Source organism: Scatophagus argus, chromosome 9 (assembly GCF_020382885.2).
Source record: "Scatophagus argus isolate fScaArg1 chromosome 9, fScaArg1.pri, whole genome shotgun sequence".
Classification (NCBI taxonomy): domain Eukaryota; kingdom Metazoa; phylum Chordata; class Actinopteri; family Scatophagidae; genus Scatophagus; species Scatophagus argus.
Window position 1 is genome coordinate 21,890,886 of NC_058501.1, and position 60,948 is coordinate 21,951,833.

The window sequence follows — 60,948 nt, forward strand, 5'->3', positions numbered from 1 at the left end:
GGCAGTTCAGCAGTCAAGATGGTAATTTAAGATTTTTTTGTTATAATTCTGCAGTTTGATACAACATGTGAAGTATCTCAAGCAAGTGTTTAGATGTGGACATGTCAAGCTCAGAGCTGCTGAACAAAATTCGGTGTGTCTTGCATAATGACAATAAAGATTCTTGATTTTGGACAATGCTATGCTTCCAACTTTGTGCCAACAGTTTGTTGAAGGCCCTTTTCTATTCCAGCATGACTGTGCCCCAGTGCACAAAGCAAAGCTCCATAAAGACATGGTTGGATGAGTTTGGTGTGGAAGAACTTGACTGGCCCACACAGAGCCCTGACCTCAACCCCATCCAACACCTTTGGGATGAACTGGAACGGAGATTGTGAGCCAGGCCTTTTGGTCCAACATCAGTGTGTGACCTCACAAATGCTCTACTGCATGAATGGGCACAAATTCCCACAGAAACATTCCAACATGTTGTGGAAAGCCTTCACAGAAGAGTGGAAGCTGTTAGAGCTACAAAGTTGTCTGTGTATTTAAAATGAAATGTTATTAAAGTCCCTGTTGGAGTACTGGTCAGGTGTCCCAATACTTTTGTCTATAAAGTGTATATGAAGCTGCTGACTTTGAAAGATGGCTAACAAAGCCATCATAAGCACTAAAAGTGACAGCACATCAGACTTTGTTGTCTGCTAAAAAAACAAGATAACTTATTTGTAATCACTTTATTATACTCCTTGTTCCCAAACGTGCAGAAAAAGAGGTGCAGTACAATATCAAGAGTTACTAAAACAGACAGATAAGTAGGATGACATGATGACGTTGCAGATTTACAAAGTCCAGCCTGACAGCTGTTGCAATGCAAAAGAGAAGAACACAATATGCTTAAGCGCAAAAATATACTAAAAAAGGATTACAAATAAAATTCAAATGTATACAAAAGAAAGAAAATTGTAGAAACACCTCGGAAATATGAAGTAACAAACAATAGACCCCAGTCTGATAACACACAGAGGAGCCACAGTATCTTCTGGGATGAGTTTATCAGGATGTGTTCTCAGCCTGCAGCAGATTGTATGTATAGGATGGAGCAACCGCTGATAGGGACTAAGTAGGTTGGTGTCAAAGGTCAGCACAACTGAGTAACTCTGTCTCATCAACTGATTCTCTGTTAAGAAGACAATGCGTGAATTAAACCAGACCATCATCAAAAAACATGGCACGTGAAAATAAGCTAACACGTTGTATAATGTGATGAAAAATGAAAGAACTCACACACGAATGACTAAAGTAGTTTAACAGAAAGTTAAATCTTTATGAAGCTGTCTGTCTTGCCTTCTCGTTTCATGGCTATTTTGCATCTCAGTGTGACACTACGTTGGCGTTTTTCTTTATTCGTGTTGTTTTAGTCAGCAGCTGCTTTTTCTCAAGTAAAAATTGCAGAATCTCAAGAAAAAAAAATCTAAGTTCTGCACTCAGAATTTCACTTAGCATAAAGTGAAAGCAAGGCAAAGAAATGCCCTTTGAAAATCAAAAATACTCCCAATGTAGGTAGTTTATTATATAGTACTGACTCTTGTGAGTGCTATGTAATATTAATGGATTGTCATTGCTGATGCATTGATGAGTATATTTTTGCTGTAGTGAAGCAAAGTTACACTTTACTTATACTGTTTTTGTTTGTAAGTAACCAGACACTTCAGCTGTCAGCTTTCCCTCTGAACTGTAGCGTGGTAGAAGTATGAAGTAGCTCAAAAATATTCTGAAATACAGCTCTTTAGTAAATTTGCTTAACAATAAGCAGTAAGCCAGCAGTTCATGGCTGATCTTTTTGTCCACACTCACAAACGGAATGGACTTTGTGTCTTTCTTGTGACAGCTATCAAGCATCAAGGTTCAGCCAACACAAGCATTGTACTCCTCTTGTCAGGTCACTTCTTTACGTTGGAGGTGATTAAATTGTGATTAGCCATGATTAAGTCATCCTCTGGAGCTATAAAAGCCTCCTGCTCCCGGACAGAAGGCACCGTTAGGTCCAAGAACCCCAGGAGTAAAAGGTACGTCTCTGGCTGCTTTACTTTGGTGTTTCACATGCTGTTTTACATTTCTTACATTTGTTCTTGTAACTTCTTTACCATTGTTTGCACACATTTCTTACTCTATTGTCTGCAACTGATCCTTTAACTTTCTTTAGGTTGGTCTCGCTCATCCGCAGCCATGAAATTCTCCCTCGTTGCCGCCCTTGTTGTTGTGTTGGCTGTTGCTCATGGTAAGATATATCTTCAGTGATTTTAAAAAATAATAATAATCTGCATTTGACATTATATGGCATATCCACTATGAAATATATAAAATGAACTTATGAATATTTACTTTATTTTCCGCACATAATAACCTTTTCTCAGTCTTCACTTGACCCCCGTGTGGTTTAGACTAAGGCTTTAAAAGGTCAGACCTTTCTGAGCCCTCAAGGGACATGTTTTTGACTTGAAATCAACCAAATTCAAAGGACTTTAACATAAACTGCTGCTTATCAGATGGTTTGGTTGTATATTGTGAGGATGTCAACCTTTCACTCTAATGAGCTGAGGGCTTTACTGCTCATATTCAAAGCTGTCTTAAAGCCCCGTAGTGCACAAGTTTTGATTAAATGGATAAATAAGAGTAAATGTGTGTCCACAGGCACTGAGGCCATGTCAGTGGTGAAGCGTGATGTCCAGTCTGAGGTGGACAGGATCACAAAGATTATCAAGGACATGTCCACCAGCATCACCACCGCAACCCAGGACATGGTGGAGAAGGTGAAGGCCCTTGAGATGACCAACACTGCCCAGTAAGTAACAACCAGCAGAAACCTACCAACCTAAACTAACCACACCACATTCAGTCTCTCTTGGTTGTTTTACGGACAAAATAACATTTTTAGGCATGTCTTTTGTCTGTAACTTTGACCTTTTCAGCTTATAATTGTGATAGTCTAGAAATCAAAATTGTTGTGTGTCAGTGTGGGTAATTCTTTAAGCATACACTCCAAATGTAAAAGGCCAATATTGAGTGTTAACGTGACTGTTTGACAGCTAAATTGGTCTCAGAACTTCAAAATGGCACACAGAAGTTACATAAGGGCTATTTTTTCCCTCAGGAAATTTGACTTTATTTTCTGACTTACCAGTACATGCAGTTCAAGCTCATCTGTTTGGATTTTAACATCAAGACCTTATTTAATTACAGAAATGTCATACCTTAGGAAAACTGTCATTAGTGTCAAGATAAACAAGTCAAATTTATGATGCCAAGTTACAAATAGAATATAAGGCGAATATAAGGCTCCTTGGATATTAATGGGCTGTTTTTGACATAAAAACTCTGTATACATACATGAATACACACAGCATACACTCCAACTGACCTGGTAAATTAGTATATTTTTTTTCTTTGTTTGTTTTTAATTAAAATGCATATCAGAGTCAGTAGCAGTGATTAACAGAAGATTGTCGCTTCTTGTACCCTCCACAGGACTTACATGGAGGACAGCAGGGCCAAGATCCTGCCTCTGGTTGAGAAGGTCCAGGCCGAGGCCACCAAGCTGCAGGAGCAGGTGAAGCCCTTCATCGCCAACATTGAGGATCAAATCAAGCCTCTGACCGACAACTTCAACACTCAGGTCAAGCCTCTGACCGACAACTTCCACGCCCAGGTCAAGCCTCTGACCGACATGATGGAGAACTTCTTCCAGCAGGTGATGGACCAGACCAAGGCCCTCATGCCCCCCCAGTAAAGCTTGCTGTTGGCTCGTTCCAGCTGTGGTAGTAAACAAGCCCAAAATGCTTCTCTGGTGTTTGTCATACTCCTCTGCCTTTAAATCATCCTGAATGTCATCATTAAAGGGGTTTGAAAGTCATCATTTTGAGTGGATTTTTCTTTATTTTGGCTTATTTGAGTTTAATGAATTGGATTAATTTATGAAAAGCCAAAGGGCAAGTAATAAAGTCGAAATGAAATATACTGTAGCAGAATATAATGAGAGCTACTCACTGAAGTGGAAGTCGATATCAACATTACCTCTAACCTTTGGGTCATCTGTGTTTTCCATCATTTATGGTTCAATATTCTGAAGTAGGCTGTCAAATAGGCTGGAGTCCAGCTTCCAGCGTGGATAACATCAGGCTGATGAGATTAACCCAAATTCATGGACGAATTGACTTTAGGCCAATAATTAACCCTGACGGTGTAAAAGCTGAGCAGGTCTTGCTTCATTTATTCTTATCACAACAACCTTCAAGCTTGTGGTAGGTGGGGGAAAAAAAAATCACCTTCACGTGTGTGTAAAAAAGCAGATTAACAACATATGCATTTCTATGTTTAATTTACCATTTGGACACAGCTTAAGACAAGTCAGTTAAAGCTTGAGAAATACCTGAAATACAGCTGATGTGTCAGCTACGGCACTCCTGACAAACCTCACCATCGGCAGTTTACCTTAAGCTGTTGGGAATAATAAAAAGTTAAATCATCACTGTTTCTATTTGAAGCACAGTTTAAACAGCGTGTTCAAAATTAGAGTAAGGCCAACTCTCAGGTCAAGTTTAAGAAATTCATTTCAAAATTAAAAAAAAAAAAAAAAGAAAAAAAAAAAAAGAGCTCCCAACAAACAAAATACACCACAGACACAAGCCAGTTTGAAACTGAAATGATTAACGGGCAACTGGAATAAGGAAATCACTCCGAAATGAATAATGAGAATTGGTAAGTAAGTATTTGTATGCTGTAAAGAAATCACATTTCTATCAGTCCTAACTGAGCCAAGGTTCTCACTGTTAAGTAAAGCTAAAATGTTTGTTTTGTTTGTTTTTTTAATATTGTTTTTTAAGTGTGCCTTTTAAACATCTGATGTAGGATTTTCAGGCAGAGATGCTTGACCTCTCAATGGAAATAAATCTTGGTTTGACCCAGTTTAACCTGCACAATAGTAAGACATCGGCGTGTTGTTACTGCTCATCCTTCTCAGGAGGCAAAAAGAGCACTTGATGTTTTTTTTTTTTCTCTTTTATTTTGCAAAAGCTCAGTGACAAATTTTGAGAAACAGTCCACAGACTTGGCTTGAGTTCAAGCTTTTGCCTCAAAGCAGTGAGGGAGACAATGATTTGTTGTCAGTTAAACCACAGAACAACAAAATCACTAGTCTTCCATGCTGCTATGGACTCCAAACAGCCAAGATTTACCTTTTTGTTATTCGTTACTTCTGCAAATTAAAGCCTCGTAAAGCATTTTTCGTACCAACTGCAAATGAGACAATTAAATAATCTCTTAGTTAGAATAAAGCTTAGGAAAAACACTCAGATCTATATTATGTGCCTCAATAAAACGTATAGTAATTAAACAGCAGCTAATATGTCTCTGCGCACTCCTTCCAGTTCTGTTGCCAAGCTACGTGCCACACTCAAGGTGGCCTCCTTGAGCTAATGTATGATCCAAGTCCTCCTGTGGAGACGGGGGAGCGCTGAAGGATCTTTTGACAAAACCTCCACGGCCCTCCAAGAAACCAAACTTTCTTACCCACTCAGAGTTCTTGGTTGAAGGCCGGAGCCTGTTTGTCACGGCAGAACTGGCAGCCCTCGATGGCCTTCTCCTTGTGCTTGTGGAGATTAAATGAATCGGCTGGCAGCCTGTCAAGAATCCATCTGTAAAAGCCTTTGAACACTCAGAATAAACACACTTAAGGAAGAGAAGAGAAATTCCCCTGCACAGGCTGTTATTTCCAGTATTGCAGTTATTTCTGTGTGACTACTTGATTACCTTTTAATAGTTTGAAAGAAGAATGAAAGAGTCATCACGCCGCATTTGTGTTTACTAATGTTGAATCTCTCGTTCCCTTTATGTCACTACACCGCATTAAGAAACACCACCCTTCTAGAGGCTTCCACACTGCATGCAGTTTCTCTACCTTGAAACATGCGGCTAACAGTTGTGTGTGAACCTGTGTTCAGCGTCTGTGATCCTGATGTTCTGGAGGAAGGACGAGGCCGTCGCAGATGAGGGCAGAGAGGCGGGAAGAAGGGTCAGGAGGTTGGTTGGCTTCACGGTTATCTGCCAGGACGAACTGTGTGATCCAAGTGGTGACAACCCTGCACGCTGGAAGAGAGAGAAACCAGCATCTGACGGGCTGTGGTTCAGTCGCCGTGTGGTGTTTTTATGCTCTGACGTCGGCGTTTGTAAGTTCAGCACCAGTTTGATTCAGCTGTCAGTCAGCGACGCTGCTGCCGCTGAGCAGGTGAATGCTGGAACAATATTAATATACTGATTCAGTTATGAAAAGCCAGTTAGTGAGTCTGTTATGAACTTTGTATTGATTAAAGGCAGCAGGCTTACAAGGCGTTTGATTGTTTCACAAGAGAATAATGTGAAACGTTGCAGTTAAAATCTGGGCTCCAATAAGTAATTTAGTGAAATTTCACTCATATTTCAAGCAAAAATGCTGAATATTTGATGGTTCCAAGTTACAAATCTGAGAATATGCTGCTTCTCTTGGTCTTTTATGACAGGAAGCTGAATATTTGGGGTTTTTTTTGAAGATGTCAGCTTGTGCTCTAGGATGCTGTTCTTTTCTCACTGTTTTCAGGAGTTTTTTTAGTAGACCAAATAATTCATAGAGAAAATAATCAGGTAGAAAGAAACTGCTAATTGCTTTCCTAATAAAAAGAAATAACAGAGTTCAAGATACTGCTATGAATCCATGGTATTACATGAACATATTTAAAGAGTATGAACACACAGAAACAGTGAACAGATGGGTGGATTTTTTTCTTTTCATTTCTTCTCACCTCATTCAACTGATTGCATACTGGAAGAATCAACAGGAGGCTGCAAAATCTGATTATTTTTCATGTAAAAATCAAACATTTTGTACTTTTCTTCCCCAACCTGAAAACGTTTGCACTGATTTAACATTTCAACCACATGCATGTACTGTGCTCCGTTCCACAGTGTCAGTAAGGCAGTCTGTACAGGTTCAAGGTGAAAGTCGTCAGTACTGATCAATAATTTAACATTAATAATAACGTTTTGTATGTCTGAAGTCAGCTTTTGAGCGACGTCCAGTCAGTTGTGTCTCACTGGCGCTTTGCCATTTTGTTAATGCTTTAGCTTAACACATATTACAGTGATGGACACAGGTTACAGTGAGCCAATTACACATTAGCTACTTGATTTATATCAGCACTTAAATTTAATTTCAGGTGTGACACCAACACATCACTCTAAATTTATCTGCATTATCACACACTTGTGTTTTACAATCATACACAACATTTTAAGGGAAGGAAATAGCTGTTGGCAGGAGGATTTTCTTGTCTTCGAGTGTGTTATTCCTTCAATTTTGGCCTAAGGAAATTGCGATTAATCATTGCCACATTCACAACTTTGCACTCACCATTTACATGAATTTTCACTGAGCGAAACTGATTCCAAATCCTGACTGTCTGTGGATGCTCGGGATGATGTGAGTCTTTACTGAAACTTGATAGCATGTTGGCCAACAGAGCTGCCATCTCACCGGACCCTGTACAACTCTGTGTGTGTGTGTGTGTGTGTGTGTGGACTGCACAGACACAATGAAACCTGATCTGCTTGTGTGTGTGTGTGTGTGTTCATACATCCACAGTATGTCAGTGTGGTGTGTATGCCATTCTCAAGTGTGCAGATTAGTAGATAGCTGCCTGTTTGTGTGTGTTTTCTGATCAAAGTGTGTGTACTTAAAATGCTCTTCATGAGAATGATTGAAGAACAGCCAGATTTATCAGGATGTCACATCTGCGTGCAGCTTAATGTTTAATGCAGGGATGCGGGGACAGAATAGACCAGCTGCACAACTGGAAATCAATAAGAGAAAGCGGGTGACACTGACAGACAACAGCAACACAGTCACGAAATGTATATGAAAAATCATTTCTTTGGATAAAGAGAGCAAAATTGTCGCGACAGACAAGACAAAAACAGCAAAAATTCAAAAAGTGATATATTCTCGGTCAGTCAAAGCAATACGAAAATATACAATATAATGAGAAACACATTGATTGATGTGATGGTAAAATTGTTGTCACTTACCATCTCTGAATTAGGCACCTGGGGTCATCCACAAGGGCGTTGATTGCAGGAGCACAAAAAAGACCAATTTTCACTGCACAAAGAGAAAGCGGAGTCTTTGCAAAAAAAAAAAAAAAAAAAAAAATTAAACTCATGTGAATTCACAAAAAGGATGTTTTTAAAAAAATGTACGCAGGCTCACAGAAAGGACACTGAAAATGGTTTAGGGGTTTGGGGGTCTAACACCTAGCGTTAAAGACAACAGAGTCGATGTTGGCCTCTGAGGAAAAAAGGACCCAGTCTGTCTCCATTGGCCAGTGGAGAACACTGATAGATATGTTTTTGCTGGCATGGGTTATGTTTTTACTCAGAACTGACAGACAGACAGCCCCCATGCACACAGGTGCTATTCAAGGAAACTGTGTAAAAGTGACGTCACTGAGAAAAATCTAGCCCACAAACCTTTTCAACACTCAAGTCCCTCCCACTACATGTTGCTCTTTTCATATTTTTTTCCATTTTCTCCATTTTTCTCCTCTCTCTGTATCTCCACTTCTCCCTCCCTCGCTCCGTCTTCACTCTTTGTCTGCCCGTCTTTGCGGATCTCAGTATCTCTCTATCAGTTTCTCGGTCTATAAAGTACATTTCAACAAACTATGAAGCCATCAACACACACCTGCTGTAAACTCAAAAAACCTTGGAGGCATCTGTGCAGCTCTTTATCTCTGTTTCAGTTCCAGTTATCATCCCTCTCTGTCTTTGCCTCTCTCTCTCTCTCTCTCTCTTTCTCTCTCTCACACACACACACACAGAGTATAGGCTGAATACACTACACTATATAAATCGTTCAGTGTTTGTTTTCGTTTTGCCGTCGCCAGCTGTACGCAAAATATGCTCTGAATATCTTCGCTTCTCCGCTGTTTGTGTGGCTTTTGCAAATATGCGCGGCTCCTGATGTGAAACCACCAAATGAAGCTTCCCCCAATTTTCATAGCCCTCCAATTTGGAGCACGGCTGTCTCTCTCCCTCTCTCTCTCTCTAATGCTGAAACACCACTTTGTGAAATTACAGTACAATTTTGAAAAGTAGAAACAGGCAGCAGGCAATTCAGGTGCTCAGCCTCCGCAACAATGGAGTGCTGGCCTTGGTGATGGTTGCTAGGCAATGGAGGAAATACAATGGCCTCCTCTGAAACCAAAGGCCCTTTAAGTGGACTGACAGGACTGAAAGCACACGCACACACACACACACACACACACACACACACACACACATGCACACACACTCACAAAACAGAGCAATGCAAAGAAAAGGAGAGTGTAAGTGAAGCTGTGCACCTCTGTGTGTAGATGCACGACCGAAATATTGAAGTTGCTGTTTGGAACATGAGGAGGGATTGGACTGAATAGGAGTGAATCAGTCCCCCCCCCCCCCGTTTGGACGGCATATATAAGAAACTAAGAAAACCAGGCAGGTTAGTCCTGGATATGCTGAAAGCTGTGGGGCCGTTTTTGTTTTTGTAGACGACTTGGGACAACCTGATAGCGGTAGATAATGTTTCAGACGGAGCAATGTATTGACCAATCACATGGTCAATAGAACAACAATCAGCGGCTGCTCGTGTCTGGCAGCCTGTCTGCTTCTCCATCTGTCTGTTCAATTCTACATCCATCCCTCCATGTTTACAAAGAAACATCTCTCTGCTGCCATGTCTCCCCAAACAATCCATCCAGTCAGCCAGCGAAGGAAGCAGCATCATTAGGAGAGTCACCACCTCACGTCCATCTCTAACAGTGAAATGTGGACATGACATGCAGCAAACACATGATCAGATATGACAAAATACACACAGAAACTGCATACAGTTTTTGACCTTAACCTCGAATCCTGGAAGCTGAACATTAAATTGGTTTTATAATCCAGCCTACATCACGTTTAGTCATCCTATTTTTTCATCAAAATGGTCACTTTTTAAATTGTCGGTATTTTTAATTTATTTATTTTTTTGTTATCGAAAGGAAGAAAAAGGTGTTTGGGGTAAATATCAGAAATGCTCCTTTTTCATGTCTGACTGACAGCCCAGGAGAGCTCATTAAAGAAATAACAGAAGAAAAGATAGTGAACTTTTGAAAAAATGCAAAACTGTGAACTATGAAAGTTCATTTTAAACCGTGTGACCTGAACTTTGAGTCGTCAGTGTAAAGTGTGAACTCGCACATCAGCCCTGGCATCAGCAGAGCGCTTGTTCAGTTTGTCGACAAAGCGTGGTGCATGCGTGTGTTCGTGTTTGTGAGTTAGGAGAAAAAGACTTTAGCGGGAACTGTAACTGCTGCGTATCAGGCTGCTGTGTGACTCTTACTCCATGTAAACATCTGCCTGAAAACAGCAACATCACCACTTCATCCAAATATGGTTTAAAATGAAGCAATTTGCATGAGAACAAGTGCTCCATCTGTGCAATTATGACAGACAGTTGGCATCAAAGCAAAAAATATAAAAATCTTTTCCTTTTGCGCTGTGATTTGCACAGAGGAGGTGATTTGTGTTGAATGAAACTGCACTGTACACATCAAACATGCACTTCACCGTGAGGTGTCGACTGACTGAAAATAATTATGTAACATATAAAGAATACATTATGGTGCATTTATTTCCTCTCATTCAGTGGTCCTTTTGACAGTCTGTATGTTTGTATTATTCTGTAGGATAAACTTGAGGGCATCAGTGAAAATAAGCTCATTAAAAGTCTATTGTCTGGGGGGTATATCAAATAGATTTCAATGAAATTAGCTGCATTACAGCCACAAAGGGTGTATTCAAGTACTCAACAAGACCAGTGTTAATGTCTTTATTTCTTTAACAATAGCCATCACAATTTGGAGGTGCAGCTTGGATAATTACAGCCCAGCGATTTGGGCTTCCTGGTCACGCCGTAAACACTGCGCAATAAAATGAGTCGCCGGGCACACGCTGACCTTTTGAGACATTTCTAACAACCCTGAAAATACTAAGAAGGCCAACATCCCACTGAAGTACCCCTCCCGCCCCCCTTCCCCTTCAATCTCATTTCCCCCCCCTACACATCTCCCTCGTCTGCTGGAGAGAAACTGAAGCACCACTTCAGGCCAGCGCTATTATTTGCTCCTTTCGGGGCCCGGCCCCTGAAGTACTGCACTCAGTTAGGACCTGTAATGTAGATTCCATTTCAGCTGCTATTAGGCCTCATCCGTTACAGAAGACCTGCCTGTTCGTTATTCCTCCACTGCTCTCTCCATCCTCCATGCTGCACCTCCACACGTGGCAGCGCAGCCCCCACCTCCTCCTCTGTTTTCATTCTGCCGTCCCTCCACTCTCCATCCTCTCATTCCTCCTCGCTCCTCCACCCATCTGTCCCCCATCCCATCCGACCACCCGAGTTTCTTCCTCCCTCCCCTCCCCTCTCTTCCCTCCGTCCATCCATCCATCCACTCCACTCCACTCCACTCACATCCCCAGCCTTGCCCCCAGGGGAGCCCTGCAAACTGCTTATTCAACAATCGGCCTCCATAAAGATATGTAATGACATTTTCGAAGGCAAAGAGGCCTGTGTGGTTTTTAATTCATATTTAATGGCTGTCAGGCTAAATAGCCCACTATCCTAAATGGGAGACAGGCTGCTGCTCTTCCACTTAAGACTGAGAGCTGTCTGCTGGCCGTCCAGAGCTGCTGCCTCCTTTCTGTTTGTTCTCCTTTAGGAAAATTAGTCACAATAGAAGACACAAGCTGATGGAAGCTCGAGCATGATTTATCTCACAGTGAAAAGATAAAATAAAAACTTGTTTTTTATTAGTACCTCAATTATGAGAAGAAGTCTGACAGTTCAGTGCTGTGGCCATCCTAAAGTAGTGATTGGAGAGCGATGGGGGAGCATTCAGATCTTTAAATTTTAGCGGAAAGTATCAGTACCTAAATGTAAAAACACAGGTAAAATGCCCACATTCAAAACCTTTCTCACATTAAAGTGCAGAATGCTAATATCAAAATGTACTATCATAGCTGCTGCACAGAAGTGGGTCGGGACTGGGCGTTTTGAGGAAGATGAGGAGGAGGAGGAAGTAGAGGAAGACAAATAACGAATACAGGAAAGTCCATCAGCAGAGCTGTCTAAATCAAAATTATCACTGAACCTTCACAACCTAAGACGTCCATACTGCATCTTCTGCGTCTTGAACCCACAGCCTCAGTCACCAACGCAACATCATGACTGTGTTGAGAAAACCAGAGGTGGATTCACACCTGACTATGACAAATACATGAGGGTCAGTTGGCAGAACAGCTCAGATGCTAATTACTTAAAACGTCTTAAATGTATAAATTCCCAGAGGCCACGTCTTTCTAATCCAGTACTTCTCAGTCCCTGTGCTGCATGCTGTAGGTGTTTATTACTTTCCTCCAAGTACGGTGTCAACTGAGCAAAAAATGTGGGAGGTTTTTATTTCCATGCCTGCTAAGTTAGATTTCAGAAGAAGCAGAAGAAGAAGAAGAATACAGCAGAGAAGCTCAAGGTCATAAGATTTATGCATCACTGGATTATTATGACAGGCGCATGTCCAATGAGAACTACTACTTTATATGCTGTTGGACAGTGTAATCAGCAACACTTCAACATATTTTGTAAACTGATCATACATTTTGGATGTAGAATTTCAATGAGAAAAGTGACTTGTAAGTAAGTTAAATAAATGCAAAGGAGTAAAAAGGTACGATATTAATTGAGTTCTATAAATACTGTACTGTATATATGAATACTATATTTCCCTCATATGCAAGACATTATTCCAAAAAGTGTCTCAGTGTAAGACAAGATGAGAATAAACCTGCTTTGACTTCTACTTTAAAAACTGCTCTGTGATTACTTCTCTGAATGCGATTACCGTGTGGTATAACATGAACTCATAATAATCAAAGTCATTATGTGGCTTTAGTAGCTGCTCTTATTGACAAACAGTAAATAAGCATGTAGCTGTTTGGTATCAGGAGTCAGCAGGATGTCTGGCTATTCAGCCTGGACTCTTACTTCCTGTTGTGCTCCTGCTTCACATGCTATTCTCTCACAGTTCAATTCCTTGCAGAAGAAGCTGAATTACCATATTTTTATTTCAAATGTAAAAATGACCCATTTTAATGTGTTTATTTAAGAAACAGTTTCATTCGTTCACTCATGTTCAGCCACACTGTCGTCTCAAAGGCTGTCGGGGTTGGTCTGTTGCTCTGTCCTCTTTGGTCCAGCCTCAGATTGAAATTTTGTTTTTGTTCATGTTCCCTCACAGGATGAACCGTAATATCTCTGGTGATTTAGCTCAAAACACCTCTGCTTTAAGTACAAACTCACAGAGCCACTAGCATGTCTGCATACTGTTGAATTGTTCCAGAAACAAGAGACGAAAGCTCACGTGCATTTTCCTGTCATTACTCTGCAGGCTTTTCCCTCGACTGCGAGGTCGGTCGATGCCTGCCGCTAACCTCCATCCATGCAGGAGCCCAGAGGTTTCAGAGGGTCCGGCTGCGTGTTCAGTGTTTCCCCTGACCGGCTGGAAAATGTACGTGAGTGAGAATTGATCCCTCAGTGATACTGAAAATGTGTTTTGTCTGTGAATCATTTCAGGATGAATAAAAAATAAGCCATTAACGCTACACAGACATGCAGGTATACAGATATGAGAGAAAATGTGGCATTCGCTGGATGGCTTGTAATTACACACTAGGCACAAATTAAAACCTTGAGGGCCATTTATAATTTTAGATTGCACATTAAATCTAATATTTGGCACAGTGGGGATTCTGCATAAATGTCTTCAAGCCTTTCAAAATGAAGTGACAGCCTGGCCATTTGGAATGACTTGAAAGTAATCATGGTGGTACAACAACTGAGAGGTGCTTCATTGTGCTCAATCAGATGTAATAATGCAATCATGTTCATGAAATAGCCATTGATTAAGTGTTAGTTAAAGTTAATTACAGACAAAAAGACTCTCAGGCTCCCTGTGAAATATGTTCAACCATCAAAAAAAGATCTCCAGAGGCATTGTTCTTCATGAGGTGTCCAAATGTAGACTATGGATACTATGGCCATAATGGCCAGCAAACCACTTGTGACTTGACCATCCCAGCCAGTGACTGACCAGTGCAACCTGCAGCATCACCAGCAACATTAAGTCATCGTCATGAAACAAAAGAGCTGTGGGCTGGGCAAAGCAGGATCATCACTACTACAAAATATTGACGCCCTGGCTGCCTCCTATCTTTTTTTTTTTTTTCTGAGTGGGGTCCAGGCGCTGAAATGTAAATAAATCTATCAGGGCAAGGAGCCGGGGGCTCCAGTTACCACTCCTAACAATCAAGAGGCTTTTCATGCTGCCCTGGAGGGCCATTCCTGTAACGCTAGCACACTGGAGAGAGCCACAAATCATCATCTCTCCTCTGCTCTGCCTCCTGCTTGTTTCGCTCTGCCCCTCCTCCTTGGATTCGGGTTTTTCTTTCTTTCCTCTCACTTCTTGAATAGTTTTTCCTCTCTCTGTCATTCACACATGCATCACGGTCCTCCATTCCTCTGTTGCCTCTTCAGCCTTACCTCTTTCGACGACCTTCCTTTTATTCCTAATGCTCTTCATCACAATCCCCTCATGCTCTCTGCTCCCCCACAGCTCTGTCTTTATATTCTCACTCCTGCTCTTGGTTCTTCGCAGCTCCCTAATGCTCTTCAGCCAATCTCACACTACAGTGAAAGCATAGACTTACTATTCCTGTTTATCAAGATTCCAAACATCATGTCATTTTATGAACATATCAGAGAGAAAAAACGCCAACATGTCATATGTGCAAGAATATAGGTTCAATGCTGGCTGAGAAGAGCTCAAAATGTGTTGTGTGCACTTTTATGTATTTCACCCACTTATCTTTAGCGTTTGCTCTTTGCATTTTTCTGCACACCAAGAATTTTGATACAAATTTTAATTTTTACAGATAAGAGCCACGTATGATAAAAATATTTCAGTGTGACTGCCCTCTGGCACACGATACAGTGGACTGTTGCAGATAACAAAATCAGCTGAGTCCTTTTTTTTGGATATTTTTTCCTCTTTTATAATAAATCATATTGTGCAATCCATATTGCTGACTGCTGTGTTTGAATTGAATTTATCATTCTGCAGTTTCAAGCATCATTAGTTTTCACTCATTCCCATACCAGACCACAAAAATGATAAAAGCAAAAACTAATGCAGAAGTGATGTTCAGTATTATGGATTACACAACGAAAAGTCTGCTTATTGATTTTCACACTGTACTGAAATGAATAAAAATATGAGGTGAAAGTTGCCCACTGGTGTTCTGGAAACAACAGGAAGTTAGTTATTGTACTTTGGCCCACTGATTTGGTATTTTTGCTGACTGTGTAGCAGAAATTGTAGCAGCAGCAGAGGCTGTGACACACAGCTCATGGAGGCAATTAGGCCACTTAAATTAGGCAAGAAATGAACCGATGTTTGATGCCAGCAGCATCCATAACCTGGCACTGCAGAAGAAGACAGAAGAAAGATGATGAACAGTTTAAGGTGGTTTACTGCAGCATCTGTGTGTGTGTTCTGTAAAGAAGGGCTAACTAATATGGGCACGCAACCGGCACCATTTATGTTGAGTTATCATGTACACACTGGCGGCGTCCCATTTAGAAAGGACACTTAAAGACACTGCTGCAGAGCATTCACTTGAAAATGTTGCGAGATGTGTAGTCAAGAAACCAAAGCTTGCAAATTCACTGATACGATCATTTAAAGTCACGCAAATATATGAAATATGAGCGAGCAACTTCCAACTGACACCAGAGATGATCACAACGAATGTTGTGAGGAAACCGCAAAAGGCGATGAAAAATAGATTTTGGTGAGTAGCAGCAAGGGCAGGAGATCACACCTTTTCATCCCAAAACGATTATTTGTCAGTTATAGGAATGCAGCTTATATGTCATTGCTGAATGAGTAACTTAAAATAACGTAGACATGGAGAAAACTTATGAGTTGCAAATCATTGGAGGGCAGATTCAGCTGATCACCAATCAGCTCAAACCTCACACTGCAGTATTTTAGTGTCAGCTGTTTGTGCTTTGCTGTTTACCCCACCCTGCTCTTTTGTGGTGGGGAAATGGATTTGCTTTTAAAGACAGCGTGCTCTTTTGAGAAAAATTCAGGAGACTGGGCTGTAATAGTACATGTAGGTGAGGGTGAGGAGGTTTTGTTCAGAGGAGAGAAAGGAGGTTTTCGCAGCCACTGAGTCACTGGTATTGATCGACAACCTTGCAAACACCCCTGCGCACATCTCATCATCAGTTAGGGCATTAAAAGTCTTACTTACTGCACATTTAAGCATTATGAAGACATATTATCTGTTGGACATGGATGCCATCTTATTTCCAGCCTTCACACAAATCGTCCACATCTTTAAGCTGCTCCTTGTTCAGTGATGATGCTATCTTCTTCCAGTGATCAATCACGGCCCGAGCCTGCCATTGATCCGTCTGTCTGAGGCTCTGCGGCTCGGCCTGTCCTGTTCCAGACCCGCAGGGGCTGGCCAGGTTCACAGGTCACGGCCACAGTTGGAATGAACCACCGGAGGTTAATATGCACTGGGTAAACACAACAATGGGACACCGGGCGGGATAAAACGTTTCAGAAACTCAAAAGGAAATCTGACAGCAATTTAGCAGCATTTTTGGCTCACTTTCAGGATGGCACGAGTTTAAACTGAATGTTGGGGATCAACACCAAGGCTTCAGCAGCACAAAGGCAAACACAGACATCTTGTTCTGCCTCCCACTGTATTGACGATTGCATGATGATCAATGATTTGGGCTTCTGAAACTCAGAAAGGCAAAGTTACATCCACCCAATGAGCATGCAGCTCATCCCACAGATGTGCTCTCATGTCTGAGTGAAACCGTAAAGAACATAGAAAATCCCTTTAACAGACAGATCACTCTTACGATGTTATGTATTACTTGTCCGAAAAGGGATTAAATCTAATCTCTGTTCCTCAAGTGTGATTTCCCTGAGTGCCCATTTAGATATCAAGCTGCTGGGTGGATTAGGTGTTGACGGTCTGGCAAAGTGGGGGATGGGGAGCCAAAAGGATCAGCTCTGCTTACACCCCGAGAAGCTAAAAGTTGTGATTATTGATACAATTATAAGAAAATATTACATATACCACCCCATTTGTATCAGATGATGGTTTACATGGCATGTTCATTTACAGGTTTATTTTTTAATTAATATTTTTCCAAAACATGTCATGGCAATACGATTCCTGTGATCGTCCCCTACTGAAGATGCACACTGTACATGCCAAACAGTGTGATGCATTGTTCTTCAAAGGTTTATCAGAACTGGACGACTGGTTCAGGATTATTTGGCCTTTAAAGAACTTGAAAGTTTTTACTTCTACACACGCAGTAATTTCCATCACCGGCTCTGAATCGTGACCCAATGGTTCAATCCATTTATTTCCTAAGATGTCTCAGGTGCATTCAAACACATACGTACATGACACAAAACACACAGAGTGAAAGAAGGAAAGGAAGCAGAGTCTCTTTTCATGTGACCTTTGTCCTGACATCCTTACATTTCATTTGTGAGCGCGGGATGTTTAATATTTGTCTGTTTTTCATGTGTGTTCCTGATCCCTTCCCCATGTTTCAAGACCACCGTGGAACTTTGACACACAGAAACCATCACCGTCAATTTACTGTAATTACTGCAAGGCCTCTGGTGCACCACCTCTCCAAAGCCCGGTCCCTGGTCCCCATCCATCCTGCCAAAATGGCAGCTTTATAGCCTCCTTCCAATACTGTCCTTGGTCGGCCGATGGGGATGAGGCGAGTCTCTGCCTGAACAGGAGGGCAAACAAAGGGATACGTCTGGTTGATAAATTAAGATGTTGCCCAAGGGTTGTTGGTTGTGTTCTTGGTCAGTACACTCACCAATTAAATCGTTATCCAGCAGTCACTCATGCTGCTCAGGGTCTGTCTGTCCACTTACCCTTGCCAGGATACTGCTAATTATTGTACCAATAATGGTGTTTAATTTCTGTGAGTTTTAAATAGATTCTTCTTACTGCAAAATAATTCTGAAACGACAAAATAATACACTCAGTACTTCTCTGTTTTCTTGCAGTGTTTTTGGCAGTATTTGCCATACTGTAATAATATTACCTGCCTCACTTCCGATGGCTTGAGAGGAACTATTTCTTCCTCCCGCATAGCAAATATTTTGATGCTCCGACTGAGATTGCTGCCTCAGAAAAGCAGCTCTCCGGTCTTTTTGCTGTTGCTCATATCTGCCCTCCTGACAAACAGGTCTTTTTCAAATTCTGTTCGAAAGGCACAGTGAGCCCATACTGTGATACTGATACTCTAGTCCTTTCACATGCAAAGCAAATGTGGGAAGTGAGTTGCTGTTGCCTCACATGTGATAATGGCCCGTTTCTTCTGCAGGGGTCAGAATGACCGACACAAGTCCTGTAAAACTGCAATGGAAATTTTATTCACTGAGTTTTGACAATAACTGCCTCATGTTCTTAATCATGATCATCCTCTTCTGCTTCCTGTTCTCCTCCATCATACACACACACACACACACACACACACAGAGTCATTTTTCCATCTCTTTTAACCTCAACTTAACCTTAAAGCAAGACTTCACTGTAATATTTAATGATTAATGTTTTGGGTACTTGTGTTTTGTGCCCATAAGTAAGACGGGTCCTCACAATTTGACAGTGTAAACAGATGTTTGTCCCCACAACAACAGGAATACGCGTCCACACACACACACACACACACACACAGGTGAGGCCATACTCACGGGTTGCTGGCCCCTGGTGCTTTGCTCTGCAGGGTCCTGCGTGACTTGGAAGGAGCTGCCCTGACTCGTCCTGGTGCCGCTAACAGCTGATCTGACATTCTGATCACAGAGCAGCAGCCGGTCCTGCCAAGTCGACACCCAGCGGCCTTCAGCAGCATCTTCTTGTTCACGCGACAGCTCAGCCACCAAAACGATCAGAAAGAAATCCAGGAAATCTGCTCAGACACGATTGTTTATTTAATGTGGTGCAAATGAACAGATTGTGAGCTGCTTCTTACTGGCTGCTACTCCTGTAAAGATGATGAATTGCACAAAACAAATCTTGAATAATTTATGGATTTTTTTTTTTAAAGGGATAGAATTAAATTAAAATGCAGTATTAATTAATTATGGACATCTGACAATTGTTAAGATTTGTTTATTATCTGTGAATAATTTATCATTAAAGTACATGTATTACTTAAAGCTGTTCTTTGTGACTTATTAGAGGACGTTTCCCTTCATTTTAATTTTTATTTTATGGTGCTCAGCGCTGATGTTTTACCCTCTGTATTCATCCAAGTCCTTTAATGTCGTGTATCTCCTGATGCCAGTGTTTTTCCCCCTCTTACAAAACAGCTATCCATGTTAACTATCAAAAACTACGACAATAGATTATTTTTGCAACAAAATACAAGACTAAAACCAAATTAAAAAGTGCCCTTTGACAGGGAAGACCATGACAAAAAGCGAGCTAATATTCAGTTATGTGAAACCAACAGGTTCTTGGAAGAAACAGATTTCTGAATCAAATTCAACTACAATCCCCTGAGAATTAGACGAAAAGCAACAACAGAAGTTTGGAAATGAAAACTGGATGTACTGAGGAGTCAGTCTGTTATATCACTGCAGAGCAGAGTGACATGAACACTGCGTATGTGAACAGCAAGGCAGCTCCTTTTGCAGTCGCCTTGTGATACATGATTAAAAGTTCCATTATGTTTGGATGGAAACCTGACTTACAAATCTTTGAACTGAAATGAATAAAATTACTGAAATCAGCAAATTCTACCAGAATGTATTACACACTACCAGAGTGCCGGACTGTAGTCTGAAGGGAAATGAAAATCTGCTCCTGTTTCATGGGAAAAAGACCTTCCAGAACCAAAGATTATTAACGAGCATCTTCCTGAGTGCACTTGTGTGCTCGTCTGCCAAAGACTATTGTATGAACTGGAACAAAGACACATTCTTATATTGTTGCGTGACTGCCATATCAATAATCCAACCTTGAAGTGGCATTATTGCAATCGTGTACCTGGATCAAATTTTCAGCTGCAGTGCTTCCTTCGGGTTACTCTTTATGCCTAAAGCCAGCTTTAAGTCCAGCTGGGTGTTGTAAGCACGATGGAGGCTCCGCCAACAGACCACAGTGAGGAGGGTAAAGTGAAAACGAAAGACCTTAATAAATAAACTTACTCAAAAATGAACGGAAGAAGCAGCTATGAATCGAGAGGAAAAGAAATCAAAAGAATAATCCAAAGGCACAGCAAACACAGGGAATGCAAGGATCACAGGAAGGCAGCAAACACAGACAAACTGACAGCAAACACAAAGAGAGGCAGAATATTTTCACATCTCAGTCTTTCAATTGATTTAATTCAAACAAACTGTTACTTTGTGAGCTGCAGGTGTGTTTGAACAGAACGGGAGGCGAGGCTGAACTGAACACAGACGCAGCTGAAACTACGAGGGGCTCCCGGACTATCGCCTCTAGAGGTACAAAGTGGTACTACGATTATGCTTATTAGTATCACCTCTGTGACAAAATGTCGGCACTGTTGTTTCCTCACAGTCTGTTGATGATATTTGTTCATTTTTAAAAAATGTTTTAAACTAAAATCCCAGCCATATCCCAGCCGACAAACTGCGCCTTTAAGATGAAAACATTGTGGAAAAACACAGTACACTTGCTTTTCTTGTTAAAGCCTACGTACAGAGCAAATGGAAAACACTAACGTCACATATATAATGTGGATGTTTCAATAATAACTCTGAAATACAGTCAACCGTCTCAGAGCCATGTTGTCTTTCACCATCAGCTGGATCAACTGTCCTTCATGTTATGCAGTATTTGTACTTTATTTTCCACTAATAACTCGTGGCATCGCAGTATGAGGGCGGCACACGATTACAATGTTCCCACTGTGCATTTTACCACATTATTGACTTTTTCCAGAGCTGCAGGAAGCGTATTCTATAAACCTCTTTATCACGAGTGGACCGAGATGCAGAACATGAATGAGTCACAAAATGCCTCCAATGTTACTCGTACAAACAATTCAATTCTGGGAAGTTTGTGTGTGCTGAGAGGGTGGTCATAAAAACTAATACAACCAGATGAATCACCTGGACCTCGCTGTGAGGCGTGTGTGTGGTGAACCGTGTGTGTGGTGAACCGTGTGTGTGTGCAGGTTGGACGGAAACAAAGGAAGTACAGTTCGCTAGTTTACTTTGTCATCTCTTTGCAGCAACACTGAAGCGTTGTCTTTGGTCCCTCGGGGTGAACTGTGGTGTATGAGATGAATAGAGGGGTTATGGTCATGTACTGTGAATAAAGTGGCACTTTAGTCTCATTTTTCAATTAGGATAATGGCTAGCAGCTCTTTGTAAACATGGACATGAGCTGGAGATGGAGTGGCTTCTGGGAGGGAAGGGGAGACCAAGTAACAACAGTCAAAAACAGAAAGAAGAAAAAGAAAGAATTTCCAAAATCTTATCTTTAATTCTTGCATTCTTAGTTTTTAATCATGTAGCTTGCAGGTGGCATTTTTATTTTATATTGAATTGTTGCTGGTGAATAAATCAGCCTTTATTGATTACATAATGAGGTGTGGGAGCAATGGGGAAACATGGCAGATTCTTCTTGATCAGGTCACTAAACTAAAATAAATTTTATTTTCCTACAAGAAATTAAAAAATAAACACATAATAAAAACTTTCTCCATAAGTAATTTGAGTTTGCATTTTCGGTATCTCTAATTGCTAATCAGAAGGATGAAAAGAACTTAACTCGAACAAAACAAAAAGCTAAAAGAGATGAGTCAACCTTGGACGGTCATTCAAAAGATGGAGAGACTTGTTGAATTCGAAAGGATTCAAAATCCTTCAGATGTGGCTCTACATCAGTACATGAATTTACACTGGAACCGATCATTGTGGATGTTAGTGTAATTTACCTTATGGCTCTACAAAATTATTACTACTCCAGAGAACATGAATCCGTTCGTTTACTTTGATATTACATTTATTAAAATGACACAACCACTCCCAAAGTAAATGCACACACCAGCCAGATCTAACGAACGCTTTCAACATGAGGCTCCTGAAAAATCCATCAAAGAAAATTTTCAGCTTCAGGTCGCCAAAACCAGTACAAAATGAAGGTTCCTCGTAGCTGTGTTAAAAAAAACACACAGGACATTGTTTTGAAATTTAAATGATGGCTGGAATTAAAGTTCAGGGAGGAGGTACATGTTAGCACTGTCCTGCTAACCACTGCACTCAGGGTTCTGGGTGGTTTGAGATGGGTTTGAGTCCCCGTCTGGGCCCTTCTGTACAAAGTTTGCATATTCTCCCTGTTCCTGCGTGGGTACTCTGGTGACCAGTCCAGGGTGTATCCCGCTTCTTGCCCGTTGTCAAAGTGGTATAAAAGATGGATGGATGGATGGACGGACTCATGAAACTATGACCTGAGACTCATTAACCAGTTTACCTGTGGACCCTTCCAAGAGGACAAAATTATTTTAAACTTATCTTGTTTTAAAAAATAAAGCCATGTTTTTGGGGGTGAAAACAGAAAACTCTGGGCTGAGCCTTTAATGTCAGCATCTCAGAGACACAGCGTGTACTGTGTGCAGTTCACTGACATGGCATTAATTTAATTTAATTTTTTAATTCTTTTTAATTTTATTACACTTTATCAATCCCAAGCTGGGAAATTACTTCTCTGCATTTAACCCATCACTGATTGAAACACACACACATGCAACATGCAGTGAAGCACACAGGAGCAGTGGGCTGCCATGTCAGGTGCCCCGGGAACAAACTGGGGGTTAAATGGGAGGGCACATCAGTCGGCTAATAGAGGGGGGGAGCGTTATTAATCACTCCACCACACCTGATTAAATTACAAAATTATAAAAATTAAATTACAGAGTCTATCAGAGTTCTGAAGTGCAAAAGCTCATGCTGGACACACACACTGAACTCTGTTGTGTGTATCTCTTGAAATACTGCATTTGGGGTCAGGAATGACAGCCTGCCTCGTGAGAAATTAGATTCTGTCATCAGTGCTGTTAGCTAAAGTTTTATATAGCAGCTCACGAAATCCTCCATCGCCAAAACTTTGAGACCTCCTGGTATGGAGCCATACAGCTGCTGCAAGTCGACCTTTACATGCACGTAACACTGAATGGGTTAAGTGTTTAGGCAGCACTAATGCAGACAAACAGACAGGCTGGGACAAAGACGAAGAGGAAGAAGGACTGACTGAGATGGAAAAGAGTCTGTTCAACACCAAGGGAAGCTTTCAACAAGTTCCCTAAATTAAACAACAAAATTCATCTTTTATAACTGCTCCCCCTGAACCACACAAGTAAAATACGTCTAATTCGACATCCCTATGATTTCCTTCTCTTGTTAATCCCTTGTTGTTGTACTGAGAAACCAACTGTTGCTAAAAAAAAAAGCAAACAACCATCTGCCAAAGTCAAAGTCTGACATTTTGTTGACCTGTTCAGCCACCCTGACCTTTTCTTCATATGGACTTTGTGGCTGCAAAAAACTTCATCCCACTGGACAAATATTGCCAGAGGTCGCAGAGGTGGAGGCTGCTGTTGCTTGACATTGAGCATTTGTAAAAATGATTCATGCTGTTGTTGTTCTTGGGAGGACAGTCTCCAAACTTTCCACAAAAGCAAATCTCAGTCATTCCTGCTGCGGTACGGAAACGTGCACAGCTTTGAAATGTTGGTGGCATGAAGACGACAGTACCAGCAGAGACAGATAGATGGCAAGAAGACAGACAGAGAGACAGACAGAGCAGAGAGACGCCGCTGGCGTTCATTAGCTCCTGAGCTAACAGCTAACTACTGCTGCTTCAACCACATCTCCTCAGGTTTCTGCTCATCTGCATGAGCCTCTTGGAGGCCTCTGGTGTCCACAACCCAGCTACTAATGAGGGGCTGAGATGGGCTGATCTGGTTACACACACACACATACACACACAAAAACACACACACCACACATGGCTGACAATAACACAAGGAAATTAGCTTAAATATAATAGTTAGGAATAAACTGAGGCACTCGTCAGTGCATGCACATACACACATAGACAGAACTGAGAACGTGTGTGCTCATCCTCCACAAAAGAAATCCACAAACACACACACACGTGTCCACCACACACACACACACACACACACACACACACACACACATGCACATGCTGGCTGGGTGTTGATGATCCAGCCACAGATGCAAACGAAAAATAAGATGGGGAAGGGTCGGGTGTTGTTAAAAAAAAACAAGAGAAGTGATGAAGAATTTGAGACGGCTGAACCCAACACCGTCATTCAGCTTGGTGGTGTATCGATCAGGGTGGAGAGGATTTTGTCTGATGAGGGGTTGGGGGCTGTGATGTCCAGATCTGTAGATAAAGACACTGGAGCATGTGATGGCTTACGCAGAGTCCCCTCTCTGTATCTTGTTCCATCAGCTTGTTGTGAAGGGCTTCTCATCTGATATGAGACAGAGGACATGGGTAGCGTATGGCGTTAACATGACCAGCGCCACATCTCTGATTTCTGTCTTCTCAGGCCACCCACATGCTACAGTCTCACTGAGACTGTTTTGGTTGAGGGTTTCGCTCTGTTATGACTGATTTTTAGAAATGAAGCTAAATACTCAAATTAAATAAATAGAATCATTTTAAATAAGATAATTATGTATTTCTCACTGCTTCGCAGTTTTGGGCAAGTCACTTGGAAAGCATTAGCATATCACAGTAACACGACATCAGTATTAAAAAGGTGCAACTGATCAGCGTATTATGAGTTTCAGGCATGAAGAACTTAATTACCTCACACTCAGTCTTAATAAAAGTATTCAGCTGCTGAAGGCACTAAACAAAAGGTTAGATTTTTGATTCTATACATGACAATCAACATGCAAGAAGTGCAAACCAAGTTTCAGTACAAATATAGGTTTGTGTCACTATATGTAAGACTGGTCGGAAGGAACCCTAATCAATTTAATGAGATGCACCTCATGCCTGGTTCAACTCAGTCGAGGAGGTCATAGACCTACAGTATGTCAGTGGAATTCAAGTGAAACTCAAGTATCCTGAATATTTCTGTGATGGCAGAACTTTGCAAAAGAACACTCAGGAGAAATAATCATATTCAAGAGACAAGTGCACAGTATTTAGAAGGCCTCTGGCCTTCTCAATTGAACTTGAGAAAAAGAAAAAACTAATTTAAAAATTAAATTAAATTAAATCCCAAACAAGACAAAGTTACTACCTCAGAATAATGTGCTTGTTTAGATGTGTGTTTGGTAGAACAGAATACAAAATTCATCCACCTGATTTTGATTCATCCAAGGCTTCCAACTTTCTCAAGAAAGTTAATGAGATCATGTGGTTTTCAGCGGTAATCTGAAACCCCAGAACAGCTGCTAAATGGATCTTGAGATGAGATGAGATGAGGAAATTTGGAAGTACATTAAGGTTTACGTGATCACCACATCTGTGATCATCTACTTCAAAATAATTATTTAAGTTTATCTATTTTTTTTTTGTTGTTGTTGATGTTCTGTCTCATGGTTGATGTTTCACTTCAATTTCCCCACAAAGATTTTTTTAAAATAATTTTTCAAGGGATTAAAAAATAAAAAAAAGCAACACATGTAACATAAGCCATCATATCAATGTTCTGTACACGAGTCAATGTACAGCAAGTGAACGGCAGCCAGAAGCAGCACAGCATACATACAAACATGGCAGCTATGTGGATTTACCACTTAAAATGTAAGAGCCTTTCCTTGTACTTGGTCCAAAAGAGCTTTTACTCACCCTCTCATTCTCTTGTTACACTCCCCCCTCATCTCTTTTTCTCTCTGTCCCCCACTCTCTCTCCCTCTCTCTCTCCCTCTCTCTCCCTCTCTCTCTCTCCAATGCTGTATGAAATTGATTGATCATTGTTTAAGGGTTTGACAGAAGTGCAGCCTCTCTTAGACTCTTCCTGTCTGCTCATGTTTAACCCCTAACATAAATGCACAGTGCTCATTGTTTTTTCATCGTGACAGGATGAAAGGGCATTTGTTGATAACTTTCTGCAGATTCTCTGGAGGTGTTCTGAAAGAAATAAAAATACAGTCGGCCTTTTTCATGTAAAAAAAAAAAAAAATCTTTTACATCTTATCAACCAAAAAGGTGAAACTTGTTTCATTTGCTGTTTCGTCCTCCTACGACCGCATGCACAACATTTCACGACGATCCAAAGTGGTGGACTTGCAGACTGAATGACATTATCGGCCACAGAGCCTTGCTGCCAGCGTGGCTAAAGAGGCAAAATCATTTTCTGAAACAGGATGTTTTAAGCAAACGTCACTCAAACAACACAATTTGTCCAGGACTATTTTCAGTTGCAGATTAATACATTTGTGAGTATTCACAGCAGCTGGAGTGCATGGGTTATTTTTTTTTTTTAATCACGGTAATAAAGGAGCATGTCACCCAATAAATCATCATTCATTGATAGTTTCTGAACAACAATGGCTGAGCTTAATAAATTATATGAATGTCAGGCTTTGGCTACTCAGGCAACACTTGCAAGTAGGATCAGTTCACTGCTGGTTTTGGTCTTTTTACGGGATTTGTTGCCTTATCCTTTTATCTCACTGTATGGACTGATTTCACGATATGCACTTGCATGTTTGTGTGTACTGGAGAGATAGTTCGAGGAAGTTAAGGACAAATGGTGGAGATAACGGCTGGTAACATGGTCAAGTCCATAGCACAGGATGTAACAGCGGCTGTGTCTGTTCCGTGCGAGCAGAGTCCTGACCAGTGTATTTATCTTTGAAGTGACAGGGGGAGATTGATTCAAACGCCAAGTGTCGCAATTAACCCCTTCGATGACCATCAATCACCATAATACATAAAAACAGTAATCTAATTAAATACCCAGAGAGAAATGTGGCCATTATCATTTGTCAAACGTCCACTAGTACCAAACGCAGTGAGGGTGAAGCTCGTAGTGAATTAGGTTGCGTGGAAATTAATTGTGTGAATTAAAATAAGGAGAAGAACGGACAGAAATGAGCACAATGAGGCAAACTGGCCCGTTTGAATAGGCTGCATCACTTGGAAATCAGGGGACAAAAGACAGAATGCAATTACGCAGTACATACAGTAATCTTTGCAAAAATACAAGGAGGGATTTTTCACTCCAAAATGTTGTGTGACAAAAACACAAAAGGTTGTAAAAATATCAGCCATAGCATGATATGAAAAGCAGTTTTAGGCATCATTGTGTTAGAACAGGGGGCATATTATTCAGCTGGTGAATAAAACCCTTCATATCATGTCTCATATTCATCTATTGTTCAGAACAGGCACATTTCAATGGACATTTAATTCTAGCTGTCAACTTTATGAAGTTAACATGGACCTCTGGAAGAAGCTGATGATATGTGTGGGCCGCACATGTAAATTACTTGATTGGTTATTGTCTTAACGGGACTTACGGCGTGTTCCAGCTAACTGCTGATTTGTGAAAAAGACTCCTTATAGCAAATGATTAACTGCAGTTTTCCAGAAATGAATAGAAATTAATGTGAGGAAAACGATAGCACAGAATAACTAAATTCTTTCTTCCTGCACTTTATCTCTGAATTGGACGCAAGGCGGGCGACAAGACTGGAGAAAATGAGATACACACTTGAAGCTGGAGTAAACGGAGTAATGATAATATTTTGACCACAAGAAACGCCACCATGATGTCAGTCTTGTGAGGCCTTGCTTAGCCACAGCAGCTTTCTGAGCCAAACACAAAGATCTGCATGCTAACATGCTCGCAATGACAATGCCAACATTTTTGTAGCAGTTTCTTTTACCATGTTCATTAGCTGAGTTTAATGTGTGTGTTGCTAATTAGCAAAAACCACAAAGGACTAAACTATCTAAGCCATCAGGTACAAATTTGGCAGGTAATTTCTCAATGAGAAATCGTTGTTGAAAAGTTTCAGACTTGTGGTGGCACGAGAGGAAGAGTGGCTGGCAAAGCTCATGTAGGCTACATCGTCTGGGAAAATCTGACAGCAATCCATCCGGTAGCTGCTGAGATATCGTCACTGGATAACTTAAAATCTTGAAGCTAATGGAAAAGTCATGAGATAAACCAAGTCACTGCATGGGATTCATCCTCTGGCCACCATGAGTATCTGTGCCAAAGCAATGCATCCAGTATTTACTGAAGTACTTCACTGTGGAGGAGAGTGGCAGACAGAGTAGCTGACAGAGCAGCATTTCAGGAGCCATACTGCTAGCATCACTAAAAATTAAAGAAAGCATCCTTGTTGAGATTTTACAGGATACACCGAGGGTGTATCGCATTTCTGTTCACAGTGCAGAAATGCAAGCACTGAATGTGTCCAGCCTTGTAAATCTGAAATGAAACCGCTTCACATACGAGCATATACAGTCTGTACAGTAAACTGCCAAATAAAACTGGACAATCACAGAAAGCGGTTGTAAGAACACAGTGCAGTGTGTACTTTACAACCTGCTTGCATGATCTTAGCATAATGCTTGTCTTCCATGATTGTATGACTGTATTGTTAACAACATTTCACTACCAGTGAACACTTCCCATTGAGTGTTTTATCTTAACTGGTCTACTTTGGCTCTCAGACACTTTTCCTGCAAATAAGCGCCTGGGCCCTCCATGTTATTTGCTGAGCTAAGACCACGAAAAAGGGGCGTGAAAGGAAGCAGTAATTAAGCCACAGGATAATCCTGATGACAGCAGCAAAAATGGCCATTCAGCTTATGGCTAGTAATTGTGGTCGGGACACTATGACCCTACTCATGTGCAGAGGGGCTGAGAGAAAGGGGGGTGGGGGGTGGGGCACAGTATTTGTCCCATGGGTAGAAACTGGCTCATCTCATGTAAAGAGCATGTGTGTGATGGACAGCCCCGGGTCTCTGCAGCAGGTTAATGTTAGCAGTTACAGGATTAGAGCCACTGTCACTGATGCTACATAGAGTTAACCTGCTGGAATGGTTTGTACAAGGCGGTTGGATTTGGAAATACTCTTTAAATGTATGTTGAAACAGTTAATTAAGATCACACAATCTGAAGTCATTTATCAAACAAAAGTGTCAAACAAGTCATGTTGTCAGCTTCTCAAACGTGATTTGATCCTTTTCTCTGTGTCAATCGAATATGTTTGGGTTTATAAGCCCCCTCTGTCAATAAAACACATTTTTAAGGAAGGTTGACTCTTCTCGAGTGATTGATTGCATTTGAATCACAATAATAAGAGACTGCTTTGTCACAATATCGAGGTGTAAGAAGAAAGAAACTTTGCAGAATGAATGACAAGCTTTACCAGATTTTTATCTGTGCTGCAGAGAGTTCAAGGACAGTTGAAAACTGTTCAACTACTGGCCCTTTTGACTGTATTTGTCTGTCAGTTGGCCCTTGCCTTGCAGTAACATCCAAACGTCTTACAACATCCTGAACCAAATTGGCAACTTCTAATCTGCGCGAACTCTTTAATTGTGTCACTTATTTCTCATGTCAGATTTTGTCTCACTTGGTAATTTATCTCATTACTGAAGCTAAAGACACTTTAACTTCCCTTTCAAGGTGACTTTAAGAGTCAGCACTGCACTTCTTTATTCCTCACTTTCTTCTTCCTTATCAAAACCTGGCATCAGCATTACCCAGAGTAAAACTCAACCACTGGGCTACATAGGTCTAATAATGTTGCTTCATCTCAAATTCACTCAAAAGCCTATTCAGTGGAACATGCCTCATTTCATGTCTATAGAATTTCTTTTCTTTTGAAAATCCAAGTTCACTCTGGCACATTGTGTTGTTCTATGGAAAAGTACTGGAGAGTACCTCTTCGTCAACTGATGTACATACCACTTGAAATGAGTGAAAGTGGACTGCCTATTGAGCATTTCAAAATCACACTGAGCAAAATGTTTGTGTGTGTGTGTGTGTGTGTGTGTGTGCGTGAGTGCGCTCCTAGCAAGGCCTACAACAATGTATATGTTCCAGTGGTGAAAAACAACTAACTCTGAGACCTTTAGTCTTTTGCTTTCATTTTCTATTATTAAATCCTGCGGGGAGTTCACACTGTTGGAAACAGCTTATTGCAGATAGCTTGTCTCACCAGCCCTCCCCACTCTTTCACAGCCATTAAATTCATCACTGACCTCCTGAGTCTAAACAGTCACGAACCTTCCAACAATCAATCTTCCCAGGACAAAGAGTTCCATCCATCCATCCAAGCAGCAGGATGTTGTTACAGTAGTGTTAGTGCGACTGTACGAGCACTACTGCATGCATCCAGGCACCCAAGAGCCCTGACTTCTTGGCTCTGTTTGTGCCTCAAGCTGCTGGCGGGACAGCAGACCTCTCACCCGGGAGGGGAAGAAGAGGGGGAGGGATGAGATCTCCATCACCATATCCCATCTCCTCTTCTCATCATCATCATCATCATCTCACACCCTTCACCCCAAGCCCTCTCTCTCTTTCCCCTCTCGTTTTCTGAGGTGTCTGGTGACTCTGGCCCCTGTTATCTTGCCCCTCCCTTCATCGCAGAGGAGAGGAAGAGAGAGGGCGAAAGAGAGAGGCTGCAGCCCACTACCACCATGTCCCCTGAGGCCGCTTGCCTGCCTGCCTGCCCCTCCTGCTGCTCAGTACAGCTGTGGCTCAGCACCAGACCCTAACCAGCCGGGATCTCAACCCTTCCGGAGAGCCACAAGAAGAGCCACTGTGTGGGAAAGCTCCTCGCCTCTCTCACTGCCTCTTCATTAGGTGAACCACACAGACACTAATTCCAGCTACGGCTGCCAAACCTGCCTCTCTGCTGGTGCTGAGAAGATCTTCTTTTTGAGCATGGCTGTGGCACCCCGGGCCCTGGCACTTATCCTGCCCTCGGTGCTCGCCCTGCTCAGCCTGGCACCAGCGCCCGTCTTGGGAGGCTGCCCGTCAGCTTGCAGGTGCTCTTTCGCCATGCTGCAGTGCCTGGAGCCCGATGGTATCACCAGCATCCCGGCGCTGGCACCGCAAGAGAGCGAGAACGTGACAGAGATGTGAGTATGATGTGTCACCTGCTTTGCATGTGCCTCTCAATGAGCATGAGGGCATCAGACGCACTGACATGGATTGATATTGGTGGTTTTTTCTAATCTGTACGCAGATTATCACTCCGGATAAATTAGTTTAAAATCTAACCTCTGGATGGCTCAAGCTTCGGTTTTAACAAGGCCTTCATAATTTAGAATTTTGTCTAATTGTTTGAAGAGAGTGTGTTAGCCTAATCCTGGACTTAAATTGTTGTGATCAAAGAAATTACTGGATTGGCCATTGATAAAGTTCTCTGACTGAGTCATACAAGAGTATCTGATGGATGAAGTTGTGACATTCCACTGTCCAGTGTTGCACAACAAAGCTGCTTTCCACTGCTTTGACTGAGACCAACAAGTGCCTATCTGTGTGGTGGTGAATGATGGGTTCCCGCTCTGGTGCAGATATGTTGTTGTTAATTTCTCATTACTTGTTAGTTTGTTCTCAGCTGAGGTCTGTCGCTATAGCACAGTGTGTTTGTCCAGTAGTCTTTAATTGGAGATGATAATGTCTGACCAAAGTACTACAGCAATGTATTGGAGAGTATTTGATGTAGTCAGATTCTGCTCTGTAGAGAAGCTCTTTGCAAAGTGAATCTACTGTCTTTGGCGATGCATTAGCATGGCATTAATTTAATCCTTTTTGGTCACTGAAAATCAATTTTGGACTCCTGCTGACATTAACTGGCAGAGAGTGACAGGATGTTCTATGATCCAGTGTGGCCTCAGGGTCCTCAAAGGATCGCAGCACTGGTGACTCTTATTGTATGGTGGAAAAACTCACCAAGAAAACCTCAGAGCTTATTTTTTTAAATCTTAGGAAAGCTGAAACTTCATCTGGTCACATGCTGCTGAGCTCAAGATGTAACTCTTCATTTACTGAAACTCATATACCATATACAAGATACAGGTACTGTTGGTTAACAAATCATTACTTTGTGAACATGTACCATGCTTTCATTTATGATGGAGAGACGCACATGCTGTAATCAGAGACACGTGTGGCTGGAGAAGGTGTTTTTCAGTTTTAGAGGCTCAAATATATTTTCCTTTTCTGATTAACGATCCGCTGACCCGCGTGAGCCAATGAGGTTGCTGTGACCCAGTTTATGTTCTTTTGTTGAAGTTCAAGTGGTGCCCAAAAGATGAATTGAAAAAGATGGCTGATGATGTTCACTTGATGCTGCGGTTTGGAGCCTACTTTGATGCTGGTCGCCCTTTCACAGCCATACATGTCATCGCTCAGGGGAAATGTGTCCGAATAAAACTCATGTGAGTTATTTCTCAGACAAACTGAGACTTCTCACTCAGCTACCGCATGTCTCCAGCAGATGACTGTTATTTAACATTGGCTTTTTGAAACTTTGAATGGAAAAAAAGAAGTGGAAACTGACCACCTGTGATTTAAAGAGGGCTGCTGTATTATTATATAACCCACCATCAGTTCCAGCGTGGAAAAGTAAATGTCACTCTCTGCACCACCACGCTGTTCTCTCTTTGTTCCTGTCCCCGGATCTGAGCAATTAGCACTTGTTAAGAAGAAACTACATTTGTGAAACGCTATTTCGGTGGAGCTAGTCAATTTACTGCCGCTTTCTGCCTCTATTCACCTACACACCACTCACCTGCGCTTTCTCTCCCCCTACTCTCTCCACCTCAGAGGTATTTCCTTGTACCTGCAGCTAAACATGATTCGTAGAGCTCAGGGTGAGGTTTGACATTCTCTCTGAACCACTCAATCAATAAGTAAGCGGGCCTTTCTCTGCTTCTGTTTACCACGGTGCTCTACATGCCAGCAAACAACACTTTGCTGCATTGGCAGTGCAAGGGAATACAGCCGATACGCGGAACAAACAAGGGCCCATTAACTGTGGAACAGGGACCGAAATTCATCATATGCTGAGTTATAAATTCAATTTTGTGAATTGCCAGTCAATGCCCCCGCCCGGGAACAATAGATGATATACAGCCCACTTGGCTCAATCCAATAAGTAAGGGCAATGGGTGATCCCAGGCCCACCTGCCCTGTAATCACATTATTGCTGTGTGGGTCAATCAGACATGAATAAAAAGGTTTGTGTGCTCCAGCTGACAAACAGAGAACTGCAGGGCTGAAACAATGCCACATGCTGAAAGCGGCTGTCATCAACTAGAAATTACTGCAGGTAAACTGTTAGTATACACAGAGCTCTCCTCGTCTGTTACACTGTCTATCTATCTATCTGTCTATCTATCTATAGGGCCTACTTCACTTTTTAGTATATAGTACAGTATAGAAGAAAACCTTTAAAGACAGTCTATTTTGGTGAAGTGATAATCATTACTGTAAAATTCTCTGTAACCAGAAACAGCAGCATATGAGGAGCAACAGTTTATGTTTTTTTCTGCTAAAAAGGACCCACAGAAACCATTAAAACTGCTGCAGCCCTAATGTGTCATGACCCACGAGAAAACAGAATCTGATGTTTGCCGCATGTCTTCAGCCCCTGCTGGAGAATGCACTTTGAAAGCTTATTTTCACCATATTTCAACATAAATTGACATGAAATTGAAATCACAATAGCTCGTGTTTTAAGTCTTCTTTTGTGAGTGTGTCTGGCCTCAATATGAGGCCTTCTTTTTCAATGTACAGTTCTTGAAATTCACAGACTCAAGTAATTACTATTTTTTTGGGTCCATCCTTCAGTTCAAGCAGGGGTTGTTCTAGCAATTGGCTGTGCCCACACACGTCAAAGTTCAAAGGATTTGAACAAGTTTGGCAACAAATCACATTCACAAAAGTATAAGAGAACAGTTTTCCCACAATAATCTAACTGCCTTTAATGTCAACAGGTTTTGATTTAGATGTTTCTATATTCCAACTGGACTACAGAGGTATCCCTTCCAACTAAGCCCACCTCAAACCATTGAGAAGAACATGGAGAAAAATACAAATAAATATGTCACCTGAAATAACTAAATGCTAAAAATGCTTCAGCACATCAACTTCCCCCCACCAAGTGTCATTCACATGTTCTGTTTCATAGTGGTACATTTCGGTACCATGAGCTTGGAGCTGTGGGAACATCTGTTTGCCACTTAATTTTAACACAATTCAAGCTTAATTTTAAAATATTCTACTCAAAATGTGTTTCTCTTACCTCTCATTTCCCCCTTGAAGGGGGGTGATGGCTGCTCCTGATTGGGTCAGACGGGTGTCTGGGCAGGAACTCGATCCCACGACTCCACCATCTGATCACTACTGCACAAACTCTGGCTTCACTGCTCCGCAGTTGGAGGAAGTGGAGCTACGTCATCGAACTTTATATTAGATAAACCAGCAAGACCACCATTACTATTCCAAAAAGAAGCAAAGTCATGTTTAATATGGACAAAAGAACAACTTAATAACCAATTAAACTTTCATTTCATCTATGTGTGTTTTTGATACATCGCTGTCCATTTTAGTTGCCTCAGGCCAGTCTCATGATAATAATGTTATTTATATCATCCCTTTTTTTTATGAAATTCTGGTTCATATTAGTGGGAAGGGAAGGCTTTTTCAAGGATGGGCTATTATGATGTGGGCTGAAGACGTTCATACTGATAAAATCCTTCATTGGCTGAGTCGTGTCAAAGAAGCGTCCTCCTGAGCTAAATGGACGCCATTCATGTATAACACAGGAGCGGGTGTAGTTAGAGGAGGAGGAGGGCAAAGAATGAGGAGGACAGTTTGCTCTGGCAAGATCCTTGGTAGGTCCGATCAAGCCATCTATTCAAGCACCTCATGAAAAGAGCATGCTGTCCTTGTGCTGAGTACTGAATTGATCTACAGCTCGCTAGTAATTCTGAGGTTGATTGTGTCTGGAAAAGAATTTCAAAGAGCTTCACCTACCAGGCATCTCTTAAGTCATTATTTTTTTCTTCCACGTGAGCAGTAGATAAGTTCTGATATGAGCTTTGTGGTTTGGGGTCCCTGGTCATCTTGCAGAATTTGTTGTCCGTCATCAGTTTGTTGGGTGGATGTCAAGGAGGTCCGACACGTGCCGGTGGGATTGAATTTGGAAGCTACCCTCATTGCATTTTTTTTTATTTTCCTCACATAACAATAGTTTTGACCAGTCACTCCTGCGTAATATTCTTCCCATCCCATTTCTTTCTTGCCGTTTCTCCCATCTCTGAATAACGATGCCTTTATAAAGGGGTTAATGGTTTCAGTAATTAGCTGGCAGAGCACTGACACAGAGGTTAGAGAGGTGACTGTAACTCAGTTCTGCCTCTTCTGTTGGTTTCAGTGTTGGATTTTCATCGACAAAATACTGCCATTTTTCTGCTTGAGTACCTTTTAGTGGTCTTGTCTTTGGTTTGAAAGTGCCCTCATGAAGAGTGACCAATCTGTATTCTTTTGGTGTCTGTCAATTGTGCAGCTGGAATGGCCTAAATGATAAACATAAGTGATGATAAACTCCTCTCCTTCATCATTTTGATATCTCTGTTCAAGGAATTCATGCACTTAGGCCTATTTTTGTAATATTCAAGTTGTTTTCATCCGTTTTCTGTTATTTTCAATCAGCATGGGCTTAATTGAATATCTACCTGCACAACAAAAGGGTGAAGGTCACAAAAAAATTTATGTATTTCCAATGCAACTCTCTCTCTCTCTCTCCTTTTTATTAACCAGTTACATCGAAAACCAAGCAAGCCTGGAGAATATAACAGAAATTGATCTTGTTAACTACAGAGACCTGAAAAACCTGTAAGTAATTCTTTTCTCAGAACTTGGACAACTTGTTGTAAGACAGTGCTCATGCTTCCACATAGCAGACAAACACACTTCATACTTTTATACAAACGCAATGTAACATAATGAAGACGTGGCAGATTTAACACTCAAGCTCTGAGTAATTTTTGAAACAATAGTTCCTTAAATTAAGACACAGCTAAGCTAAGTTTCTACTTTCAATTTTTGATTGCCATTTATTGATGATTTGAAGAACCAGTTGGCAGATTAATAAACAGTGCTGATAATAATGCAACTTCTGCCTTTATGTCACACACACACTACCACAAGTATCATTATTTCTGAGTTTTAATGCATTATTTCTATTGAAATTTGTTTTTGTCTTCATGTCTGTTGTGCTTTTATCCCCGCCTCCAGCACGGTCACATCATGTAAGCTGAGGCTCATCTCTGCCAATGCCTTCCAACACAACCTCAAGCTTCAGTATGTGTAAGTGTCCTTGTCGATACAACAGGAAAGCTTTGCCCCTTGTCATGTTTTGACGTGTGTGTGGGTCAGCCTATTTGTTGCTGTCACTCAGTGCTCAGCCAGCTCTTTGATACTGCACACGTCACACGAGGTGATGGCTTCTCAAAATCACAATGACTCAGCCGCTTGTTCAAACTGTTGTGTTACTCATCCACAGATCTGGTAACTTTGTGAGCTCATTTAAGATGCTGAAACCACAAACTGCATTCAATGTCTCAATGGATATTTTGTATTTAGTTCTTCTTTCAGTTGTTTGTGATTTATATTGTGATTTATATTTTGGTTCCATTTTGTCTAACATGGGTATTTGCTGCTTTTATCAGTTTTATATACTGATTGTTATTCCTGTTGCTTATTATTAACATACTGTAACATGGAAAAATAACTTTATCAGATTGAAAAAGTTTATCCAACAGCAACCACCTCTTTTTTATGCAATCATTCAAAAAAAACAAATTAGCAAGTACCTTGGTAGTTAAACTGCAGCCTCTTCATGGTTTTTCAATTTTTAAAAAGTGGCATTTTTTCTGAACAGTTTGGCCTTACAGGTCCAACAATTGATAATACTGTGAGGACTTATCGACTGGAACCATCAAATCTGTCTATTCATCAGCAGCTGACCTTTATCGCCACCATCTTGTCCTCATTGTTTTGTGCTACATGTCCGATGTTGTTTACTTAAAGGACAGGCGGGTTTTGAGGAGCAGAGGTGGGGGGTGGAGGTGAGGGAGGCTGGGTGAGTTCGAGAAATTGGAGAAGACATCCACCAGTCACCTTTTACTCGCTCACTTTGGCGGATTATCGACAACTGATGCATAATAAATACACTCCACTAAGGGTCCATTATCACTTAATCAATATTTCACTGTGGAGGGAGAGGGTGGGATGGGTTTGGGTGAAGCACAGGGGCTTCTGAGTGACAGATGTATTTCTGAAATTAAGAGGGACAGACGATAACCAAAGTAAGCAAGAGACACTGAGGCTTCTTGAACCACTTTCCTTTCTCCACTTCTTTTCTCATCTTCTTCTTCATCGACAATTGTCCTGGAACCCTATAGCCGTTTATTAAATTCCATTCAGGTCTTAAGCATGGCTATAAGAAAATGAGCTGCTATTCCCGCTCTGCTCTCCCCCTGTGGGCTCGGACAGGAATCGAGCTGGTAATGGATAAGCCCCAATGGCTAACCCATCTGACATGAACTTTTGGGAGCAAGGAAAACAAATAATTGAACCCTTGGCCCTGCCAGAGTGAATATGTATTGGCTTCCATATGCACGCTCCCCAGTGTGGCTTTTTGTCATCTTCTGAGGGAGGTTTATTTACAGCCTGGATTCTTGGCTCTGTGAGGATCACTTGAGAGCCACCATGATGATGTTTTAGTGGCCTGAGAGGATTAATGAACAGATATGTGGCCTTCATCTATCACGGCTTTACTATGACAGCCTGGCATACACAAATTTAGATGTAACATTATATTATTAACGAGGTTTTCATTAAATCATTTATTTTGGAAAGTTAAACAAGACTAAGAGTCACGAAGAGGCTATTTAAAACGACTGTATGTAGGCACAGCTCAACTACATGCTAATCTAAGCAACATGCTTAGATGTTCAAAGGAACTTTTATTGTCATACCAGCTCACATTTACATGTTTATGGTATGAAATTAGGACTAAGGTCCTGGGAGTAATAAGTAGGATATAAAAATATGAAATGAAAAGTTGAATAAAATATAAATATAAGCTAAATACAAATAGAATATAAAAAGAATAACAAACTAAACATTTAAATAAAGAAGCCGGTTTTAGCATGTGCGGCATAAATATGCATGTGCAAGTACTTATTATCATGCTAATATGACGGTAATTCTTCCAATAGTTGTTGAGACTATTTACAATGAGGGTGGGATTGGTAAAGTTGGAGACATGAGCAGATTTTGAAAGCCCAGGGAGAAAATGTCATGGGAAAACCAAAGTGGTTAGGAAAAATCTTTGGTAAAGTGTGAATGTCTGGACGAAATTATGTACCAGTAAGTGAAAATTCTGACATATTGGTGGCGGTAGAGGAAATGTCACCAAGGTGATCACCAACGACATAAGGATTCCTCCTCTGGATACCATGAGTCTGTGCCAAATTTAATGGCAATCCACTCTAAGGTCGTCAAGATATTTCACTAAAAGCTGAAAAAGAGCTAATCTGGTGGAAAAGTCAGATCAACAAAGATTTGCTGACACTGTCATCATTCAGCCATGCAGCTAGGCTGTGGCTAAATAGATTCAGTGGTTTTCATAAGTACACAGACTAAAAATAAAAATAATAAAAATAACAAAATTCTACAATGAAAACTTATTTCCCCAGTTCTTCTGAGTATTCCAGTCTGTGTAGCTGAGCAGCATCCTTCCTCCCAGAAGTGTTTGTGACTCTGGACTAATCACCTAATGTAGTGAGCACTAAGCAAACAGTGAGAGGTGTGCTGGAGGTGTTTGTGAATGTTGCTCTCGGCTGGTGTGAAATACTTGCCAAGGTAATTGATCAGAACCCATTTGGATGCATTAACGTTTTCCACTGAGAGTAATTCAAAGCAGGTAAGCATTGCTCCGAATGCGAACAATCAAGTCACAGCGTGACTCAAATGCAAAACAGGACCAGATTTCAGCAATGAAAAGAGGATTTTTTTTTTTTTACTTTATTTTTTCTTGACTTTGTGTGGAGAAAAGTTAACTTTTCTCTGAACAAATATGCTGCCAATAGGAAAGCTAAAGCAGAAATTCTTGATATTGAAGCTTTGCTTACAACACTGGTTACATTTAAGTATTGTTGTTACATTCTGTAAAGAACACCAGAACAAATGTTAATAATATCACGTGTCTTCTTTCACAGGAACTTGGAATCTAACTCCCTCGAACACATCTCCTGGAGGGTGTTTCATTTTCTGCCACTGCTCAACCTGTGAGTCCCTTTAAATTTACAACGAGGACACCCTCATTCATTCAAATAAGTTTAAATTCCCAGGAGGTCAAGTTGGCCTCAAAGGAGGAAACAATCCAATCACCTTAGCCTTGATTGTGCTCAGTGTTCTCATTCAGTGCCAATGGTAATATCTGTCCATTTATCAGCTTAGGTCTCGGATCACATTTGCTGGTCCTACAGTTTATTTTGCTTGCTCTATAATATATGGTCTATAACATATGAAGTGAGGTTTTAAATTCTTTTGTAATTCTTTTGTGTATTGTATTATATCTTTTGTTTTGTGTCTTTCAGTTACCAAAACATAAAAGAGATCATTTAATGTATTACTTTGAGATAACAGTGTTAGCGTGTGCCAGTTTTTGTCCAAGTCAAGGGGAAAGTCGTGAAACGTCAGTTTAAAAAAATAAGCTAAGTGACAATGTGAAGAAGCGGGTCTGCAGCTGGTAGATGCCTTACATACACAACCATTAGTGCTAGACATGCCAACACACAGAGGTGCAGGACAAACCGCTTTACAGATACCTACTATTAGGGCAAAGACTTGCTAATGGCTAGCTGACTAGCGTATCTACACAACCACAGGGGAGTACGGCTGGTTTGAAAGTGAAGGTTGAGGCCAAATTGCAGTCTTGCAGAAGCGAAAAAGTTCAAATTAGAAAACACAATTTGCTGCAATGTTTTTATTCACTAAGGTCAACTGTATGTTTCAGCTCAGAAACAAGACATACTCAGGATGTATAAGATGTGTACTGTGCTCTCAGCTGGCATTATGATGTACACCTACTTTCAAGTACAAATACGCAGAGTAAAATGACAAAGAATTTAAAGATTAATTTTCACGTGAGGAGGTCTTTCAGTGTACTTCTGATCTTATAGCAATGTGCTTTCACCACACTATCGTAGAGGTTATTTCACAGGTTAATGTACTTTTAAAAGAAACTACTGCCGCCTTTTGCAACCTTGATTGACATCCCTCTTTTCAGTGCCTGTCAGCAACATCTTATATAGCAGAATACAATCATTATTAAAGATATCTAAAGTTGAAGGTTATGTAAAGTTATTTTCCACAAGATTTTCAAGGATTTATATTAAACGAAAATTGTATGTGTTTTTAATCATTTAAACTGGGGTTAGTGGCTTTAAAAGGACACTGTCTTAGAGTCTATCATAAGTTTGTCAGTGGATATGTGTTCTTGTCAGAGAAAATGAATCAAAAGGAACTGAAAACTGAAAATTAAAATTATATTTAGCCAATCGAGCTGATTTTCCTCCATTTTTTTTTTCTCTCCAGGGTTTTGAGGGACAACCCTCTCGTGTGCTCGTGTGACCTCCACTGGCTCCAGCAGTGGCAGCTTAATGAGCGTGGTGACCTTCACAACCAAATGCTGTCTTGTTTCTCAGATGATCAGGAAGTGCCCCTCAAGTCTTTGGCGATAGATAACTGCAGTGAGTTTGGCTTTTATGTTTATGTTTTTTTTTCAACTGTACTGCATTCTTAGTGTTATTATTAGTGTTGAAATGTGCAAAGTTTCCGTCCACTCGAAAATGTGTTGTTCTTGTCGTTACTTCGCTGGAACGTTTGAGCTTCACGATGCAGAGTGATGTACATACGGACTTTGACACATTAGCTCGCTGAAGGGGAAAACTGAGTTCAATGCGTGAACGTACAAGCTGATTGTGTGGCATCACAGAAAGAGGCCTGACAACTTTAATCCCGCAAAGCACAAACACTTAAAATGGATTACCCAATGAAGTAGGAAATGTTTTGTGGGTCAAAGTTAAACTTCTGAATTGAAAAACATTATATATTCTACATTCTGGATTTTTAGGTTAGAAGAGAAGAATGAGATGCAATTTTCAGAATTTAAATTAATATCCTTCATCTGTTTTTTTATAAACATTATAACATCTTACAACTTTCTGAGACGTCTTCCTCTTGTGCGTTGTGGAAACGATGCAGTTTCACCCAGCTGGTATAAAAAGGAAAATTAATAACCATTTGTTGTTCCTATTCTCCATATTAATGCTTTCAATGAGCAGGTGCAGTGAAATGCAGGGAAGAAATGGGCTCAGCATTGTTGCTTTAATCACATACGGTAGGAACATCTTGTTGCCAGGAAACATCTGAGAGAGTTTTTGGCCCTCTGCTGTTTCCTCTGCTGCCTTAAGGTTTGCCTGTGGTGACTATTGTTCCTACCAAATCCAAGATTCAAGAAGGAGGCAACCTGACATTTGAGTGTCATGTGACAGGAAGTCCCACTCCCAATGTCAGATGGCTAACTAAGGAGCTCCGGTCTCACTTCTCTACACAGGTAGTGAATAGTTTTCAGTATGTATGTATGTATGTAGATTTCATGCAGATATTAACAAAATAACATTCTCTATTCTGCACACACAACATTTAGTGTCTGTCCTCCTCTGTTGCTCCTGTTGTTTTTCTGGACCTTTTATTGGAGGATTTTTTCACATTATTACACATCCTCTGAGGCAAATTCACAGGTTCCCTATTAGCGATAAAACTGCATAAGAATGCTTGTCTGCCTGTAAGAACTAAGTGAACGACAGTATACTAAATTAGATCCCAACCTGTACACCTCTAAGTGACCCATACACAGTTGTTACCTGGATGCATTAACCTCCTCTGCTCTTTGTGTGCGCTGTCGGCTGCCGCAGGAGATCATCTGGGGCTCCACATTAGAGCTGGTCCTTTATCTCACCAACGTTTCCTCCCATGACAACCTGCACAACCTAACCTGTGAGGCCGAGAACCAAGCTGGGCCTGGGGAGGACATGGTGCAATTGGACATTGAGTGTAAGTGCCTGCAAAATAAAAACCACACTCTTGAAAGCTCACAGGCTCAATACAAGTCGTCGGGCTTAATGGAGGTTAGGGCGAGAGCACACTGGGGCCATTTTTCGAGTGCAGGCAGGGTGGACAGCCAGAGAAAGGAAAAATGGACTGCACTGATTTCTTCGAAATGTCCCCTCGGCAAATATGAGTATGTACCCACCATGCTTCTAATGGGGCTTTTTGTCATCTGCCACTCACTCTGGTGACTGGTGAGAAGTGTTAAAATAATATGAGTGAATTGCTGCAGATATGGCTTGCCATTTCATGTAGAGATACAATGAGAGGACAAAAGAGAGTGAACTTACCTCACCTTGCTCTTAAAGAGCTCCGCCCCACATGCACTGCACTTCTAAACTACAGCTGCAGCTTGACCCGAGAGGTTCACTGTTGTTTTCTCCTTCCAGATGCATTAGTGCATCTTGAAGTCGAAGAACACTGAGGAATGACAGCACCCAGTGGCCCCACAGAAAACATAGTCAGATGCATTAGTGATACATTACTGCCAAAATACTGCCAAAACAATATCATATATCACCAACTCAGTGACACTCATTAGAAAATAAAGCCAAAAAGAGCAGGGGCGCCAATCAGCTGAGGCCAAATGCACAAGCATCAAGGGACAGATAATGAACGTCAGGAAAATGGGGCTGATAACCCGTGCTAAGATCTGATTTGAGCTTGTGCTAATGGACTTTTCCCTCCTACTCCGGAAAACCGCTTCGTCCGCAGTGATTGGCAGTCTGTAAATGTGTTAGTGCAGCTAATCTATCAACATCAGCCCCCCTGGTGGACGGACTCTCGTTAACCGCTAGCCCTTTAATTACTCTTAATTACCTCCCAGAACAGTGGGTGTTTACTGCTGAGTGGCTCTCTGTGCCATTGATTCATGGTACTCGTGTGGCTTTTCTGTCATAAAAAAGCTTTTCTAAATCGTGTTTTTAGCAATGTCATTCATTTAAACTTTAAAAATAATAACAATAATAATAATGATAATAACCCAATTCAGAGCTTCATCCATAATCATCATCACAAAAACTTATATTTTCTATGCAGAGGTTCAAGTTAACTATGAAGCAGCATGGAGTGATTTCCATTTTCGGCATTTGCTTCATTTTTTCACAATGTTCATTGTCTAATTCTGCAGTGAGGTCTGAGAACTGGCAGCCTCATTAAACATAATTCTAGCCTTCCTTTTAACCCCTGCAGTGAAATAGCTTGTGGAGGGTTAGTAGAGGTCTCTAATGGATGATTAGTTAAATGTGATAAGCAGTGCTAATTTTCACTCAGTGCAACAGTCTTCAGCGAGCCCAGGCCAAAGAGACAAATGCCTCAGTAGCTCCTTAGCACAGCACTTTCTGAGGCTGGGTCATGGGTTAAGAGCAGCAGAGTGGTCTGTGCAGTATGGAGGGTCTCCACCCTCGAAGGTCTCGTTCGATCTAAATGAGGCCATTTCCTGTAACTTCATGTCCAGCGGCGCTTCCAGGTAGCTTTTGTGGTCGGGGGCACAACGACGACGAGGTTTCATTATTCATAGCAGGTCAGCACAGGTTTGCAGTACAGATGGAGAACATTGATTCATGGAAATTCAGAGGGAACCTATCAGGTACTTCGCCAACCTGACTTTGTGTTACTCAAGATTAAGGTGCACATTCAGCAGATAATCGTAACATACAGGCGGGTGCGTTTACAGAGCACCTCTTTACTTTGTGTTAACAGTGGTGTTAAAGAATAACCAGTAAGTAACAAAGTAAGTAAGTAAGTACAATACTTTTACTCAAGTATTGTGCTTGTGTACATTTGTTGGAGAGGAAAGAGACTTACTCGTCTACAACTTCTCTGAACTCCCACGTCTGTCTTCTTCCAACAGTTCCAGTCAAAATCCTCTTCCTGAAGGATGCTGTGCAGCAGCACCACTGGTGCTTCCCCTTTGCTGTGGATGGTAATCCTGAGCCAACCATCACCTGGCTGTACAACGGCAAAGAACTCAAAAAGACGAAATACGCATACACCCAGCTCATCCCCGACTTGGGTGACGGATCAGTGAAACACGGTTGTCTCTTCCTCGACAAGCCCACTCACATCAACAACGGTTACTACACTCTGATTGCGGAGAACAAACTGGGAAGGGATGAGGCCACAGCAACTGGGTTGTTTATGGAGAATCCCTTCGACCCGCACGATCCCGAGGGCATAATTCCAGGTGAGCTCCTGAAACTGTTTTGTAGCTGCAGAATGTTTTTTCAGAGTAGTATCTCACAATGTGCAGAGGAGGCCATTAGGACAGCTAAAAGAGAAATTCATCCGAACGTCTTTCGAGTTTAGGTATGACTTATCCAGTGTGGAAGCAACTGCTTGATTAATCTGTTTGCTTTACAATAAGTTTCACGTTTGTTGGAAGGCAATGAATAGGGAACAAATCAGAAACAACATAACAATTACTGATTCACTGACTCGGAATAACTGCATCGAGTACTATATAGCAAATTATATATATTATAGTTAATTATAAGTTAATGAAACTCGCAATGATTGGATCTGTGAATCAACATACTGACCTGGTTAACTCTGAATCAGGTGGGGGAGCAGCACAGAACCAATAACCACTCATTAACTGGTAATTACATAAACATCAGTTTCTACTTCCACCCCTAAGTGAAAAGGTGCATTATTCCTACTGGAGAATTCATAATCATCCTCTTAATGACAAACTAGAAACAGCAGGATTCTCAAAAAAGTTTTAAAACATCACATTTAATGCACATAGACATTAATAATGACATCCAAATGTCATGTTCTGCCTTAAAAATCAATTAAACAAACCAGTGAATAAACAGGTGTTTCAGCCTAATCGGTTTTTACATAGTTTTACACATTCTTGTGTTTTGGCTATGGAGTCATGTCATGGAGTGGCAGTAACACCAAACACAAACTGCTTTCACTTGTGTACTGTTCTACAGTGTATTTATATGTACAAATACATTCTGGGTCTCAGAAGCTAATGCGTACAGCACCGATATCCTCTCATCTAACACCCTGCAAGAAAGCAAATAAGTATATTTTTCCAAAATCTCAAACTATTCCTTGAACATGTCACTTAATCTTGTATTGACCAATGAAATTTATGGAACTTTGGATGTGTTAACAAACTTGGCCATATATGTCCAATAATGAAACAAGAGACAATAGTTTTGAAGTCCAAATAACTTTTTGAGAGAAATATCATAATAACCTCATAGTAAACTTGGCCCTGAAATATAGATGACATTAACACAGATCAATACAAACAGAAACTGAATAAAACCGAGTAAAATAAAAAACTCTGAATGGAGACTTAAGGTAGAATATTAAGTCTATTTTGTAGAAGCTGAAGGGAAGCATATGAAATACAAGACTCTGAGATTATTATATAAGTGCTGCTCACTGAATTATGTATAAACAGACTTTCTGCAAAGTTTTCATATTAAAGCAGGGCGTGTGTGTGTGTGTGTGTGTGTGTGTGTGTGTGTGTGTGTGTGTGTGTGTGTGTGTGTGTGGGCATGAATGTTTGATAAATCTCTAAACATTCTGAACACTCATGAGTAGCTTATGTAACATCTTTGGTTCGTCATCATTTGTGTCCCTAAACGTGTTTGTGTTCTCGCTTCCCACATGCCAGTCCATGATGTGGATGCAAGTAAGCCTTCAGCTGGTTTTTACTTTCCTAAAATTCTTCACACGTCTCCTCAGCCCTGCATGGCCTGCTGTCTCAACCCAGCGTTCTTTAACTAAATCTCATTCCTGCCCCTCAGTTCCTACAAGCAAACCAGACATGGACATCACAGAGAACTCGGAGAGCCGAACGTTTGTGGTGCGTCTGCTTGTCATCATGCTCAATACAAATGCAATGACTATTGATTGACTATTGACTACTGGGGGTAAACGGTAAACCTGCGTGTTCTCGTTCGAACAGGTTTCTGTGGCTGTGGGTCTGGCTGTGTTTGCCTGTACTTTCCTTCTCATCATGGCTTTGGTTATAAACAAGTGTGGCCAGCACTCCAAATTTGGTATTCACCGTAAGTTATCAATATAATACACTTATTCTCCTTCTTGCTAAGAGTTAGATCACTGCCACTCTCATGTCTGTACACTGAATACAAAGCTCAAGCCAGAGAAATAAAATCAGCCTGCCAGCACCTCTTGGTTGCTAATTAAGCCACCGAATCTCCTTTGTTTAATATGTACAAAAAGTGCAAAAAAGACTAATTTAAGTCAATGGCCCAGTCAAGAAAAAGTTTCAACACATCACTCAGCATAAAATCCTAACTTTTTAACGCTAAGCTAAGCGGCTGTGGGTTTTAGCTTCATATATCGTGTACAGGCATCTCATACTTGGCAAGAAAGTTGATATTTCACAAAACTGTACGGTGTTGTCTAAGCATAAAATACCTATGACAGTCCTGGTTGGATGATTTTGCTTTTGGTATGTTTCCTCAGCAAACTTTTAAAAAATACTAATAATAAAAAAAAATCGATCAATCTTTATTGGATTATTTTATAATTGACTTTGTGCTAAGCTAAGCTAACAGAATCTCATCTCTTATCACTCCATAGTCTGTTAGCTTAGCTTAGCACAAAGACTGGAAGCAGGGGGAAACTGTTAGCCTGACTCTGTCCAAAGTTAAAACATCAGCCTAGCTCACTAATTAATATGCTACATCTGGTTTGTTTAAGGAAACAGAAAGGTAAAGGATTTATGGTTTTACTTGGAATTACTTGTTGAGCTTTCTGAAATTTTGTTTTTGGAATTTTGACTGTGTCAGACCACCTGTTTCCCCTTTTAGTTTTGCTTCCAGAGGCTAAACTGATCAAGTCCCAGCTGTAATTCATACGCATGAATGAGACTGGTATCACATGTACAAACCAAACACTCTTCTAATCAACTTTGTAACAGCGCAATGAAAATGTTTTTCAGCCAGGCAGACTGTATTAGGAACGAGTGAATTTTTTACCTTCGAGGGAGACATTACTGCAGAGAAAGACTGTTGCCATGTGGCTCTTTATGTCACTGTCACTATGTCACGCAGCACCAATCTGATGATGTACATGCGAACTGGAATGAGCCATAATCAAACGTTCTGCCAAATTATTGTTTCAAATCACAGATGGTTCTGTCAGGCTCTTAGCGAGTAATGCACAGGAGAGACTTACTAATATAGGATTTCCACTGAGCTGTAACTTTGCACACAGGCAGCCGCTGTGTCGGCCAGGCTAAAGTGCCTTAATTACTGCATGAGAATGGCGGCAGAAACCTCCCTTGGCCACCACGTGGTGCGAGCCATTAAAGAAGATGGATGGATTGATAGATGGATGGATGGAGGAACCGCTAGACGTGATGTAGCTCTGCTTGGACCCCCCCACCACACACACACACACACATACACATCTGCCCTTCTCACTCTCAAAGTGCCTAAGTGTGCCTGATTGCCTAAGTGGACTCTGCTCTCCCTTTCCTTCAATCCATCGCCTCTGTGCCCTCTCTTTGTTGTTCCATTTTCCACCGTGTTGGGCTCTGGGGGTTCTGTGGTTTGCCTTTCTCAGTGGGGTTTTACAATTTGGGCCCCACTTGTTTGGCTTTTAATACGCACAGCAGTCAGGGGCTGCTAACCATTCAGGCTTCCTATATGGTCATTTTTTTCAGTTCTGTGTGGCCTGATTGCTGCATGGTTGATGATGGTGATTATTAGAGCTTGTCATCATCTGTCACCATGGTACCAACAAATGTGCAACCAACACGGTAGCGGAGAACGTCGATTCCCTGAGAGGGAAAAATGGGTTTTGAATTGCTTCTTTTGATGGCCACTACAATCACAAATAGTTGAAAGCTGATTAGGGTCCCTCCCTGTTTCATTAGGTTCATCAGTTTTGGGCACTAAGGATGATCTGGCAGTGTCGCTTCGTTTCATGAACTTTGGAAGCAGCCCGCCTTCCTCAGATGAGGACTCTGGTTTGTCCAGCTTTGTAGAGAATCCACAGTACTTCTGCGGCATCATCAAGGAGAAAGACATGTGTGAGTGTCGCTGAGCTCGTTTCCACTTATTTACACACTGCTGATGTTTGATGGTTGGTTCCTGAATCCACAGTCACGCTTGCTACCCCCAAATTTACTTGATTGTTGGGGCTGTTATTTACAGCAAGCACTTTTTCACGTGGGGCGTTTGGGTCAGTGTCATTTTCGGTCTGTAACGTTTGAGTGTCTTTGTTGCTGTTTTTGTCCACCAATTACAATAAGCACAAAATGGTGCCAACAAGACCGCAGGTGATCGAGTCGTTGATTTCAACCAGATTTTCCCACCTTTTTCTGGATTTTACGATCAGGTGTCCAGCATATTAAGCGGCAGGACATTGTGCTGAAGTGGGAGCTGGGCGAAGGAGCGTTTGGCAAAGTCTACCTGGCAGAGTGTGCCAACCTCAGCCCTGACAGCGACAAGATGCTGGTCGCCATCAAGGTGAGTGAACTCACATCAGCGCTCTCCACTGGCTCAAAGGCACTTTCGCTATTAGCCCGGTTTCGTCCTCTTTAAAGTTTTGCAGCGTTAATGAAACCAGATAAGCAGTCAGTGTGAAGTCAAAGCAGCGGGAGGCAGAGAGTGCTGAAATGTTACAGTAACAACACGTAAGCGTAAACGTCTGCTGCAGTGCAGGCAACTGAAACTGTGAGGATTAGTTAAAACTAGTTTTTTTAAAAAAAATCACTATCACATTTGATTTGAATGCAATAAAACAATTTGAGTTTGAGTTATCTGAATATCTTTTTGCCTGTCTGATTTAAAGAGTTTAAGATGCTGTCTCATGGAAATGGAGGGACCCTTTAAAAAGCTCAAGTCCAAATCTGCTTTACTTACATCAACGCAGAACATCTTCACTAGTATCAACACCGTCCTCTTCCTCACAGGTGGTGGTGGCTCCTTCACTGACACCATAGCTACATCTCGCCGGCTGTCTTCTCCTTCTCCCTTCTTTGCTGGCATCCAAATTTATGTGAATGAATAGAAATGAAATTCACTCCATCGTTAGCTGGTGGTTCGTTCAGATCAGTAAATCTTTCACTTTTGACATTAAAAAAAAAACATTCATTCAGTTTTTGGGTGAGTACAAAAGACAAAAAAAGCTACTCGATATGAGACCAACAAGTACAAGTACGTACACTTCACTTAACATAACATCCTGTGGTTTCCGAGTGAGATATTTGTGGAGGACAGTCAGGTGGTTTAATACACAGCTCACATTACAATAAGTTAATGCAAACCACAGGAAATAAAAACAAGACTCTGCCCAGATTTATCGGTCCATTAATCAGGCATATGCTTTTATTATAACACATCATCACTTATAAGCAGGGTAGCAGCGAAGAATTTTGGCTCCAATGGGAAAAAAAACCTCCTCTTAACACTCAAAACTCCTCTCTAACAGCATCTTTACTTTTATTTTCTGTCACACACTTTACCTTTTATTGCAGCCCTCATCGCTGCTGGCTTCTTTTGGCGCTGTTGATTTAAGGTGTGGGTGGCACAGTGGAGCAGTGGTTAACATTTGAAGTACTCACAGCAAGAAGGTTCTGGGTACAAAACTGCCAGTGAGCTGAGGCCTTTCGCGGTGGAGTTTGCATGTTCTCGCCGTCACTGCATGGGTTCCTCCCACAGTCCAAAGTCATGCGGGTTATGCTGTTTGGTGACTCTAAATTGCCCGTAGGTGTGTATGGTTGTTTGTCTCTATATGTCAGCCCTGTGATGAACTGGGGGAACTCTGGTGTCAGCTGGGATAGGCCCAGTAACCACAATCCATGGTCAACGCAAACTGTGTGTTCACAGACTCTAAAGGACGCCAACGAGTCGACCCGGCAGGACTTCCAGAGGGAGGCGGAGCTGCTCACGGTGCTCCAACATCAGCACATTGTGCGGTTCTACGGCGTCTGTACCGACGGGGAGCCGCTAGCCATGGTGTTCGAATACATGAGGCACGGAGACCTCAACCGATTTCTCCGGTATGTAGCAGACCTGAGGGTCGCCATAAGCTCAAATTCCACAACTGTTCATCTCTGCTGAGCAAAATACTGCTCCTCAAAGTAGTAAATATGATGACCTGAAATAGAAGAAAGAAAAGAAAGAAAGTGACATATTTTGTCATTGGAGGGAACTCACTCCAACGAAATTTGTGCTCTGCATTTAACCCACCCAAGTGACGTGCGCACACACACACAGCAAACCCGGGGCAGTGGGCGACCGCGTGCAGCGCCCGGGGAGCAGTGGGGGTTAGTTACCTTGCTCAAGGGTACCTCAGCCATGGACACCGGGACGGGGAATCGAACCAGCGATCCACCGGTTACGGGTCCAACACCCTAACCGCTGATCCACGACTGCCCCAATACATACTGAGGGCTATCATTTAAATGAGATCCCCATCTCAGTGACACAGTAAAAGTAATGGTAGAAAAGCTGTAGAGGCACAAAAGCACAAAGAGAACAAATATGGAGAATAAAAAACAGTGCAGCGCTTAGAACTTTAGATTAGGGGAAAGTAACAGTAACAGTAAACACCTGTGCTTTTCCTGTGTTTTCTATGACATGTTCATCAACAAAATGTTTATGAAAAAAAAGGCCGATCAGCAATCAGCAATTAAACTAACAGCTCTTAGTTAATTGCTGATACTTCAGTGGGTCCTGATTGCATGTTTCGTATGTATCTGGAGATTTAACTGTCTAATAGTTTCTGCTAAAATAACTATGATTGGTTTAATTTCTCCTTATTTTCCCTCCACTCATATCACCTTAATGTTACAGAAAATGTGAATTAAAAAAAGTGAATAAACAAACTGAGCAGTTAAAGCTGGAGATGGACCACTTTCCTTGAACCGTACGCCAAACTAATGCGATATCTCAAGATGAAGTCATAGAGAAAAATAATGAATGATGACTCGTGAATTGTGAAGCGGAAAAGCTTTAAAATATGTTTTTTCCGTCACTTAAGTCTAAAAACACTGGAGCTGAGAAACCTGTGGAGGGAGCTAAAGGGGTCACCGAGGACCGAGACGGTGCTGACCCATTAGAGCTCACTCGGCACCTGGGAAACCATCTGACAAAACTATTAGAGCAGACGCAGTCGATGCCGCCTGCCAGGTGTCCTCCACAGGGAGACAGATTGGAGATGAAAACACACAGACAAACACACATGCGTCCACACAGACTTTGCCTGAGATATATGTTTCACGAATGGATGGAAATCGCATTTCCAGCAGACAGAACGCGTGAAACGTCTGAGGGCCCCCACAATGCAGCTGCTTTCCCGCCCTGCCACCTGCCTTTTAAACTAATAGTGACTGTATAGATAACTTCCTTAGTAAGGAGGGGACAAAGTGCAGAGGAGAGATATTAGGATGGATGGAGACACATCATCTGTGATTTGCTCATTTGGGCTGGAGTTAGTTGTGAGAGTGGGTGTTCATGATCTACAGGAACAACTGAGAGTCAATCTGCTCTGCATCTCCGAATTGCATTATTGCAAATCAATTGTAGCCGTATTACAAGCCTTATGTTGTCTATTAACCATTGCTGTTAAATGTCTTTATTATGGCGTGGTCACATCGACCATGTCTGTAATGCTCTCAAGAGCTCATGCATGTCAGAAACATCCAATCTGCAGATTGCACGTCGAGGCCATTGTCCTTCAGGTCACCCAAGGTTGATGCCATAGTTACCAACAACATACAGCGTTTGATTAATCTCAACAGCCAGTATGAGCAGAGAAGAATAGCAGAGGCCAACATGATTTGTTCTTTACAAATGGAAATATGTGTGTTCATACAGTCCTCACAATACTTGACAGTGACCAGGAGTTCAGCTCCAGACCAGAAAATAAAACCAATTTGGTGGGTATGATGAAAATCGCACATCAAGGCAAACTATTCCGTCGTCTACCAGCGGAGATAAGAAGAACTATGATAAAAAACAGCCACATTTGACCTCATAAATGGATTAAAAAGACAATGAAAACTTCAGAAATCATCAGGACATTATATAGAAGCTGAGATGTCATGCATCTCTGCCTCCTGCTCTTAACTCTGGGTTGTCAGGGTTTTCGTTTAAAATTGTAATATAGAGAACGTTGGGTTCTCTGTATTACAATTTAATTAAAGAGTTTGGTCTAGACCTGCTCTAACTGGAAAGTGCCATGAGGTAACTTTTGTTGTGAATTTTTGTGAACTATATAAATAAACTGAATTGAATTGAATTGAATTGAATAGACCTCACTCGAGAGTTTCAGAGAACCTAACCAGATATTGCATCTAACAAAATGAAGAAAGCGGGGAAAAAAAATCTGTTGGCAGCGTTGTTTTTATGCTCTCCTCAAAAATAGATTAAATAACCTGTGACAACTTTTGTAACCTAATGGAGATGATGCTTGACATGATTATATAAGTTTGATAATAAAAATGTACACACCCAAAGGTGCAAATCACCACAACAGCAAATATGTTTTAAGGGAACCATAATGCCAACCAGTTACATTTTCTGTTAACATAATGAGGAAGTGTAATTCATTAATGTACATGGGAAGCCACAAAAATGTTGTCGAACATATCCGTAAAATATTCCCTGATTCACTCACTGGTATTTCGTTTGTTTTAGGGAACGTTTACCAGAACAAACCTTAAACTCCAACCTTAACCAAAGTGCTTGTGTTGCCTTACAGGAGTCTGGTCTCTGACTGTGGCATCAGAGTCACCTTGTGCATCCAGCACATCAATCCCAACTTTTTCCTTAGGATATAAATAAAAGCTTTCATTCATTTAAACGTATTTGCTGTTGTTAAAAGGTTTAGTATACAAATGTAAATTCTAGCAGACCAAGACATTCAAAACATATGATATGCTTAGAGGGTTAAACTGAAATAAAAGCACTACTGGAGATCAAATTAGTGGTTTCAAGCTGACAAAAAAAAAATGTGTAGTTTGAAACCCCTTGTCATGTCTGTGAGTTGTTAAAGAGACATTTTTCCTCTCAAAGAGTCGTTGAAACTGTTTCAACAAGGTCAAATTATTCTTTTACAAGTATAAGAATCGTGAATAAAAAGTGCTTATTTTTTCTCCCAGTCATCATCTTTCTCATGCGAACCTTTGCGGGGGCCCGGCCTCCAGGTTGGGAACCACTGAACTAAACGACCAAACTGCAAATTAGTTAAATGCAGAATGAGTACTTTTACTTTTGATACTTGATGTACATTTTGCTGATATTCTTCTGTGCTTTTACTTAAGGATTTTGAATGCAGTTGGTCTAATAAAGCACAAATCGGGGAGAAAAACAGATACTGAATCAAGCAGGGCTGAAGCAGGAACACTCACATACTCCTCATGTGTCTCCTGTAGAGCTCACGGCCCTGACGCTCGTATCCTCGAGGAGTCCAAGATGCCCCCGCTGGGTCAGCTCACCCTGCCTCAGATGCTGCACATCGCCGCCCAGATCGCTTCGGGCATGGTCTACCTGGGATCGCTGCATTTCGTCCACCGCGACCTGGCAACCCGCAACTGTCTGGTGGGGGAAGGCCTGGTGGTGAAAATCGGAGACTTTGGCATGTCCCGAGACATCTACAGCACAGATTACTATCGGGTAAGTGGCTGGAAAAGTTTTGGTCCTGAGATGAAGACCGTGATGTACTCAAAGGATCTTTTCAGCTAAATTACAAAAACAGGAATGTCTTCATCTCAGCTCTAATGTTGTCTGGCCTTGCAAATAGTTTTGCATTCATGTGCCCACATGCTGAGATTTCTGCTTCTATTCCAATGAAAGAAAACTTGTTTGTGGTGCTCACTGAAAAGTGATTCAGAAAACTCACCAGCAACTCATTGTTCCAGAAACATCCTGCCTTCTCTGGATGATTCACAGAGCTCACTGTGAAAGGTTTTTTCTGGAACTACTTGGCACAGAATTTACACTTTCTAAATCACATGAGACGGTAACATAACAGAAGTCAGTTAAAAGAAATAAAGTGAAATCACAGGTGTCTTATTTGGCAAAGTCATTTTGTTATACAAGCTTTCCAAGACTAAAGAGCCGCTGACTTCTCAGGGTCCTGTGCTCTGGAGCTGCAGCCTGCGTTTGAAGGACTTCTCAGCCACTTTAACAGGACGACCTAAACTTCTTTTATTATGTGATGGGGTAGAAATACGGTGCCACCTGAAGGGGAGGATCAAACCCTGATTTTATCATGAAGCATTAACGAACATGAGAGGATCTTGTGTCAGTGTTTTCCTGAACTATCAAGCAAAATCTAGCATAAAAAGATGTCTTTCCTTAACAAAACACCTAATTATCTAATACAGAGTGTAAATACAGCTCACATTTGTCAGTTGCCTGTGAGGTGCTGTGGGATGTGAAAACTTTCCTGATTCTGATTTGCGGAGGTCAGAATCTCTTACAGCACAATTTTGCTTTCAAGCAGGCGAATTTGCACACATTAAGATTTATTGCTCTCCTCACATAGCTGCAGTCAGTAAGGCCACGTCCATGGACAAGTGAAAACTCACTCATTTAACGAAACATCACAGACAGAAGTCTAAACCAGACTGATTTTAGGGGCAGTGAGTCCATTTTCTTTCTCTTACTGAATTTAAATCCTGGGGATCAAAGCTACTTTATCACTTGTTTTCCAGACTGTGTGCCTCATAATGATTTCAAGCAGGTCACAGGTAGTTCAAGGAACGTGATTAGGACTCTGTTTTAGATTTGCTGAAAAATTCTTGCGTTACTAAAAGATGGTTTTTCTGCTTAATTCCACCAAAAGCAAAGCAAAACGGTTACATGCAGTAATGATAAAATCCCTTCCATTCCCACCATACAAAATGATACAGACTGCAACGTGAGCGTACATTCATTGTAAATGAAAGTATTGGACATCTGCCCATACGGCGGGCCGATAAGAGAACATGATAATAATGCACGTTCAGCGAGAACCAACAACTAAGTAGTTTTCATATTTTGGCCGGTGAATGTGTGCATTTTCAAAAACATTGTATGTCTGCACCTGCCTGGACAGTAAAGTAATACATTAATTCATGGGGGAAAAAAACATGTACATGTATCAGCACAAATACCTGCAAGTGGCCACAACGTGTTGGAAAATATGGCCACACTGGGTAATGGCAACAAAAAAATATCGCGCAGCATCTCTAGTTCATTAACTTGTCTTGCCTCCTCAGGTGGGCGGGCGTACGATGCTGCCAATCCGCTGGATGCCCCCGGAGAGCATCATGTACAGGAAGTTCACCACGGAGAGCGACATCTGGAGCTTCGGCGTGGTCCTCTGGGAGATCTTCACCTACGGCAAACAGCCCTGGTACCAGCTGTCCAACAGCGAGGTGGGCTGGCACAGAAAGTTAATCTACAATTGTGACACTCAGTGATAAATAAGACATTATCTGTCAGGGGAAAAATTCTTACGCACCCAAAGGAATAATTCAGTATTTGATCAGATGAAAACTCCATCTTAAATTACGATACATTCGAGAAATTTGCCGTTGCTGGCCTCCTGGCTAGTGGCTAATAAGTGTCTTTATGATTTGGGCGAAGTGTCCCTTTAAGGTGGACATACATAAATTGTTGGTTAGCTTATTTACCTGCTTTTTGTGGGTGACGAGAGAGATGATATTTGCTGTAAACGAGTTCTTCCTGTTACTGTAAAACTGCTGTTGTGCTATCACATTTTTTAAAAGCTGGCCTGAAATGTTTTGGTGCCTTCACATAATTTAAACCTGCAGAACAACAACAGCCGTCAGTGCAGTCGTGGATACTTCAGAGCATATGCTGCTGAAGTTCTTCGCTGCTCTGCACTCTTAAACTGATCAATAAATTCGTAGTAATTAAGGAGGGTCCAGTCTAGCCTTTTCAACTCGCGCACTAAGAAGTGGGACTCCATTGCGACCACAACGGTGCCATTACAGGCCGAAACCCTCTCTCCTTTCAAGAGAAGGGTAGATCACTTTTCCCAGGCACTCAATTCTAATCTCATTGGCTTTCATTTTTGCCCAGGGCCAATGAGCTTTAACCTTGTTAGCCTAATCTGTCTCAGCCAATGAGGGACAGGTGAAATTATCATGTTGCCTAAACACGCGGTGTTAAAGATAAATCTTCTCAAAAAATACAGAGTGGGGCATGCCGTGGCAACAGCGGCCATTTTTGGTGGTCTTTTACGAGTCTTTTTGTCGAGCTGTGCGGCTGACTGACAGGCCATTTTAGCGTGAAGTCACTCAGCGCTGACAGGCCTCTTCTGTTCATTGTATCAAGGCTAAGGTTAATGACTGAGTCAGTAACCCTTCAAATGAAGAGCACAGTGAAATCCGCTCTCTCATCCTCGACAGTGATTTATTCACCGAGCAGCAAGAGCGTGTGAACTCAATCTGTCATCATAGCCATTAGTGTCTGAGCTGGAGGTTATTCATATTTTGGCTGCTCTCATTTGTCCCAGAGGTCTCCACTAATGGACACACAGCTATAAATCTGTAGATACTACACTTGTTGTGCCAAAAAGTTTCTGTTTATACAAAAATATTGCACAGCTTTCGATCTGTCTTTTAAATTACTGCCGTAACCTCAGTGTGATGTAGGTGAATGTAATACGGTTTGTGGTGCTCTGAGCACTGAAAAAACTGTATTAAAAATTCAGCAGCATCTCTTTCCAGCAACTGTGCTCCATCAGTGATTCCCAACCAGAGGCTCTGGGACCCCCCAGGGCCTTTTGCTGCAGTCGCCAGGGCGTATCTGGAAAGATTAGCTGAAATTTTCATTTGACACAAAAGGAAAAAAAATAACATATATACGCATTCTTGTGTTTAGCTGTGATGTATTGAGATATTTTTAACAACTGAAAACTATATGCTGCCATTGACAGTGACAGTAAACTACTTATCAAGCAAGCAGAAGTGTTGAAACGGGTAACTAAAGGGACTCCAAAGGGAGTCATAATTCAGTCTTGGAGGTGGAAAATCTCAAACAGAATTCTCAAAACCCGAACAAATAAAACCTAAACTTTTGGGGCATGTTTCAATAATGGAGCAGAGCTGTAAAAGCTCGTGCACACGTTCGGTTTCTCTTAGTGAGGTGAGTCGGAGGAAAATCAATGGACAAGAGAGTAGAGGACTCCCACACACTGTCCTTTAACTGGCCTTGGCTGCAGACGATTAGTCTTGTTTAAAATCTCAAATATCCATATTGACCTCTAAAATCCAGCATTGATCAGGCTGTCTGATACCACAGGAGGTGCAGCAAGTGAGACAAGATGATTTGTTTTAAAAAATTGGGTGAAATGAGTAAGTTTGCAGGTTAATTATTATCACCGGAGAGCTGCGATCTTAAGTTTAACTAGTCTCTCTTGTTTGTCCTGGAGTATGAGAACACATGCACGGTATATCCTATTAAAATGTTGCTTCCTAAATTCTCACCCCAACAGGCGATTGAATGCATTACGCAGGGACGAGAACTGGAAAGGCCACGCACCTGCCCAAAGGAGGTGTACATGCTGATGCAGGGCTGCTGGCAGAGAGAGCCCCAGCAGAGGATGGTCATCAAGGACATCCACAGCCGCCTGCTGGCCCTGGTCAAGAACCCGCCGGTTTATCTGGACATCCTGGGCTAAAGGGAGTGAGAACCGACCAGGGAGTGAACTGCAGAGGCTCGAGAGGTTGAGGCTTTGATTTGAGATCCAAAACTTGTTCCTTTTATTCCATTAATCAAATCAGGAGTAGTTACTTTAATCAGGTTCCTCTTGGTTTAAAAACATGTACAGCTCTCCCAATTGCTGCTTCTCCAGGATGCTTGATGGATCAACAGTCCGCAGTGAAATTTCCACTTTGGTTTTGCCTCAGTCCCATCTCAACCCCTGACCCCTGTTTACTGCTCTGTGCTTCTCTGGAAACCTGTCAAATGTTTACCAAAGTGTTTAATGTTTATCTGAAGCTTGATGGAGGGACATGCATGGATAGCTGTTGAAGTAACTGTATACGTATCACATGATGGCTTGTTGGGGGAGTTTGGCCCTGATGGTTTTTGAGCTGAGCTCCGGTACATTTTATACGACTCTACAGCCGACACTTGTGTCGAAAGGCAATTAGAATATGAATCAGATGATTACAAGAGAGGGCGCTTGACATCATGAGTCAAAAGTGGAGACCAGTTTTGCAGATTTGGGTACAGCAGATGGTCATTTGTACAGCATAGTCATTGATTTTGGATAAGTTTTGATATGGGAGGTTATTTAAAGGCTTTCAACAAATGTATATATAAGATATGAAGATCGTACAATCAAAACTTTCAAAGGCTTGTTTGTTTCTGATGTGTCAAATCCAGTGTATCATATGATTATTTTTCAAAATCAAGATCAAGATGTCACCTGTTAGCGGTGAAAGTGTGCGTTTACACTTAGGGATGTCTGTCTCGCTGTTAAAATACTTCCAAAGTTTACCACAGTGTGACCTGCAGCCAGCCTGCGAGACTCGGCTTTCGTTCCAATTAGCGATGCTGAACATGCTACTGTAGCCACCTTGGAAATCAGAGCACTGCAGTGAAATTCGGTATGGGGGCCAAGATGGTGGGGAGGTGCCACCCTGAGATGGTTTTAGAGGTAACAGATGGATTAAAGTGAGTGAAACTCCAGGAGGAGAGTAACAGATGGCACTGAAACAGAGCCTGGAGGTGAGGCCACCGCCACAAAGAGAGAGGGAAAAAAAGATCTTTAAATGAACCAAACAGGGAATTTAGAGGGTGAGAGACAAACCGGTGCGGTGCCTGGAAGTGTAAATACTAAATGTACATACTCTGTATTAATGTCTTAAAAAATATATCTTCGTGTATTGTTACTCGAGCACTTTGTATATCGTCTGCCCTTAAAATTAAACAAAGTTGATTAAAAAAAAAATGTGTGCAGCCCGAGCAGGAACATCCCTCCGCATCAGTCAATCCATCATTATCATGTGCTTCAGAGCGAACAATGATTTGGGCTGCCGTCTGTACTTAAAGTTAGACATCTTAACAAGGCTATTCAAGAGGCTTCTATTATTTTGACGAACTAATCAGCAACCTGCGACGTCTCCATGGGATGTTCAGGAGACGGTTATTGAAAAGGAATAATCAAGTTTCATATTGCCTTACCGCTGGCCCACCGGCAAACAAACACCCTCCAAACACCCCCAACCACCACCAACACCACCAACCCCCTCCACCCTTCCTCCATCACTCTGCATGCAGAGTGTCTCCAGGGAGTGGTAATGGATTGTGAGTAATGCTATCATCCCTTTCTCTTTCACTCTCTCTACCTCCTCTAGTGTACCGCGGGTGGGGGCAGGGCTGAAAACACTTGGAGGACTCGTGTCTGGCTTATTGTTTCTTCTAGTGTCTACAAGCAGATTCTGGCCAGATAGGATTAGTACACTCTGTAGTGTTTGTCCCTGTTATCCTTAAGGGCTCCATTTGCGGTTTCAGAATGGAGCTTTTTAATAAGCACTCGAGTCTCCAGCCTGGTTAGATATGGCATATGACTATAATAAGGGCTGGAAATGAGGCCGTTTTTTAAAATGGAACTCCTATTAGAGGTTTGCAGCCAGACACTTTCCCTTTTTAAATCTTCCACCTCATGGTATAATGCATGCATGCAGGTTATTGATTTCTTATGGTAATTATTTCCTCCGTGATAATGGCAGTGCTGATTCATTTTGGTCTGCGTCCACTGCTAATAATAAACTACTCTGTATGATTTACTGTCCATCCTGTAAGGCATCAAAGGCAATGGCTGAGCAGGAAGAGAGCTCCTGCACTAAATGTTGAAACTGTGAGTCAAACCGAAGCATACAAGTCAATACAACCTGACAGGGAGGAGGAGTGACGAAAAAAAACCAAACCTTAAGTTGGTGGTCGCTGTTACTGAATCTGCACTGTTAGTATTACTGTGAGTGCAGCCTGTAGCTTTCAAATCCAAATGTTTTCCCTTTCAAAATGTCCTTTTCTTTTTTTAATTTCCACATTCTGAAATCCATTTAATCTACAAGGTTTCCTGCATCCTGAAGGAGAGAAATGTGAGATAATTTTGTTCTTCAAAGCAAGCTGACATGAACTTAATTCTGTCTGCTGTGATTTTCCGAATGTTTTATCTCAGGATGCTGACCCTCACTTCAAGGCTGCTCGAGACGAGTCAAACAATCTCACAGCAGTGGTTGTCAATTAAAGACAAATCAGGTTGTGAAGGCTGCATGTCGAACTGCATTTCTTGTGAGATTGACAATTTTTGCAGTGCGATTTTTCACCTGATGTGAAGAGAGTCGGGTTCCCTGCAGGTAAACCTTTAGGGATTCGCACACACACGCTGCTGAAGTGTTGCAACATGTGTGCTGCAGATATTAAAGCCGATTAGCAGATAAGAGCGATGAGCTGAAGGACACACTCTTATTGTGCTGTTCTGCCCTCTGCTGGCCACTCACACACACAGCT

At 41.5% G+C, this 60,948-nt stretch overlaps 2 protein-coding genes across 2 annotated transcripts; both read left to right on the top strand.

Moving 5' to 3' along the window:
• Nucleotides 1–1,873: 1,873 nt before the first annotated feature.
• Nucleotides 1,874–3,805, top strand: LOC124065471 (type-4 ice-structuring protein LS-12-like). Its single transcript, XM_046400903.1, has 4 exons — nucleotides 1,874–2,048; nucleotides 2,186–2,260; nucleotides 2,674–2,824; nucleotides 3,508–3,805. Exons 2-4 carry the CDS (start codon nucleotides 2,209–2,211, stop codon nucleotides 3,767–3,769), a joined length of 465 nt encoding a protein of 154 aa, XP_046256859.1. The 5' UTR covers nucleotides 1,874–2,048; nucleotides 2,186–2,208; the 3' UTR covers nucleotides 3,770–3,805.
• A 26,786-nt stretch (nucleotides 3,806–30,591) lies between these two features.
• On the top strand, nucleotides 30,592–59,404 carry ntrk1 (neurotrophic tyrosine kinase, receptor, type 1). Its single transcript, XM_046398315.1, has 16 exons — nucleotides 30,592–31,344; nucleotides 36,038–36,112; nucleotides 36,515–36,586; nucleotides 39,505–39,573; nucleotides 40,886–41,040; nucleotides 41,764–41,906; nucleotides 42,268–42,406; nucleotides 44,313–44,645; nucleotides 46,234–46,292; nucleotides 46,395–46,497; nucleotides 48,336–48,491; nucleotides 48,800–48,930; nucleotides 50,293–50,465; nucleotides 53,844–54,084; nucleotides 55,674–55,832; nucleotides 57,920–59,404. The coding sequence occupies exons 1-16, from the start codon at nucleotides 31,148–31,150 to the stop codon at nucleotides 58,103–58,105; spliced, it is 2,391 nt and encodes a 796-aa protein (XP_046254271.1). The 5' UTR covers nucleotides 30,592–31,147; the 3' UTR covers nucleotides 58,106–59,404.
• Nucleotides 59,405–60,948: the final 1,544 nt, after the last annotated feature.

What these genes read in the sequence shown, in the direction of transcription:
- ntrk1 (XM_046398315.1), top strand. Translation starts at nt 31,148, where the DNA reads ATGGCTGTGGCACCCCGGGCCCTGGCACTTATCCTGCCCTCGGTGCTC. An exon ending in TTTCTGCCACTGCTCAACCT is followed by an intron (nt 39,574 to 40,885) that starts GTGAGTCCCTTT and finishes TTTTCTCTCCAG; the next exon opens with GGTTTTGAGGGACAACCCTC. An exon ending in TTTGGCGATAGATAACTGCA is followed by an intron (nt 41,041 to 41,763) that starts GTGAGTTTGGCT and finishes TGCTGCCTTAAG; the next exon opens with GTTTGCCTGTGGTGACTATT.
- LOC124065471 (XM_046400903.1), top strand. Translation starts at nt 2,209, where the DNA reads ATGAAATTCTCCCTCGTTGCCGCCCTTGTTGTTGTGTTGGCTGTTGCT. An exon ending in TGTGTTGGCTGTTGCTCATG is followed by an intron (nt 2,261 to 2,673) that starts GTAAGATATATC and finishes GTGTGTCCACAG; the next exon opens with GCACTGAGGCCATGTCAGTG. An exon ending in GAGATGACCAACACTGCCCA is followed by an intron (nt 2,825 to 3,507) that starts GTAAGTAACAAC and finishes TACCCTCCACAG; the next exon opens with GACTTACATGGAGGACAGCA.